The following is a 51,210-nucleotide window of genomic DNA, read 5'->3' as shown; positions in this document are numbered from 1 at the left end:
AGTCATCCATTTCATTAACCACAGAAAGGAAAGACCCTCATCTTCTTAATTTCCTTGCCTATTGGGAAGTTCTTTCTGATAACTAACCCACGACCTTCCACCAATGAGGGGGTGCTGCTGCCCCATTTCTTTTATGTTAGTGTTGCTTTCTTTTGGATCTGATGCCTGATTTTTTTTCCACACCCACCACTACTTTCTCTATCTTTGTCCCAAATCATTGCTCTTCTGTCTCAGCCCAGAATAGTTGTTTTTGGCCTTCCCCCTATCCCTCCCCACTGCTTTGACATTTTATATCTATGCTATTATTCCACCAGGAGAACATGCGCTTGGTGGGCCTTGATAAAATTAGAAGAAAGTGGGATGCCTGGGTGGCTCAGTGGTTGAGCGTGTCTGCCTTTGGCTCAGGTCGTGATCCCGGAATCCCGGGATCGAGTCCCACATCCTAAGGAGCCTGCTTCTCCCTCTGCCTATGTCTCTGCTTCTCTCTCGAATAAATAAATAAAATCTTTAAAAAAAAAATTAGAAGAAAGGAGTTCTAGCGTGCCACTCTGTTGTTTTGTGACTTTTCTGAATTTCAGCTTTCCTCATTGTTGAAATGAGGCTCATTTTGTTGTCCTAATCCCCCCCCCAGAGTTGTCATGAGAATTAAAAAAAACCCTCCATATCATTAAATTCTAACATTTAGCAGTCGTCCAAGTGATTTCACAAGCCTTAGTTTTATTCCCACACTCCCCATGAGACAGATACAGCTAATGTACCCAATGTATAGATGAAGTGGTGAAAGATGAATAATTTATAGATGAACAGGACGAAAGGTAGGGTAACTTGCCTGAGATCAGATAGCTACTAAGCGGCAGAAACCAAACTCAGGCCTTCTGATTTTATTTTATTTATTTATTTATTTATTTATTTATTTATTTATTTATTTATTTATTTATTTATTTATTTATTTATTTTAGGCCTTCTGATTCTAAATCTCATGCACATTCCGTCTTTGGTGGGGAAAAAAAAAATCCCAACCCAGAAAAAAAAAAAAGCCTATGAAGTGCTATACAAATATGTTATTATCCCTCTGTGGCAAGAGTGAATAAGCCCAAAGAAGCCTCACGCCTGACGCTGAGTTGGCTGGCCTGTGAAGGCGTCTGTCCTTTCCCATGGCGCCTCCTGACTCACCTGTTGGACAGGTAGGGGGAAGGGGAGAGTAAGGAGCCTCACCTGCTCAGAGCTAGGGTGGGGCAAGACACACCCCATCCTTCCCATTGGTGCTTTCCCCAGCCTTGCTGACAATCCCTTGCCCAATCGGGAGGAAGTAACCTTCTGTCTGCCAATAGGTGCGGAGGGAGGCTGGAACCTCAAGCTGGAGGCCGTCCGCGGAGCCGACTAGCAGTCCCCGGGGCCAATGGCCAGCGGATAAACAGAGGCTGCGGGGGAGGAGGCCCGGGCGCGAGGCCCCGCCCCCCGACGGGGCCGTCGGGAGAGGCAGCCAGTGAGCCCTCACCAGCGGGTGGGCGTCTCCCTCGGGGGCGGGGCTTCGAGGGGGCGAGAGGCGGGGCTTGGCTGTCAGGTCCCTTCGCCTTTTGTTCGGTTACGGAGTTGCTGCCTTGGCCAGAGTCCGGAGCAGCCGCCGCCCGAGCGCGCCGAGCCCAGCCCGCTGCCCGCGCCGGCCCCCAGCCCGGCGCGCCCCCTGCCTAGCCCGGCCAGGCTCCACACGCAGGTGCGCACGAGCGGGGCAGGGGCGGCGGGGGCGAGGGAGGGGCGGCGGGCGGCCGAGAGGCCGATGCCCGCGGTCTCCGGGCAGGTGAGGGCGCGAGCCAGGAAGCGCCACCGTGCACCGGCGGCAGGGGGCGCGCTGGGCTCCTTGGGGCCGCCACTTAGGGGGCGCGCGGTTCGGGAGGAGGCGCCGGGGGCCGAGTGCGCCGGAGACCTGCGGAGGGCGGGGAGGGACGAGGGCAGGTGTCTCTGGGGTAGCGCCTGACCCGCGGCCCGTGGGGTGAGCTCGCCCGACGCCGCGTGCCCGACTCGCGCCCTGACTCCCGCGAGGGAGACTTTGCCCTGCTCGTCTGCGTCCCAAGGCTTACTCCGTAGTCAGGAATGTACAGTTCGGGAAACTTGCTGCCGCTGGTGTCTTTGGGGCCACCCTCACCCCACCTCACGCGTCATCCTCGCTTTCCCTCCCTCCCTACTCCCCCAGGCTTGGGTGGGGCCCTATTGTCTGCGCCCGGCTTGCCCAGCCTTGGGGGCCGAGCGCACATTTTCCCAGCGACGCAGGCCCCACCTGCGGAGCAGGTGAGCGCCCGGAGAGTCCCGAGGCCCAGCCCTCCGCTCCTCGGCCTCGTCGGTGCTGTACCTGCGGCGCCTCGGTCCGGCCCGGTGGGTGTCGGGCCAGGGCCCAGCCCCCAGAGGTGGGATGGGATGGGATGACAGCGGGACTGGCGCAGGGCCCGGCTCCGCGCGCAGCTGGTGTCTGGCACCCGTGGCTCGGACTGGGGTGCGGGCGGAGGGGTCGAGCCTAGTTGGAGAACTCACTGGCCCTGTTTCCAGTGGCTGCTGCTTCCAGGGAACAGGACTGCTCTTCTTCTCTAACCTCGAAAAAATCACCCCAAACAAACTTTCTAGCTGGAAGTATTCACGGCAGCTTTCTCCGCGGGTTTTCCTGCCTCCTTGCTCAAGGGCTTTCCCCCAGGCTTAGGGGGTCCGTCTTGGGGCAGAGCCCCCTCCCCCAGCCGGCCTGGGTGAACCTGGGCCAGTGCCTGCTCTCTGACCCTGTCCTCCCTGCCCCCACCTCCATCCTGTTTGCTGGGCCCCAAGGGCCCGAGGTGGGGGCAGGGGTGGGGGGTGGGCCAAAGGGGAAGCAGCTTCTTCCTTCTCTTCCTGCCTCCGGGGACCACCACACCCCCTCGCTTGAGGCCTGCGCCAGTGCCTCTCTCCCAAGCTTTGCCCCCTCCCCAGGAATGGGGGTGGGGCAGGGCCAGGCCCAACTGAGGAGGGTGGGGAGGGGGGGAGCGATTGTTCTGGCCTTTTTTTCCCTTACCCCATCCCCCACGTTATATAGCTGGCTGGTCTTTGAGTCTGAAGAGTGTGGAGCTTGGGGTTTGGTTTCCATTTGATTTCTGGATTTTGAAGTTGCATTCCTTCTAGAGGCTTCTGCAGGCAGTCCCCCAGCCACCCCTTCCTGAGGTTGCTGGGTGGGGAGAGTGGGACAGGCTGTAGGGGGGAAGGTTTCAGGAGAGCTGCATGAGGGCCCCTTTCACTCCAATCTCCTGAGAGCCCCTTCCCAGGGCAGAGTTGGAGATCACCAGGCTTTCAGCCCTCGTTTTCAAAAATAGGAGGTGTGGTCTCTCTGCAGGGATTTGGATGCCAGCCTCCTTGAGGAGCAGAGGGGAAATAGAAGAGCCAGGCTTTCCCTCAGTCTTGGGGTGAAGGGAGTTTTGGAGGGAATCAGGGCTATTGGGCCTGACTCAGTTGGGAAGACCCTACCACCTCTTTCATGGTTGTAGTTGGGGGAGTGAGGAGGGGTCAGACCCATCTTCATGGAACGCCCTGGGTTAGGGGAGGCTGAGGAGGGAACCCCATCCTTCTGCTCTAGTGGGTCTTGTTCCTCCGGGGAGGCAAAAGGTCATGGAATTTGGGCAAAAATAACCTGTTTTCCTTCTTCTGTGTGCCAAAGTGGAGGAGGGGAAGGCATTGTAATTACATTGGTTAAATGATTAGTTTAGCTAATCTGGTTTGTGGCTGTGATCAAAAGATAATACTGAGGAAGTATCACTAGGAGGTGCCTGGTGGAAACTGGTGGTTCACGGGAAGGGAGGTAGTGGGGGAGGGGGGGAAAGGTAGGATCCAGTGAGCCATTTCTTGTTAGATCAAGCCCCACCTTGGGTGACAGGAGCCCTCTACCCTGCCCCCACCCCCATTCCCTCTGAACCTCTGTTTGGGGTGCCAGGGTGGAAGCTTTGAGAACATGTAGGAAGGATTCCCTCCTGGAGGCTCGTGGGGCAGGTTCTGATGAGGGGTTGGGGAGAGGAGCCCCTTGAGAGTGATGGGGTGACTGTCAGTGGAAGGGCTGTTGGAGAGATATTACTGTAGGGCAGTTCTGGGTTTGAATCCCAGCCCTGCCACTCATTACCTGTGTGGCCTTGGTCAGGTCCCTTCATCTCTCTGAGCCTCAGTGATCTCTACAAAATGGGAGTAATACCCATAACCCAATAAGTATTTGATAAATGGTGACTAAAAAAGCAAGGGAGGACTTTACAGATACTAAGCACTTTCATGGAGTGTTCTCACTTAATCCTGGTGACTGTCCCTAGAGGCAGGTTATCATTACCCTGTCCAGCAGATAGGGAAATTGAAACTCAGGGAAGTTAAGTAACTTGTCCAAGGTTGCACAGTGAGACCCAAGAAGGGCCAAGACTAGCCTTTGGGTCCTCTGGTTCCAAGCCTGGATCCCATTCTGCTGTACTGTGTATCACCCCACTACAGCTCTGGGAAGAATCTGCCACTGTTCTTTGAGAGCCTCTGTTTGGGAATCTGGGGAGAAGAGAATTCTAAATGACCAAGGAAGGTATGTGTGGGTGGTGAAGGTGGGGGCAGGTTGGTCAGGAGGGGGTGACTCATGTCCTAGCCTCCAGCCTTCTGAAACCTCCGTGGCTTGGTTTTTAGTTCCTGGGGGAGGGGGACATCTCCCCAAGGCCAGAGGCTGTGGACATGTGTGGAGGAGGCTGGTGGGGGAGAGGAGGGCAGGGGTCAAACTTGCTGCTGCCTCCTGGCCTACATTCGGCCAGACCCTGGGCTGTTCTGGGCTTGTCCCTGTATAGGAAGTGGGGCTTCCTGCTTTGCTGGGGACTGGGGCTGTGCCAAGATGAAGGGGGGCCTGGTCTCTGGGGAGGAGACGGAAACGAGAGTCAGATTTAGGACTGGGCCACTGTGCTTCAGGATTGTGCCTGGCTGCTCTGGGGCCTCAAGCTGGCTGTCCTGTCCTCTGCTTGGGAGCCCGGGACCCTAGGACCCGGAAGTGCCTTTCTGGTGATGGGTGTGGGGTCAGCTAGGGCCTTGGTCCCTGAGGGAGGGGCTGGTGTCACTGTCTCTGGCAGCTGGGCACCTGACACCAGAATGGGCCTGGGAAATGGGGCCTCTCTGTTTGTGGGTGTAGCCTGGGCACTGCCTGTCAGCACTGGGCTTCTGAATCCCTTGAGGTCAAGAGGAGGATACCACCCCCCTCCCAGGGCTATTGATCCTGGAGAAGAGAAGCCTGAGGGGACTTGATGTGACAGAGAAGGAAAGAGAATGATCTGATGCTATAGAGAGGGTTCTGGGCTTGCGGTTTTCTATCATCCCTGAGGACACAAGAGCCGGGACTGATGCTCTTAGGGAAGGAATGGAGGCTAGACAGGAGGAAGGACTTCCTGTCTGTTAGAGATGAGATCTTGCATTGCTGAATAAGAGGGAGAGATGGAAGGTCAGAGGTGACTCTTCTCTGAAGAAGAGGAAGCAGGGCTCTGTGGGAGCTGGACAAGGGCCATCATGCCCAGGAAAGAGGACAGGAAGGAGTCAGTGCCTTTGGTGCCAGTCTGAGGTCTGTGGGGGGGGTCCCTGGGGAAACTCACAGTCTTGTGTCTGTTGGGAGAAGAGAGTCCTGGTGGTAAGAGGGACAGGTATCCATGAGCTCGCTGGCCCAGTGACCCCTGTGAGAGAAAGAGAGGTGTGGCTGGGGCAGGTCCCCCAGGCCTCTCCCCTGGGGCATGGTTAAATCTAGTGGAGGTCTGGGGACATGGACTGCCCCAATTTCTAGCAACTTCCTTGGCCAGGCCTGAAGAGAAAGCTCTTTGCTCAGCCTCCTGGCACCTCAGCCTTTGGGGACCCTCAGGACAAGAAGTTCTGCTCCCTGTGACCTGCAGAGTGTGGGTTAACAGGCCTGCTTTCCTTCTCACTGTAGGGACGGGGACTGAGTGGCAGAGACCTGAAGAGTTGGGAAGGGGCTGGGCGATCAGTATGCTTCTTGTTTGGGGCTGAGGGAGAGGCTGGACTGTGTGAATCCTCCAACCTCTTTTTTTTTTTTTAATTTTTTTTTAAATTTTTATTTATTTATGATAGTCACAGAGAGAGAGAGAGAGAGAGGCAGAGACACAGGCAGAGGGAGAAGCAGGCTCCATGCACCAGGAGCCCGATGTGGGATTCGATCCCGGATCTCCAGGATCGCGCCCTGGGCCAAAGGCAGGCGCCAAACCGCTGCGCCACCCAGGGATCCCTCCTCCAACCTCTTGATTGAAAAAGTGTATCTTTTCAAAGATTGGAAAGTTTAGAAAAGTTTGCAAGAGAAGAAAAAAAATCACCCATTATCTCACTCCATAATCCCACCACTAACATTTCTTCCCCTTCTCTTTTTCTTAGCATTATCTTGTTTCTTAGCCTCCATCTCAATGATCTCATGCTCTGTATACAATGACAAATTTTAGGGACGCCTGGGTGGCTCAGTGGTTGAGCATCTGCCTTCAGCTTGGGTCATGACCCTGGGGTCCCGTGATGGAGTCCCACATCGGGCTCCCTGCGGGGAACCTGCTTCTCCCTCTGCCTGTGTCTCTGCCTCTGTCTCTCTGTGTGTCTCATGAATGAATAAATAAAAATCTTAAAAAACAAAAACAAATTTTAACCAAATCTTTATCCACATCCTAGTTTTCTCCAGCAAATGCAGAACAGGGAAGTCATGGTCGGTTTTTCCTTGTACTTCCAGGAGGGGGTCAGGCAATCCTGCAGAATGAAACCCTGGGGACCACCCCCTAAGGAGAGGATACCAGCTGTGCCCCCCCAAGCCCCCCTCCAGGGGCCCTTGTGTGTGATGTGACACTGACCCAGGTCAAGCCTTTGTTGTTTCCTGAGGCTGGATGAAGTGTTTTTCCATTCCCAGAGGCCCTGGTTTGGGGTGATCCACTGATTTGGGGTTTTGCCCACAGAGTGTCAGCAGCAGAGACGGGAGTTCCAGCTGGAGCCCTCTCCAGGGGAGCCCGGAGGTTCTTAGGGTCGAGCCACCTGGCCCTGCATTTCCCTTCCTCCAAGTCCCCTTCATTTTCCCACCCTGGTTTGTTTGCTTTGGGAGGGAGCCCAGAAGGAAGAAAACAAACAGCAGCTGGGACGGCCTGACCTGAGCCTCCCCTACCCCCAGCCAGTCCTGGGCAGTAGCTTGGGCTGCCCTCCAGACCGGAAGCGAGGGTTTTCCTCTGGAAGCATCCAGGAGGATGGGCTCCTCTGTCTACTCCTGTCCCCAGGGCCCTGGCCATACATTGTGCCCACTTTAGTCTCTGCCTGCTTGGAATGATCATTCTTTTTTTTTTTTTTTTTTAAGATTTTATTTATTTATTCATGAGAGACCCACAGAGAGAGAGGCAAAGACACAGGCAGAGGGAGAAGCAGGCTCCACGCGTAGGGAGCCTGACGTGGGACTCGATCCCGGGTCTCCAGGATCACGCCCTGGGCTGAAGGCAACGCTAAACCACTGAGCCACCCCGGGCTGCCCTGGAATGACCATTCTGAATGGAGAGATTACAGTACCTGTCAAGGGACCTCTAGTCTGTGGGTTGTTTCCTCCTGGAAGCCACACCAGTCTGAGTGGGGAGGCCTAGCTGGGAAGCCCCAGCCTGTTGGGGGAGACAGGGCTCTCAAAGGAAGCAGTCACATCTGTCTCTACTTTTCTAGGGTCTGTTTCTGTCTGTTCTTGGGAGCGCTGGCCAAATCTCTGCTGGAGTCAGAGACAGTGGGGAAGGGTGGGGGCTGGTGGCCCTGCTCAGCCCAGCCTCTCTCCTGGGACTGCTATGTGGGGAATGTCCAGGCCTACTGGCCTGGCCAGCCCTGGCTGCAGGAAGCAGCACATGTCACTGGGGAAAGGCAAGGCAGTGGTCAGTGGGCAGAGCAGTGTCTTCCCTCCTGGACCAGGCACAACTCCCCAGTCACACCTCACCCCACTCCAGGGGCTCTGGCCTGGGGCTGGGAGGTAGACATCCTCCCTGGTCCTGGGTCCCAAAAAAGGAAGGCTTGGCCTCTGGCCACCTTGCTGGGCCTGGCTCTGCTGGCTCCTCCTCTGCCATTTCTTTGCTTTGCTAATAGAAAAAAGCTCGCCTGGGCCTTTACTGCCCACAGAGGGCTTCCACGGTCACGGCTGTGTTAGATCCACAATCCACACATGGTCTGAAGAAAGGAGTGGCTTGATTATCTCTACCTTGCAGATGAGGAATATGAGGCTCAGGGAAGTCGAGTGACTTGCCCAAGGGCACGCAGCCAGTGAGTGAGGATGGATGGATCGCCTCCCCTGACTCGTGCTCTCCGGCTTGTCCGCAGCCCCCTTCCTCTGTGCCCGTGATCTGCTGGTCTCTGGCCCAAGGAATTGCTGGAGAACCCTGCCTGTTCTCCTAGCTCTCCCATGCAATGTGTCTAAGTCTGCTTCCAGCTGGCCCATTCCTGTCCTCATTCCCAGGTGTTTTATTGACACTTGGCACCCCACCGCCCAGCCCAGCTGTGCCCAGCACTGGTGGGGCAGGGGCCTGAGGTAGGTCTGGTGGCAGGGTTTTTTTGTTGTTGTTGTTTATTTAGGTATTTATTTATTTATTTAAAAGATTTTATTTATTTATTCATGAGAGAGAGAGAGAGAGAGAGAGAGAGGCAGAGACAAGGCAGAGGGAGAAGCAGGCCCCATGCAAGGAGCCCAATGTGGGGTTCATTTTTTTGGGGGGGGTCATTTAGTTGTTTTTTTCTAAATATTTTATTTATTTATTCATGAGAGACAGAGAGAGGGAGAGAGATAGAGACACAGGCAGAGGGAGAAGCAGGCTCCATGCTGGGAGCCTGATGTGGGACTTGATCCCAGGACTCCAGGATCATGCCCCGAGCTGAAGGCAGATGCTGAAGGCGGATGCTCAACCGCTGAGCCACTCAGGCATCCCTTTATTTAGGTATTTATTTATTTAGATTTTATTTATTTATTCATGATAGACATAGAGAGAGAGAGAGAGGCAGAGACACAGGCAGAGGGAGAAGCAGGCTCCGTGCAGGGAGCCCGACGCGGGACTCGATCCCGGGACTCCAGGATCGTGTTCTGGGCCAAAGGCAGGTGCCAAACCGCTGAGCCACCCAGGGATCCCCCTTATTTAGGTTTTTAAAAATATTTTATTTATTTAAATAAATAAAATATTTATTTATTTAAAATAAAATTTTAAAATATTTAAAAATATTTTATTTTATTTTTAAGCAATTGCTATACCCAATGTGGGACTCAAACCCACAACCCCAAGATCAAGAGTCGCCTGCTCCTCCGACTGAGCTAGCCAGGAACCCCAGTGGCAGTTAATTTTAGCGTCTCGGCTGGACCACGCTGTGCCGGGACTGTCTTGGACTTAGGGTGCCCAGTGGCAGGCTGCTGGGGAGGAAGCAGGAATGAAGGGCAGGGTCTGTCCAGAGCTTGCCTGCACATTCCTACCTTGGCGCTCCTTCTCCAGGGCCCAGGCTTCTCTTCCTGTCCCCTGTACTGTCCCCACCCTACCCTGTGATCTCCCGAGCTGGCTTCGGCCTCCTGTGTTCCAGCAGTAGAGCATGCTGTGAAACAAAGGCCCCCCATGCAACTCAGAAAGCTGCCCGGTGTCTGGCTCTGCCCGGCTCTGGCCGGAGCGTGTGGGCAGGGCCCGCGCCTGTCTCACCCACTTCCACCCTGGCTCTGTCCAGGGGCATTGTGGCAGTCCCGCTCCGGGTGCAGGGTGGAGAGGGGTGAGACCAAGCTGGGTGCGGCCCCCTCCGCCCTGGGAAGTGCCAAAACAGCACTTTTCTTTCTTGGTGAGAGAGAATTGCCCTGGTTCCCCTGGGAGCCAGTGAGAAAGGTGGGGTGGCCTGACAGTCCTTCCTGAGGTCTGACTCCTCACCTTCCTGCTGCAGGAGGAGCTCACCCTAGGATCCTTTCCTTGAGAAGAGTTCTAGTGTGTGTCCTCTCTGCACTGTTTGCTGACTCTCCCGTGGCCCACCTTCAGCCTTCTCTTGTCTGTCTTGGGAAGGCTGAGAGATCTCAACGCTCCTCTGAGATCAGCTGGGCCACGCTCTGTGGATGAAGCACAGAGGGCAAGTAATTGCCTAAGGACACCAGTCAGCCTGGGTCTCTGTGGCTGGGACCAGGACCAAAGGCCTGGGACTCCTGAGTTCACAGCCAGGGCTCTCTGGCTCCAACTGTGAGCATCCTTGGCCTCCCCAGCCTCTTCGCCTGCTGGCAAGGGGCTCAGCTCTACCCATGCTCTCGCCAGCCCCTGTCGTACACCAGTGTCTGGCCTCTCTCCTTGCAGGGCGTACCCCGTTAGGAGCCAGGGGAGCAGCCTTGTTTAGTGGGCTGGAGGCTGGTGTGCAGAGAGGCAGACCCCGGATCCCAGCAGAACGCTGCCCTGTTCTTAGGGTGGTGCCTCAGTCTCCTCAACTGGAAACTGGGACCTGTAAAATGCCCCACCAGGCTGGAGATTCATTTGACTGTAAAAGCAGCCGAGTGTCTCCGCCCCCATGGATCTTTTGACCTCCTGGTGGCCTCTGTCTTGCTCTGGGCAGCTGCCAGCCCTTAGCTTCTCTTGGCTCCAGGCCTGGGCTGGGGGGGTGGTAGTGAGGGGACTCCACCCCCGTCACCCCCTCCCTGGCTGGGAAAATGCTCCTCCTGTGGCCAGCCTTGACCTCGGGGGTCCCTGTGGATGGAGGCTGGTGGGAGTGGGGGGGTTTGATTCTGAGGTTCAGGGTGAGGCCTGTGCCCCTCTGGCTGAGAAGCCCCAGGGGGAGGTGGAATGGTCTCTGCTCTGGGCAGGATGCTGGGGGAGGGGGGCTCTTCCTGGCTCAGGTGGGGTGTTCTTACTGAGCAGGGCTGGAGATTTCCAGTTTGTCCTGAAACAGATCTCAGTGCCCAGATGCCTGCTCAGCCCTCTGCCTGGCATAGTGACATTATAGGGTTAATCCTGATAGAGTTTTACCTTCCTTCTGCGGCACTGGGCCGCCCAAGGCCTCCTCCCCAGGGCTTTCTCCTCCCCAGGGGCGGCTCCGTGACAAGCTTCCTCCTCCAAAGTTCTCTGTTCTTTCTCTCTCCCACCAGGGAAGGCAGGAGCACGCTGGGCAGTGCGTGGTTAGGGTGGGGGCCAAGGGCTCCTCCTGAAATAGCCACACTTGGCCAGTGCCTGGGAAGCAGCTGGGTGCATCTGGTGGCACGGAGCCTGCTGTCTGGTGTTCTGGGCCTGCTTCTGTTTATCAGCTCGAAACTCTGAGTCACTTGGGGTGAAGGGAGGAGAGGAAGGAGGCAGCCGGGAGCTGGTCTGGCTCCTGCCTCTGCCTGTTCCAGGTGTGCTCATAGGCCGGGAAGGAGCCCGTGTCACCATAAAAGGCAGGGAGGCCTGAGGATCATTCATCCTCCTCCTTGAGGGTGACCCTGGGAAGACATACCCTAAAGATCTTTGTTCCTGGGGTGGGGCCAGGCTGAACCAACTGAACCTGGGCCCCCATCACCATAGGACAATAGGTCTGAGGTGCTGAGTACTGCCCGTCTTCATGGGTGGACCAGCCTACAGTCTGCATGTGCCAAGGCCTCAGACTGGGGTGTCACCCACACCTGTGCCTGGTCCCAGCTCTGCCACCTTACCTGGTGGAGCCTCAGTTCCCCTGTCCATAAACGGGGGGAGCAGAGGATCTGCATTAAAACCTGCTTGCGCAGATGACAGCCTTATTGAAAGCTCTGCACCAGGTGGGCCCTCATCGGAGCACAGCCCCCCTTGCCTCTCCTCCCAGGGGTGGGACTCAGGGGTCAGCTCCCGAGACAGGGAAGCCAAACAGACCGAGTAAGAGTCCACCACCCTGGTACACAGTACGGCCCAGCAATTCATGCACCTCAAGTGCCCCCACGTCTCTGCAGAGAGATGGAGGGGTGCCTGAATAGCAGCAACCCCTCCTGAGGCCTGCCTGAATAGCAGCAACCCCTCCTGAGGCCTGCCTCACCCCTTATCTTAGCCTGGGTTCTACAAAGACAGGAAGTGGGAACCCCCCACTGAGGGAGAGGCACCGCTGATAGGTGGCCGGCCACCAACACCCAGCACCCACTATGTACCTGGCACCCGGCTGGGTCCTTTACAAATCTGGCCTTCATAACAACCTGTGGGGGGGGGGGTGGTGGTGGTGGTGGTGTTATCCATATTTTGCAAATGAGGGTTGGGTTCTGCAGAGAAGTGAATTGGTCCAGTCATATGTGGCTGGTATTTGGAACTGGTCGATGGGGCTCAGAATTCCAGAAAAGGCTTCTAAGACCTGGGGTGCCGGAGAGACAGGGATCTTAGAGCTTGGGCCTCTGGGGTCACTTGTGATCCTGCCCCATCTTCAGGAAAGATCCTTGAGATCCTGGAGTCTCCAAGGGAGCCTCTGACTGATCCTAGCAGCCTCCGGGGCTCTCCAGAGAAACCCGTCTGACTGCTTCCCTGCCCCACCCAGTTTCCTGTCCGATGCTTGGGGTGTAGCTGCCTCACCATAGACTTTCCCAGAGAGCCCTAGTGGATGGGGGGGTGGGTCTGTGGGATCCCAGAACCTGCTGGAGGCCCTGGGTACCTTTTGCTCAGAGAGTGTGGGCCTGGGGAGAGCAAGATGAGCAAGCCCAGGGCTAGGTTGGGGCATCTGGCTCTTTACTGCCCCACGCCCCCTGGGGTGTGCTCCATCCTGGGCTGGAGGTAAGCGATCTAAGCCCTGGACTCACCCTAGGGTATCCCACCCCACGGTGGGGATTCCCTCCCTGGGCCTGGGAATGGGCTGAAGCCGGGGGCTGGGCCAGATGATGATGGGCTGCCTCACTGGAGCCAGCTGATTTCCTGCCTTCCTTTGTGTCCCCAGCAGCCATCATGGAAGTGATGAACCTGATTGAACAACCCATCAAAGTGACTGAGTGGCAACAGACATATACCTATGACTCTGGCATTCACTCGGGTGCCAACACCTGTGTGCCCTCGGTCAGCAGCAAGGGCATCATGGAAGAGGATGAGGCCTGCGGGCGTCAGTACACGCTCAAGAAGACCACCACCTATACCCAGGTGCCCCAGAGCCAAGGTCAGGAGCCCCGGGTACTCGTTCAGGGAAACTATTCCATGGAAATACTTCAGCAGAAAACCAGTCTGGGGCCTGGAGGAAGGTCAGGGCAAAAGGAGGCAGACAATGGGAGCTCCTGTCTGAGGGAGGAGGCACAGCTACTTCAGGGTTGCCCCCATCTGAGAGGGCGGCAGATTCCTCTTCCTTGAACTTCTCGTATGGAGGGAGAAGCAAAGTCTGAAGGCAGGGTCCTTACCCTCGATGAGCTTACAGTGTAATGACAAGGTGTCACTGTTGCCCTCAAGAGGCCCATGGACGATTGGGGAAGATGGTCCTTTTGCTCCAGGGGCCCCAAGTTTGACGGGGAGGCAGGGCTCCTGACGAGGGTAGGAGGAGACCTACAGGTAGGTTGTGGCCAGGTGGCAGAGTGACGACCCAGTTCGGGCTCCCAGCTCTGGGCCTCTGGCAGCAGGGGATGCCTCACCAGCTAGGGCGCTGGCCTCTCTGGGGGAGAAGGGTATCCGAGCCCTAGGACTGCTGTCCACGGGTGCCTCCCGGGCCCCGAACACTGAACAGGATGAGCTGTGGGAGCTGGGAAAGGTATGGGGCGGGCTGTGACAGGTGGAGGCCCTTCAGAACTCAGCCTCCGCCCGGGCTCTCCTCCCTGACAGCAGGCAGGGAGAACCAGGCATTGTGTTGGTAGCTAAAAGTACAGCATTCCAGGTGGGAAAGCTGTGTGGGTGTCTCCTCCTTCCTGACTAATTGGAGGGTGGAACCTCTGCCTCTTTCTCCTCAGGGCATCGGGACACTTGCCAGGGCCAGGCTGCCTGGGAAGTTTGGGCACCTATTTGTGGGGCTCCTGGACCCACCCAGGGGGTGGAACCCGGAGTCTTAGCTAAGAACCCACCTCCTGCCTTCTGAAACCCACACTCCCACCTTTCCCTCTGATCTGCTGTATGATACTGGGTAGCCCTCTGGGCCTCTATTTGCTTGCCTCTATAATGGGAGAGTTGCCTCCTTTGGAGATGATGAGGATATAATTAGAATCATGAGATCTCAAAGAAAGGAGACCTGGGTTGTCTGCTGCTACCCCAACCTGATTGTTAAGGGAGGGGCATAGGGTTGGGGTTTGGGCTCTGGAGTCAGCCTGTCTGAGTTCAGACCCCAGCTTGGGCTTCTAGGAAAACAACAACAACAAAACCAAACAACTCTCTGGGCTTCAGTTTCCCCATCTGTAAAATGGAGATAGTAATAGTATTGATCTTTTAGGGTTATTATGAGATTAAGTGAGAAAATATAAGAAAAACGTTTAATTCACTGCTAAGCACTTTGTAAGTGGTCAAAAATTTTTAACTGTTCCCATGATAGTAATCTTCACTAACACTTTTGTAGTGATGTGTGTAGTACATCCTTTCTTTTCAGAGCAAATTACAACTATTATCTCATTTAATTCCCTATAAAAATTCCCTGTGACGGACAGAACAGGTGGTGCCCCATTTTACAGCTGACATGACTGAGGTGGTGGTGACCTCCCCCGGTTAGAGGCAGAACCACAAGTGGTGCTGCTGGGGCTTTGGTCGGGGTGGGAGCCAGCCCAGAGAGCCCGGTCTACAAGGCCTGCCCTGCCCCCTGTGTCCCCCCCACCCCTGCCCATCCTGCCACTCAGTCCCTGCCCGTTGACACCCCCCCATCCAGGTGACCTGGAGTACCAAATGTCCACGACAGCCAGAGCCAAGCGGGTACGGGAGGCCATGTGTCCTGGCGTGACGGGCGAAGACAGCTCACTGCTACTGGCCACCCAGGTGGAAGGGCAGACCACCAACCTGCAGCGGCTGGCCGAGCCGTCCCAGCTGCTCAAGTCAGCCATCGTACATCTCATCAACTACCAGGACGACGCCGAGCTGGCCACCCGGGCCCTGCCTGAACTCACCAAACTGCTCAACGACGAGGACCCGGTCCGTGGGGGGCCTGGCCAGGGTGGGGGCAGGGCAGAGAGGGGAGAGGTCAGGTGTCCGCAGGGGCCGGCCCTACCCAGGACCCCATCAGCAGGGAGAGTCTGAGCTGGGTCCCTCTGAACTTTGTGGAGGGGGTCACTTGCCCTCCTCCCCCCATCTCACGGTGGCAGCCAGCCCGGCCCCTCTGCTCACTTTTTCCCATCCCTCCCCGTCCCCCTCAGGTGGTGGTGACCAAGGCAGCCATGATCGTGAACCAGCTGTCCAAGAAAGAGGCGTCACGGCGGGCGCTGATGGGCTCGCCCCAGCTGGTGGCAGCCGTGGTGCGTACTATGCAGAACACCAGTGACCTGGACACAGCCCGCTGCACCACCAGCATCCTGCACAACCTCTCCCACCACCGCGAGGGGCTGCTTGCCATCTTCAAGTCGGGCGGCATCCCTGCCCTGGTCCGCATGCTCAGGTACCCACCCCTACCCACTGGGGGATACCGGGGACTCCCTTCACTTGGGCCTACCCCCTCTCTTCCCTGGGCTTCCATACATCAGGTATTGAGGACCTACTGTGTGCCAGGTGCAGACCCATGCCCAGTCCTGGTGCTCAGCTACTCACAGCCTAGCAGGCGGAATAGGCATGTGACCGGCGTGTTAGTTACTAGGATACAGTATATGCTGGAGAGAGGTCTGCCCAGGATTGCTCAGAGCTCCGGGAAGCTGTGCACTCTAACAGCAGGATGATGAGTTGAGTGTTGATGGATGAGTGGGGTTTGGCCTGCGTAGATGAAGGGAAGAGTATCCCAGGCAGAGGGAACAGCAGAGATAGCCCCTTGCCCCCTGTATCTTTCCCAGCCTTGCAAGGTTCATTGGTCTTTCTCCTTCTATCCATGCCAGGCTGTGAGTTCCTTGAGGTGGGAGATACTCTGACCCCCTCACAGGACCTTTCTAGCACATGGCCTCCCATGTGGTAGTTCCTTAGTACCGACTATGCGCTCAGCCCTGGGCTAAAAGCCCAGAAGCAGGCGGAGTCATGGTCCTGGTGGGGAGAGGAGTGGTGTGTGCTGTGTGATCTGTGCCTAAGAGCGGGGCTGGGCTCAAGGGACGATGAGATTTTAGTAAAGTGCTGTTCCCCCCCCCCCTTTTTTTTTAAGATTTTATTTATTTATTCATGAGAGACACAGAGAGAGAGAGGCAGAGACACAGGCAGAGGGAGAAGCAGGCTCCATGCAGGGAGCCCGATGTGGGACTCGATCCCTAAAGTGCTGTTTCCATGGGGGTGTTGGTATGGGGAAGGCTTCCTGGGGGGAGGTAGCCCTCATTTATGCCAGACCTTTGGGGCCCGACTCACATCAAGCCACTGCCCACCATCCCAGCTCCCCGGTGGAGTCAGTCCTGTTTTACGCCATCACCACGCTGCACAACCTGCTGCTGTACCAGGAGGGCGCCAAGATGGCGGTGCGCCTGGCAGATGGGCTGCAGAAGATGGTGCCCCTGCTCAACAAAAACAACCCCAAGTTCCTGGCCATCACCACCGACTGCCTGCAGCTCCTGGCTTATGGCAACCAGGAGAGCAAGGTGAGCTGTGCTGCCGTGCACCCCCCCAACCACACCCCGAGGCCTTCCAGTGTATCTCCTTCTATCCAGCTGTAGCTTTGGACCACTGCCTCTTTACCCCTTTTGGTTTAAATATATGAGTATACATGGTTGTACATCTTTCATCATATAACTGAATATTCTGAGGTTGAGGAAAAGGAAAAAAGTCACTATCCTTATGCAACCACTGCTATCTCCGTGTGCTTCCTGTGGACCCGTCCTGTGGGCATGTCTGTACATGGTTGTAGTCATGGCAAATGTACAACTTTGGATCTGTTTTCTATGTATTTTTAATTTTTTTCCCATACCCTCAAAATCACCCTCTACAATGGCAGATAGCATTTCATTAAGTGGGGGCCCCAGACTTTATTCTTAGGGAGGGCATTTAGATTGCTCTCAATTGTCTACCTTTATAAACAATGCTGTCATGAGCATTTTTGGACACACAGCTTTTCCCAAAGAGTGGGAAATTTTTTCATCAGTGGGGCTAAGGGTTTTTAATATTTCTGGGCTTGTACCCAGATTGCCAAATGCTTTCCAAAAGGATCGTGTTACTTACAGTGTTGTTGGTGGTGTCTGTTAGTAGTTTCACCTCATCCTTGTCAGCATTGTTTATTATCCTTTTTTCTTTTATCTTTTAAAAAATTTTATTTATTTATCTGAGAGTGAGAGAGAGAGAACCAGCGAGATGAGGGGCAGAGGAAGAAGCAGACTCTCCATTAAGCAGGGACCCCAAGGTGGGGCTTGATCCCAGGACCCCAGGGTCATGACCCGAGCCGGAGACCGTGGCTTAACTGACTGAGCCACCCAGACATCCTTTTAAAAATTTTGGCTTTTGGGCAGCCCTGGTGGCGCAGCGGTTTAGCGCCGCCTGCAGCCCAGGGCGTGATCCTGGAGACTCTGGATCGAGTCCCACGTCAGGCTCTCAGTATGATGCCTGCTTCTCCCTCTGCCTGTGTCTCTGCCTCTCTGTCTCTCCCTCTCTGTCTCTATGAATAAATAAATAAAATCTTAAAAAAAAAATTTTGGCTTTTGGGGATCCCTGGGTGGCTCAGCGGTTTAGCACCTGCCTTTGGCCCAGGGCGCGATCCTGGAGACCCAGGATCGAGTTCCACATCGGGCTCCCGGTGCATGGAGCCTGCTTCTCCCTCCTCCTGTGTCTCTGCCTCTCTCTCTGTCTCTCTCTCTCTGTCTCTGTCTGTCATAAATAAATAAAATAAATAAATCTTAAAAAAAAAATGTTGGCTTTTTTTTTTAAGATTTTATTTATTTATTCATGAGAGACAGAGAGAGACAGAGGCGGAGACACAGGCAGAGGGAGAAGCAGGCTCCATGCAGGGAGCCCGATGTGGGACTTGATCCTGGGTCTCCACGATCACACCCTGAGCTGAAGGGAGGTGCTTAACTGCTGAGCCACCCAGGTGTCCCAAAATTTTGGCTTTTTTAGTAGTCACAAAAGCTGTTCAGGTTTTAGCTGAAGTTTGGTAGCGACAGCTCTGTCACCTCCTCCCCTTTCCTTGTTCCTTGTCATATTTCCTGTCTATCTCACACTCATTCTCCACTGTCTCCCCCTCAGCTCATCATCTTGGCCAATGGAGGACCCCAGGCCCTTGTGCAGATCATGCGCAACTACAGCTATGAGAAGCTGCTCTGGACCACCAGCCGTGTGCTCAAGGTGCTGTCTGTGTGTCCCAGCAATAAGCCTGCCATCGTGGAGGCTGGTGAGGATGGCCTGCGAGGACAGCCCTTGTGCCCTGGAGGGGCGGGGTGGGGGCCTTGTCTGGCAGCTGGGCTTGGTGAGCCATGCTCCCCTGCCTTACACGCTCCCATCTCTCGCCCCAGGTGGGATGCAGGCCTTGGGCAAACACCTGACAAGCAACAGCCCCCGCCTTGTACAGAACTGTCTCTGGACCTTGCGCAACCTCTCGGATGTGGCCACCAAACAGGTGAGGGAGACCTTGGGGGCTGGGGTCCACCTCTTCAGCCACCTCATGCTCCCCTCTTGCCACAGGCAGTCTCCTGTCTGGGACTCTGACTTTAGGAGCCGTGGGAGGCCTGAGGCCTCTACATCTTGCCCCACTGTGACTAAGGCTGGAAATACCCTGAAATCCCTGAAATTCCTCATCCCTTTAGCTTAGGGCTCTAATGGCTGTTAAGGACTCAGGAAGGGGAACAGAGGAAGGGGCTGATATTCCTAAGCTGGGGTTCAGATGATACCAGGGGAGTAATTTTGACACAGACCCTGCAACAAGGAGCAGTAATGTACCAAGAGATGGCCTGAGGGCTCTGGTAGCTAAAAACACAGTTTAAGGAAAAATGGCAGTTTTAGGACAAGACTCCTGGTCCCACTTTCCCACCTGACTACCATTCCTAGGAGGCCCCTGCCCCCCATCAATAGGCTGTTTAATGGCCCCCGGCCACATGCTGGACTCTGCTTAGGCCCTGATGGATATTGGCTTGCTTTCCCCTTTCAACAACTAGAGATGGAAAGGGGAGCCAGTTGGTTGGGTGAAGAAACAGGGTCCCAGGGGGGTGACGTAATGGCCCTTGATCACAGCTAGTAAGTGGTAGAGGTGGGATTCAGGAGTGTCATTTCAGAGCCTGGGGTCTTTCTGTTCTACCACAAGGCCCATGTGGCTCCCCCTGGGAGAAGTGAGGCTTCTAGATCACTGATGTTTCCTGGAAGTGGATTTGGTCTGGGGACCACTGAGAGGGGCAGCATGAAGGCCCAGAACGATGATGAGAAGCCAGGGAAGAGCAGTCAGCTGGGCCACTGAAACAGGTGGCCTCCTTCACGTTTCCTTCTGACCCTGCCTGGGTCTGAGGATGCAGGGGGCGAGATGGGGGTTGGAGGCAAGAGCATGAGCTTGGAGACCGGCCTGAGATCACAGATGGCTTGCTGGCGGTCGCTCTGTGGGGAGCCCTCAGCCGCTCCGAGTGCCACTGCCCCATGGGACTGTGCCACCTTCTCACGGGGCGTTGGCAGAGGCGCCGGGGCAACGGTTCCCAGGCACGTGGGCATGGCCCGTTGGCTCTCAGCTGCGTGGCTATCTCGCTCCCCCTGGACACCTTTGGGAAGACCTCCGGGAGCAGAGTCTCCCTCACCCTCTGCTGCCTCCCCCACAACCCACAGGAGGGCCTGGAGAGCGTCCTGAAGATCCTGGTGAACCAGCTGAGTGTGGACGACGTCAATGTCCTCACCTGTGCCACGGGCACTCTGTCCAACCTGACGTGCAACAACAGCAAGAATAAGACGCTGGTGACCCAGAACAGCGGCGTGGAGGCTCTCATCCATGCCATCCTGCGGGCTGGCGACAAGGATGACATCACGGAGCCCGCCGTCTGCGCCCTGCGCCACCTCACCAGCCGCCACCCGGAGGCCGAGATGGCCCAGAACTCCGTGCGCCTCAACTACGGCATCCCGGCCATTGTCAAGCTTCTCAACCAGCCCAACCAGTGGCCGCTGGTCAAGGTCTCCCCTGTGGCTGGGGCGGGGGTTAGGCGGGGGGTAGGAGGTCTTCGCAGGCAGGATTTAGGTGCTAGCTGGGTACAGGCAGAGCCATGGAGCAGAGAGGCCCTGGGTCTGTAGGTGGTGGCGGGCTTGAGACGCTGCCTTCCTAACACATTCCAGGGTGATGTTGCCAGTCTGGGACACATTGCTTCCACTCATGCTTTGGATCTTGACCATGTGGCCATGTCTAGATACAAGGAGGCTAGCAAAGTGTCATGTGTCAGAAGGCCACATCTGCTAAATTTGAGGAGGGATCCTAACCAGATAAAAAATAGAAAGGGTTCTGGGGGGACACATTTAGCATCTGTTGGAGGGAGTGAAGGCTGTGAAGGGGTACAGCCTTCTCCACAGGAGGCTGCCTGGGGTCAGGAGAGCCAGCTAGCAGGGCTCCCATTGATGAAGTTTTAGACAGTTTGACAGTACAGATAGGAATGACTCTCAAGTAGTTATACATTGAATTTTAAAAACCCATAGTGAGAGAAAAAGGCATGTGGTCCCTCTTTGGGATTGATCCCTACCATAAGCTTGAGGCGGGGGGAGGGTTTCACCTAGCCGCTAAGTGACAAGTGACCTTGGTAGTTCATCTACCTGTGCTCACGTCCTCATCTCGTGATTTTTGTGCCTAGTCTTCTGGCTTCTTGTTTTGCGGGTCAGAGGAGATGATAGCTTGCTTCGCAAGACCCTGAGGGACCCTAGGAGGCCAGAGTGGCCCCTGGGAGATGGGGTGCCCTGAGGAGGACACTTCTTCCCAGAGCTGCCTTGCTGGGGATTGATTACAATAGGAGTATCAGTAAAGCAGGAAGCTTTGAGGTCAACCATAGCAAGGACTCCCTGCTAATCAGGGTTTGGGAATTAGCCGAAAAGCAGGTAAAACTCCAGTGTATAGGGGAGGGTGGTTGTTGAGGGAAGGGACAAGGGTGAGGGTCAGGCCATGGGGCTGGTGGAATGTTCTGGAGTGGGGCATCATTTTAGCAGGGACTGTTAGCGTTAGACATGAGGACCCACAGATTCTATGGAATAAGGGACATGGGCTAGGAGTGGCTCATGGTCTGGAGCATGTTTGTGTCTGGCCTGGCGGATAGAGAGATGACAAGGGAAGGAGGAGATGATGCTTAGAAATTGGGATTCTCTAGATGCCCAAGAATGTCCCTGATTATTGTCCTTTTTCTTATCAGGCAACCATCGGCCTGATCAGGAATCTGGCTCTGTGCCCAGCAAACCATGCCCCACTGCAGGAGGCAGCAGTTATTCCCCGCCTTGTCCAGTTGCTGGTCAAGGCTCACCAGGATGCCCAGCGTCATGTGGCTGCAGGCACACAGCAGCCCTACACGGTAAGTTTGCTGGTGGTGCCTTCCTTGGGGGTCAGAGGTGTCCTGCTTGGGAGTGTGTATGTGTGTGTGTGTGTGTGTGTAAATGAGGAGGCAAGTTGTAGTTGAATGGAACTCCAAAGACCAATGAGGTTTGGCAGATTGTCACGGTGGGGGCATTTGGGCATGTCCAAGGGCTATCAATTGCCATGACCCAATGCCTCTTGTTGTACAGGACGGTGTGAGGATGGAGGAGATTGTGGAGGGCTGCACTGGAGCCCTGCACATCCTCGCCCGGGATCCCATGAACCGCATGGAGATCTTCCGACTCAACACTATACCCCTGTTTGTACAGGTGAGTCTGGGGCAGGTGGAGAGCAGAGGTCCCTCCAACCCCTGCACATCCCCATTACTGAAAGTGGGAGGTTGGCAGCCATGGGTTTGGTGGGTCTGGGCCAGTCATCAAGAGGTCATTGGAGGAGTTTGGAGAACAGTGACCATGCCAGGAGTGACCCCTTAGCAGATCCCTGCATGGGAATGGCTTTCCAAGCTCAAAAGCAAGGGAAGAGATCACAAATGAGAAAAATATCTCAACCACATAAACGTTAAAATCATCTGTATGTCAGAAACAGTCTAAAAAGCAAGAAAAAGTCAGTAGCAAACTGGGAAAATGTTTGCAAGTATCACAACAGACAAGAGTTTAATATCCTTCATATAAAAGAGCTCAGTAATACTAGACCCCAGTGGTTAGATGGGCAGAGGCAGAAACAATCCCAGGTCGCTCATAAACAGGCAGTGTTCAACCCCAGGAGTTTAAAGAAATGAAGCTTATGCTCCCAGTGAGATCGTCCCATTTTCCGCTATCAAACTGGCAAAGAAAAAAAATGAGAATGCTCTGGGCTGGTGAAAATAAATAAATAAAAATCTTTAAAAAAAAATTATTTATTTATTCATGAGAGACACACAGAGAGAGGCAGAGACACAGGCAGAGGGAGAAGCAGGCTCCATGCAGGGACCCCAATGCAGGACTCAATCCCGGGTCTCCAGGATCACGCCCTGGGCCAAAGGCAGACACTTAACTGCTGAGCCACACAGGTGTCCCATAAATAAATAAAATCTTGAAAAAAAAAAAAAGTCCATTATATCATATGGCTGAATACAGTGAGGTTGAAGAATTTTTGGCTTTTCAAATTTTTTCCCTTTAAGTACTAGAGTTCAGAGTAAGGGATTAGCATCCTTGCAACCTCCAGTTGTGACCAATGAGGGGTTTTGTTTTGTTTTGTTTTTTTGTTATTGTTTGGCTTTTTAGCACTCTCTTTTTTCTTATCAGTATGGACTCAGATTTCTAGGTAAAGCTTTTTAATAATGTAGGAAAATGCCTTATGTTACAGTGTGAGGTAAAACAAACAAACAAACAAAACAGGAATCAAAATATCAAAATAAGGGACAGCCCAGGTGGCTCAGCAGTTTAGCACTGCTTTCAGCCCGGGGCCTGACCCTGGAGTCCTGGGGTCGAGTCCCCCGTCGGGCTCCCTGCATGGAGCCTGCTTCTCCCTCTGCCTGTGTCTCTGCCTTTCTCTCTGTGTGTCTCTCATGAATAAATAAATAAAATAAAATAAAAATAAAAATAGGGATGCATAGTCCTAAAACAGGACTATGATAAAAACATGATGGAAATATGCCAGTGTATTAACAAAGGCTATATGTGGGTGGGGAATTATGGCTGGTTTTCTTTCCTATTTCTTTATGTTTCTTAGACTTTTCCACACTTTCTAGTAGGAGCTGGTGCTAAGTCCAGAAAAGGGGAGCTGAGACTAACAGGGCTGGGGGGCGAGCGGGCTGCCCATCTGCCTTACACCTTACCCACCTGCGCCCCTTCCCCACCCCACGCACCCTCCCTCTCCCCAGCTCCTGTACTCGTCAGTGGAGAACATCCAGCGCGTGGCTGCCGGGGTGCTGTGTGAGCTGGCCCAGGACAAGGAGGCAGCTGATGCAATTGATGCTGAGGGGGCCTCAGCTCCACTCATGGAGCTACTGCACTCCCGCAATGAGGGCACCGGTGAGGGGCTGTGCTGTGGGCCAGGGGGAGACAGCGGGGGCTGGGTCTTGGTCCTCCAGCCAGGGTGAAGGCAGGCGCTTAATTGAGTTTTCCTCTCCTCTCTGCTCAGCCACCTACGCTGCGGCTGTCCTGTTCCGCATCTCCGAGGACAAGAACCCAGATTACCGTAAACGCGTATCTGTGGAGCTCACCAACTCCCTCTTCAAGCATGACCCAGCTGCATGGGAGGCTGTGAGTATCCTGGGTTGGACTGCAATGTATGGTTGTGCAAGTTGCACACTACACATGGACAGTGCCTTTGAGGGAGCTCCTCCTACCATACTGTCAACTTCAGATTTTTATTTTGTAATTGGATCATTGATGACCATTTCTAGCAGATGGCAGAGGTAGGTTAAACTATCTGCTTTTGACCTGCCAGAATGGCAATTTTATTTTGTCCATGTTATTAGAAGTGTTTGAAGCAGGGGGCGATGCCTTTTTCTAACGTGTGCAGAGGTGCTCTGTAGGCTAGTGCTGCCCCGATCCTGGGTGGGGCAGCTCCCAGTACCCGTTCTCAAGGCATCTTGTGCACTGCTGTCCCCAGGGCTGCCCTGGTTTTGTGGGCATCCCTATGCGAGAACGGTGGGAACTTCAACTCTTCGGAAGTGACTGAGGAGAGGAGTCCATTGGGGCACTGTGTAACCCCATTTCATTCCTCTGTTCCTTCGAGGGGTCTATGCTTTTCCCTCTTTGTAGAAGCATCTCTAGCTGCCCACCCCCCAGCCCAGAGCTGACATTTTGCACCCTTCTCCCCTCCTGCAATGTTTCTCTGTCTCTTTCCTTAGGCCCAGAGCATGATCCCCATCAATGAGCCCTACGCAGATGGTGAGTGTGTGCAGAGTTCCTCAGGGGTCCCCGAGACCCTGCAGTGTGGGGTCTCTGGGGATGTGAGTGAAGGAGAGGCATTGTGTCTCCAGGGCCGCATGACCAGTGGCAGCCACTGCAGAGTCCACACCTACTCCTGTGTAGGCCCCCTGATGTAGGGGAGTGGAGAAGGGGTCAGGCCCACTGGAGATGGACTGAGAGGTCCAGCAGGGTGGTCTGCAGACCTTAGAAGGTCCTCTTCCCTTCTTTTCCCCAGACATGGACGCCACCTACCGCCCCATGTACTCGAGTGATGTGCCCCTGGACCCCCTGGACATGCACATGGACATGGACGCGGACTATCCCATCGACACTTACAGCGACGGCCTGAGGCCCCCCTACCCCACGGCGGACCATATGCTGGCCTAGCTGGCTGCACTCCAGTACGGCACCTTCCTGCTTGCAGGCTTCCCCCATGCCTGGGGCCTCTGGGCCATTGAGACATGCTTTTCTTCCCCGCTAGAACCTGCTTCTCACAAAGGCCCTGTCATCTTTCCTTTGAAACCTTGGCCCTTTTCTGGGGGAAGTGAGTGTGGGGCCTTTTGCCATTGAGCTCCCCTGAGGAAGGCGTGCCTTGGCCTGCCTCACTCCCTTGTCTTGCTGGGGGCAGGTGGGTAGTGGGTGGGTGACACGGGGGTGGCACAAGCTCCTGGAGGCCATAGGCCTGCCCTGACCCCTCTGTGTATAACTCCCCCTCCCCCAGGTGCGGTTCCTCATCTGAGAGGCTCTCCATGTGGGCGATGGGGCGAGACAGGAAAGTGCCTGAGCCCAGGGGAGCAGGGCCACGACTTCTCGCTGTGACTTCTCGCCGGCCCATGCCTCCAGACATCCTCTATAGGGTCTTTCTAGGGATGCTCCTGCTTTTCTGTCCTAGGCTGTGGGTCCAGGGCCCAACACCCCCTCCCACCTCTGTGGCCCTGGCACTAAAGCTTTAGACTCAACCAATCACTCTCTTCCCCCACCCAGTAATCACCCCCCACTCTCACCCCCACCCTGGGTGGCCTGACTCCAGCAACCCAGGCCCCTCAGAGCTTTGGTTCCTTCTCTGGGCCTGATTTTCTCACTGAACTCCAACCCACCAACTGTTCTGAGCCCCTGGGGTGGCCAGAACCCAGGTTCAATGCTCAAAGTCCCAGAATCCAAAGCTTGTTTGAGAAGTTCAGGGATGGACCAGGGAGATGGGACGGAGATGAGGACACTGCTTGCTCCCCTCTCGAGGATGTTCAGCTGGCTTTGGCCCCTGCTTGGGAGCACCCCATCCCACCCACACAACCGCCCTAGCTGACTCCTGAGAAGTGCTCTTGGCTGACCCCTCTGGTGTGCGGTGAGGGGCTTTCTCTTCCCCTTCCTGTTTCAAACCCTCCACCACCTCCTCACGTGGGTGTGGGGGGCTGGGGGTGGTCCCAGCAGAGAGTTTTATTATTCTCGCTTTATGTTTTTGGTTATTGGTTTTTTTTGTATAGACCAAAGCAAAGAAAATAAAACTAACACATAGATCCAGTGGAAGCTGTGAGGGCAGGTGGGATGGGGAGTTGGGGGCTCCCTTAGCAGCCTGCTGCCTCCTTGGCTGGGTCCCCCATGCGCTCATGGCCACCATGTGTGTGGCAAAGACATGGGGAGGGGAGTCAGAAAGGAGCGTTTGAGGATCTGGAATTGATTAAACTCAATACATACTCACAGGGCTCCAGCCTAGAACCTTGGAGCCTTAGGAGGTAGGAGGGCGAAGAGATGGCTGTGCATGAGTTCCCCCACCAGGGACACTAAGCCTTGGTCTCTCCAAGGGGCGACCCTCCTGCTGGCCTCAGCCTCCAGCCCTGCCCCATCTAGCCTCAATGTACATGTGGTGGATTTCTCTTGGGTGGAACACTCCCTGTGGCCTAGGACTTGGTGTTCAGCCCCCTTTTTGGTTTGGGGTGGGCCACCCCAGCCCCTGCCCATCCCTTCTGTCCCCTCAACCAGCATCCTCCTTGCTGGTTTATTGCCTCCTGATCTTTGTCCATGCAGTTCCCTCTGCCCAGGATGCTTTCACCTGCATCATTCACTAGGTTCCCCCCCAGACCTCACTCCAGAAACGTTCCTCCATGACCTCCCACTGCTCCCAGCCAGGCTGAGCTGCTGCCCCTTCTCTATTCCATAATGCTAGTGCGCACCGTCATTTCATCCATCCAGCTGTCGTAACTGACAGCTTACGTGATGGCTCCCCACACATATCCTACAGTCCTTTTCCCAGAGAGGACCCATTGCAATGTACCCGCCAAGTCTGAGGACCTATGGCCCCTGTGGGGCTGTGATGGCTTCATGTCTTCACTGGCCTGAGGTTGGGCAGTGGAGGGAGACCATGGCCTCATCTATGGAGAATCTGTGGCACTGGGATGGATGTGCTGGGGTCATGCGCATGAGCCCAATAGAGAGGCAGGTGTGGGGTGAGGCAAGAGGTGATGAGATGCCAGATGCTAAGCTGAGCACCTCTGAGGGAAAGGAAAGGACCGAATTTTCAGCATCACAAGGACTTTTAACAATGCATTTCCTCTGCACTCTCTTATTCTGCTCAGGCTGCTATAACAGAATATCATAGGCTGGAGGTTAAGCAACAGCTATTTATTTCTCACACGTCTTGGGGCTAGAAGTCCCAGGTCTAGGTCCCAGCAGATTCCTCACCTGGCGAAAGCGCACTTCTTGGCCTGTAGATAGCCACCTCCTCGCTGAGTTCTTGGTGCAAACTCAGCTTGGGGAGAGCTCTCTTTTCCCTCTTAGAAGGGCACTAATCCCATCACGGGGCCCCACCCTCATAGCCTCATCTAAACCTAATTACATCCCAAATGTCCCTCCTCTAAATATCACTTGGGGGCTAGGACTTCAACATATGAATTGGGGGAGACACATTCAGCCCAGGACCGGGCCCTGGCAAGATCTACTCAACTTGGGTAAATTGAGAATTCAAGGAGCAGTTCACAGAGGTGTGAACAGGAGGTAGGATCAGCAAAGAAGAGGGTAGCACCCTCTGGCTAATTACAGTGGCCTCAGGCAAGAAGGTGGGGGAGTGCTTCTTGGGGATGGGATCCTGTGGGTGAGGCTCCCTCCTACCAATGCTCCCTGTTGGCCAAACCTAAACAAACCAGAGAATCCATCCATGTATAGTCCTTTTACATCACTGCCGCCCACAGCAGCGTGGAGAGATGTACAGGGACCATGGACAGACAAGCTGCCCGACCCCAAGCTTTCCAGAAGAGGACTCGAGGTGGCTTACAAAAAAGGATTGTCCTCTCAAGTCTCCTAAGAAGCAGTGAGGACAAGGGATGGGAGGGGGCAGCATTAGGCGCTGAGCTTCCTGGCAGCCTGGATAAAAAGGGAAAGCTAGTTAATGAAGTGAGTTGACCCTTCAAGTTTTCGTGTGGAAGCTAACTGAGCCTCATAACCTTGACAAAAATCAATTCATGTCTCTGAGCCTCAATTTCTTCATCTATAAAATGAGGATAATGCCTGCTCTGCCTACATGGAATGAGGGCACAGTGATTCCAGGCAGGAAGAAGGGGAAAAGGCAAAAGTCTTTTTCCCAGAGGAGTTTTGCCTTTCTGTTTTCCAGAAAGGACATCTCCCCGAGGGACATTGGCAGGAAACTGCCACATGACCCTACTATCCTGCAAGGGAAGCTGGAAAATTGAGGATATTTTATTGTACACATTGCCCCCTTGTTAAAATCAGGGTTCTGATGGTAAGAAAGGAAGGAGGCATGGAAGGCGGGGCAGATCTCCAGTTGTGTCTGCCATGACTCGGAGCTAGACTCCCTGGCCAGCCTCTTCCTCTTAGGTAGGCTTGTCTGAGGGAGGCAGCAGAAGTGCTGAGTGTCTGGGTGTCCGCAAAGGAGCCGAGCAAAAGGGGAAGTGTGGGCCTACTTAGGTGGTGTGGGTGGGCCAGACTGGCCCCCCACGCCGAGCAATGGGATGCCTGGCCCCGGTGGTCTGGGGGAATGTTAGTGCCCGCCACCCACCACAGTTAGCAGTTTGTGTCACCAGTACCAATGGAGACTGACACCCACCCATCACAATGGCAGGTGCCACACTGGAGACCAGGGAGGCGGAACGAAGGCCACCCCACCCCCCAGAAATGGCAGTGAGCCAGAACAGGGGACAGAATCCAACAAGGTGGTGTTGGGCAGAGGACCTCCTCCTGCCCTGTGGTTCCTGCCAGCTGGACTTAGAATCAAACTGACATGAGACAGGGACGCCTGGGTGGCTCAGTGGTTGAGCATCTGCCTTGGGCTCAGGGCGTGATCCCAGGATCCGGGATCAAGTCCCACGTCTGGCTCCCTACATGGAGCCTGCTTCTCCCTCTGCCTGTGTCTCTGCCCCCGCCCCCCCGTGTCTCATGAATAAATAAATAAAAATCTTTTTAAAAAGTTAAAAACAAAAAAACCCCAAATTGACATGAGACAGATGAACAGAAGAAAAAAAAATTTAATAGGTATACTGGTATGATGGGGAAGCCACCCAGACATGAACTTCCAAAGACAATGAGACAATGGGAAGCTTATCTGAGCTAAGGAGACCAGGAGGGTCTGAGGGTACAAACAAGAGAAAGCTCACTAGCAGGAAGATGAGAGGAGAGGTTTGGAAAAACAAGGTTGCCCAGGTATGTAGGTTCTTAGGTAAAGGTGAGTCTACTAAAAGCTCTCTTCCTGATGCAGGCTCTCCTTTCCAATGCAAACTTTGGTAGCTGAAGGGGAAGCAAAGAGCTTTTCCTGCATCTGTTGGGATTTCATTACTTTTACCTCGAAGTAATCTTTATGTCCAAGTGGCCCTTCTTGGGGGCAGCCTGCTCTTGGTCCCAACAGTGGGATTTCAATGTCCAGTTATCAGAGGGCACTTGGCTGGCTTAGTTGACAGAGCGTGTGACTACTGTTGATCTTGGAATTAGGAGTTTGAGCTCCATGTTGGGCAAAGAGGTTACTTAAAAAAATAAAATAAGGGATCCCTGGGTGGCGCAGCGGTTTGGCGCCTGCCTTTGGCTCAGGGCACGGTCCTGGAGACCCGGGATCGAGTCCCACATCGGGCTCCCGGTGCATGGAGCCTGCTTCTCCCTCTGCCTGTGTCTCTGCCTCTCTCTCTCTCTCTGTGACTATCATAAATAAATAAAAATTAAAAAAAAATATTAAAAAAAAAAAAAATAAAATAAAATAAAATCTTAAAATCAAGTTATCAAAACAAATCCAAAGTAAGTTATCATTTGTGAACCTAAAAGTACTGTTAAAAATACAATTCCATTAAGAAAAAATGTTTAAAGATTTTATCTATTCATGAGAAACAGAGAGGCAGAGACACAAACAAGGAGAAGCAGGCTCCTGTGGGGAGCCCGATGTGGGACTCAATCCCAGGACCCCAAGGTCATGACCTGAGCCACCAGGTGCCCCGAGTCCCATTTTTTTTTCCGAGTCCCATTTTTAAAAAATACTTTATACATTTATTTGAGAGAGAGAGAGAGAGTGAGATCATGAGCAGAGGGAAGGGGCAAAGGGAAAAGCAGACTCCCTGCTGAGCAAGGAGCCCCATGTGGGACTTGATCCGAGGACCCTGGGATTATGACCCGAGCCAAAAGCAGAAGCTCAACCAACTGAGCCACCCAGGTGCCCCAGTCTGTCAACTTTAAAAAAGTTATTTAAAAAATTAAAAATGTGGGGATCCCTGGGTGGCTCAGTGGTTTGGCGCCTGCCTTTGGCCCACCCAGGGCGTGATCCTGGAGCCCCGGGATCAAGTCCCGCGTTGGGCTCCCGGCATGGAGCCTGCTTCTCCCTCCCTCTGCCTCTCTCTCTCTATGTCTATCATAAATAAATAAATCTTTAAAAAAATTAAAAATGTTTTTAAAGTAAGTATTACTAGGGCAACTACCTGGCTCAGTCAGTAGAGTGTGACTTGGGGTTCTAAGTTCAAGCCTCACATTGGGTGTAGAGATTACTTAAAAACAAAATCTTCAGGGTACCTGAGTAGCTCAGTCAGTTAAATGTCTGATTCTTGATCTCAGCTCAGGCCTTGGTCTCAGGATTGTAGGGTCAGAACCCCCTTGGCTTCATGCATGTGGCACCTGCTTAAGAAAAAAAATAAAATAAAAAAAATTAATTTAAAAATGAAAAATAAAGTAAGTCTTACACTAAAAAAAAAATTTTTAAAACCTGTCTACACAACCTCACCCAAAAAACATGTTCGTTGGCTAAAAAAGACACAATCGACAAGATAAAATAGCCAGGTAGGAAATAATTAGATGGAATCCTAAATCCTATGCTTTAATCCAAAAACATCTACACACATATGGAGAAAATGGGGAAACTTGGTAACATCCAGGACACGTGGGAAAGATTTGAGAAATTCAGTTAGTTGACCCCCAGTTCCCAATAATTACTAGTACAACGACCCTGTTGGAAAATGTGTCCAAACGCAGTCCTGGTCTGTATTGATAGGGATGTAGTGTCTCTGGAAGGGACAGGAGCACTCTTCATGGACTAGATTCATGGGTCATTCGTTCATTCAATCACCAAAAGCTTCATAAAGACCTGCTTTCTGCCAGGCTTTGCTTAAGGCCCTAGGGATAGAGATGCCCCACATTCTTCCAGTGCAAATCGGACAGGGAAGCAATGCTAGCAGGAGAGTGTGCACGTGTGCAGGGTGCTGTGGGTTTCATGGGTTCTGTGAGCCTATGGAGGGAGAAGGTGACAACTGAGCCACCTTTCAAATGAGCAGGTGTTTGACGGAAATCTTGGAAGGTACCCGAGCCTTCCCGGCAGTGGGAGCAGCAAAGACATGAGGAGGGGAAACTGAACACAGAGTAAAGAGAAATGACCGTGGGTTGAGCAAGAAACAGGCTGAAAAATGAGGCGAAACTGGTGAAAGGTCTCCATGGAACATGGCACAATGAGGTGCCTGTGACAAGGGAACCCCAGGACACTTTCCTCTGCTGGGGTTGGCTGGAATGCCTGCAGTCCTCACTCAGTGGTCAGGGGTGCTAACCCCCTGTTTCTCATCTATCAAATAATATTTATTCTTCCTTTTGGTGATGATAAAATGAAGTAACACATACAAAGCTTAGGGGACCCAGTGAATTTGTGTTTCTCCCTGCTTTGCTGTCCACCAACCCCATGACTTGTTCCTGGAAGGGCTCTGAGTCTGGACATGGACCCAGGGTTCAGAAGGAGCCGGTGAGTCGGGGGACAGAGTCAGGGAGTGAAGGGCTCCTCTGTCATCTCCCTGACCCTGGAGATAGAGGAGAGAGGCCCAAGGACAGGAGAACAGCCTCCCAGGCTCGCCACCATTGCCTACCCAGCAGGCTAGACATGGCTGATGGCCCTGCCCTCCCTGACACTGGGTGCTGTGGTTCCCTCAACCTGGCTCCCAGGTGCTTCCCACGGAGACTCCCAGGCCCGGGGCAGGCCCTGTGACCAGCCACCTGCTGATAGATCCTATCCCACTTAGGCCTCCAACTCTGGAGCCTAGAGGAAGTGAGTGAAGGCTGAGCCGAGGGGCTCTAAGTACGAAGCAGGGAGGGGACTATGCTGGAGTCCCCTAACACCCTCCACCCCCGAGGGTCAGCTGTCCTTGTGTCCTGGGAGGTGTCCTGGTGGGGCTCACCTATGTTGGGGAGTGTGGAGCGCTGTGCAGCGTCCAGAGCCGTAGGATCTCACCTTAACTGGGTAAGCCTCTCCGGAATCTTGGGGGGACACTCCCCACCCCCTCCCACAACCAGACTCACCCAGAGAATCCATCATGTGGTCATTCAACAGATACTAAGTGCTTACTCTGGTTAGAGCCCTAAGGATACAGAAGTGAGGAGACACTACTCTCCTGGTTAAATAACCACCTTATAAGTAACAGATTCTTACATTGTGAGCAGTGAGAGGCAGGAAGATGCCAGGAGAAGGCACAACAGGGAGGCACCCCTCCTGGGACCAGGGAGGGCTTCTCAGAGGAGGAGGCCGCCCTCAGCAGGACAGCCGGAGAAGAGCAGGGGCCAGTCTGCAGGCTCTGTGGGTGGCAGGTGGTGGGTGCCCCACCAAGACAAGAGCCCCCAGATGAGAGAGAGGGTGCCGTGGGGTTTGGAGTGGAGGTCATTATCGTCCCCTAGGATCCTGGCCATCCCTGCTAGAGCCCGGCCCCCTCCATCATCCCGTACTTCCCCTCTGCCCTTTCTCCAAGCCTCTTGCCTTCCCTCGCCCTGACCAGCAGGGGGCCTAGAAACCCAGAAGACACCAGGCTGAGCAGCGCAGGACCCCTGTGTCCCCAAGTCCTCACTCCAGGCTTGGGAGAGGCTTGCAGTGTTCTGTGCCCAGGAGTCCGGTCAGGGTCTGGGGAGGAGGAAGAAAGGAAGGGGGGCCTTACCTTGCGGAGGGGCCTGGGCACCTGGTGAGGAAGAGGGGCCAGGAGAGGGAGGAGGGCTCCCAGGGGTCCTGCAGGAGAGGAGTAGGAGTGGGGGTGGTGAGGCGGCTCCCCGGCCCTATGCCCAGGGCACTCCCTTCTGTCTGATGCAGAAAGTGGTCCTGGTGTCTGGCCGTGCCCATATCCCTGGCACCGACCCTCAGGGGCCCTTGCTGTGGGGTAGCCTGTCCTAGGTTCGTTTTCCAGATCAGGCCAGGAGTGGTGGCCTGAGTGTGTGTGTGTGTATGTGTGTGTGTGTGTGTGTGTGCATGGCCTGAGGCTGGGTTTTGGAGTGACTGTGCCCCCATGTTCATGGCTGTGAGGGGTCACGGGTCCCTTCCTATCCTCTCTCTGGTTCAGCAGGTGTCAGAGGGTGCATGCTAGGAGGGAAGGCAGGAGGCCTCGGGTTTCTGTCCTGCCAATCCCTCTGGGGGACAAGGCTGACGGACACTGCTGGAGAGGGGCCCGGCCGGGTCTCCTGGGCAGCCCTGCGCTGTGGGAGACATCCATCAGCCAGGCCAAGAGGCCCACGAGTGACCAGGGGTCTGAGCTTTGGCTTCTCCATCTGCAAAATGAAGTCACCATCCTTACTCTGCCTCTTGTGGGGTCACTGATCCCACAGGTGAGGGCCGCCTGGGTGAGGGTAGGGATATGTGGGCTGGCACTGCCCCCTGGTGGCTGTAGCTAGAGTTACTCTGCACGAGTGTCCAGACCTAGAGGGTGCAGTGTCCTGGGAGCCTGCAGGGTCCCCTCCATGTCTGTCTTCTCCACTCCACTTTCTTCTTCACCTCAAACTTCCCAGGGTCCTCAGGGCTGCTTTCTCATGAACAGGGATAAGTCAGCTCAGCAAACGTCCATTTAGTATGGAATGGGCACCTATTTATGTCCTGTTCTCTGCCACCCCCCAAATAAATAAATAAATTTTTATTTTTAAAAAATATTTCATTTATTTATTCATGAAAGATACAGAGACAGAGGCAGAGACATGGGCAGAGGGAGAAGCAGGCTCCCTGTGGGGAGCTTGATGCAAGACTCGATCCCAGGACCCAGGAATCAGGACCTGAGCCAAAGGCAGATGCTCAAATCACTAAGCCACCCAGGTGCCCCAAGTAAACAAATCTTAAAAAAAAAAAAAAAAAAAAAGTATTCAGGGGAAAAAAAGACAAATTACACTCAGGGAAATAAAGAGAAGAATGAATTCGAGTCCCAATTGAGATGTGCTATAAGAATAAAATGCACTCTCAGTTTAGTATAAAAAATGCAAAATATAATCTCATTAATAATTTTTTATGTTGATTACATGTTGAAGTGATAATATTTTGGAGACATTAAATTAAATAAAATATATTATTAAAACTAATTTTAGGGCACTTCACAAGCTTAGTCAGTGGAGCATGGGACTCTCGATCTTGAGGCTGTGAGTTCAAGCCCCACAATGGGTGTGAAGCTTACTTCGATTAAAAAAAAAAGAAAAGTTAAAAAAATACACTATAGCTGCTAGAACATTTAAAAATACAAATCTGTTGTGACCGAAATAGATTTGCAGTTACCAGAGGCTAAGAACAACGCGGGTGGGATGAAGGGGAGATAAGAACTCATTGCTGATTAGTATGGGGAGTTTTGTAGGGGTAGGTGATAAAAAAATGTTAAGAAACTAGATACTGGTGTTGGTTGCACAGCTCTGAATATGCTGAAAACCACCTATTGGACACTTTTATTTATTTATTTATTTATTTATTTATTTATTTATTTATGATTTTATTTTATTTTAAGATTTATTTGTTTATTTTGGTGGGAGGAGGGGCAGAGGGAGAGAGAGAATCCCAAGCAGACTCTTTGCTGAGGTGGGCGGCAGACCTAGGGCTGGATCCCATGACCTGAGATCACCAACTGAACAGAAATCAAGTTGATGCTCAACCGACTGAGCCACCTAGGAGCCCCTATGATTTTATTTTATTTTTTAAAAAAGATTAATTCAATTTATTTATTTGAGATATATAGAGAGACACAGAGAGAGAGGAGCACAAGCAGAGAGGAAGAAGAAGCAGACTCCCCGCTGAGTAGGGAGCCTGATGCAGGGCTCGATCCCAGGACCCTGAGATCATGACCTGAGCCAAAGGCAGATGCTTAACTGACTGAGCCACCCAGGCACCCCTCTGATTTTATTTTATTTTATTTTATTTTATTTATTTTATTTTTTATTTTATTTTTAAGTAATATCTATACACAGCTTGGTGCTTGAGCTCACAACCCTGGGATCAAGAGTTGTATGCCTCACTGGCTGAGCCAGCGAGGCACCCCTGGACATTTTTAGGGGTGCCTGGATGGTTCAGTAGGTTAAGTGGCTGACTCTTGGCTTTAGCTTAGTAGACAATCTTTTTTTAAAATTTTATTTATTTATTCATGAGACACAGAGAGAGAGAGAGAAAGAGAGAGAGAGAGAGAGAGAGAGAGAGAAGCAGAGACACAGGCAGAGGGAGAAGCAGGCTCCATGCAGAGAACTTGACGTGGGACTCGATCCTGGGACTCCAGGATCACGCCCTGGGCTGAAGGCAGCACTAAACCACTGAACCACCCGGGCTGCACTTAGTAGATAATCTTCTTCCTCCCTTCTTTCTGTACCCCCTCCACCTCATGCACACTCTGTCTTTGAGATAAATAAATAAATAAATCTTTTTTTTAAAGCTATTTTGTTTTTGTTGTTTTGCTTTTTTTAAAAGAGGGACAGGGTTGTTATGGTCTAAATGTTTGTATCCCCCTGCAATTCATGTTGAAATCCTAACTCCCAGAGTGATGGTGTTTGGAGGGGGGCCCTTTGGGAAGTGATTAGGTTTTGAAGTGGGAAGCCTCACAAATGGGAACCAGTGGCTCTTGTAAAAGAGGCCCCAGGGAGCTAGCACCCTTCACCCTTCAACCACTGTGAGGACCGCAGGGAGAAGACAAGACAATTGTCTCTGGACCAGGAATTGGAGGTCTCACCAGACACTAAATCCGTGGGCACCTTGATCTTGGACTTGCAGCCTCCAGATCTCTGAGAAACAGTTTATAAGCCACCCAGTCTAGGGGGTCTTGTTAAAACCACCTGAGCAGACTAAGACACCGCCCACTGTCTGTCTACTCTCAGCCCTGGCCTTCCTGTTCAACCCAAGTTAGATGACATCTCTCTGACGACAAGCCCTCCACTTCCTCAAGTGAGGTCTGGTCCATGAGCCTGCTGCTCCCTTTCTGACTCCACCACCTGCAATTCTCTCTGATGATTTAGGCCATTCCCATCACCTCCTTCTGCCTCAAACCTTTGCTTTTGCTGTTGTCTTTCACCTTCTTTCAGTGACTATCCTCTCCTGCTCCCTCCCTCCATCTGCTTTGGACAGAAGTGACTCTTCAGGGACCACCCTGATGTTTAACTTGCACCCCACAGCCTGCCTACTGCTCCCAGGCAGCCCCTCCTGTTGTCTTTTCCTCCACAGTACATGCCCCATGTAATATACTCTCTGATTTGCTTCTTTGTTTATTATTTGTGGCTCCCCATTGTATGTGGGCCCTAGGAGGGCAAAGATCTTTGTGTGTTTTGTCTCCTGATATGTCCCCAACACCTGTCACATTGCCTGGCATCCAGGTGCTTAATACATGTGTGTTGAATGAATAATGATGGATAGTTTAGGGGGACAGGAACAGTGGAGATGAAAGAAGAAAGGAAGTCAACAAATATTAAAGCAGCTCAAGATAATCATCAGAAAACAGGACAGCACGTGAAAAGCACAGGGGTTGTGAATCTTGGATGCCTCCTCTTCTTATCCCCATGCCTTTGGCCTGAGCCCCCCTTAATAGTTCGGAAGGAGTATTGCAGTCTGGGTGGGAGGAGGGGAGGAAATGAGGATGAAGAGGCCTGTGGGCAAAGGTTGGGAGGGGTCTGAAGTCCACAGGGGAACTGCTTCTTACTTCCCTGCCCAGAGGAGGCTGGACTTGGAGCCAGTATTTTAGAAATAACATGACTAAGGAAGATTGCCCCTTTGATAAACAGGCAGATAATTCCCCGTGGGGCTGATGGGGGTGGGCATGAAGGATTTGGTGCTGGGGAGGTGAATGGGCACCAGGGTTCACTCACCAGTCAGGAATGAGGAATACTGGCTCCTGAGGAGAGAGGCTGCCATTGGAGGGGGACAGGTATGAGCTGGCTGTGAAGGCTGGAGTGGTCTGAGATGCAAACTACCAAGCCATTAATGATTGTCCTCCCCCACCCACCCAGACCACCCCATCAGACAGGTTATTCCTATTTTTCTCATAGTTCCTTGCTTTGTTGTTTCCCTCCCCCCCAAATTCACCATACTTTGTAATTGTCTTGTTTTCTCATTTATTTGTTTCCCTTTCTAGAATCTGAACTCCAGGAGAGCAGGGATTTCTCTTGTTCCCTACTCTAGTCTGAGAGTGTATGTATATATATATATATATATATATATATATATATATATATAGTAGAGACCCTCTCTCTCTCTTTCTTTCTTTTCAAAGATTTTATTTATTTGACAGAGAGAGATAGTGAGAGAGCACGAGCAGGAGAAGAGGCAGAGGGAGAGGGAGAAGAAGACTCTCCATGGAGCAGGGAGCCTGACGTGGGACTTTATCCTAGGACCCTGAGATCATGACCAACCGACTGAGCCCCCCAGGCACCCTATAGTAGGGACTTGTCAAATGAATGAATGGACCCAGATGAAATTCTTATCACAATGCTTCTCTGTGGAAAGCTGGTGGACCAGGTAGTCTGATCCTTGTCCCTGGTTTGCATCTCTTGTCCTGTGCTATGACCTGGATGTCTGGCCCCAAAGGCACGTGTCAGCAGTAGGAGCCTCTGTCCCAGGTGCAGTCCTTGGGCAAGAGCCTCTGTCCTGGGCTCAGGCTTGGAGTGGTGGCTATGTGCAAGGGGTTCCTGGAATTCCTTAGGGATGGATTCATGTGGAGGGGGCAGGGGGAGTATCACGAAAATCTAGTATATGTGCTGCCGAAGCGAGCACAGTATCACGAAAATCTAGAAGAGAGGATGAGGCCTCAACAGCAGAGGGGCTGGAGAGGAGGAGAGTGCACGTTTGAGGCATATTTAGAAGGTAAATTAAGCAGGATTGGTTATTCAAGGGAAGAAAACTGCGGCACCAGGGATGATTCTAAGGCTTGAAAAGAATTAGTGCCACCACCGTCTCTTTCAGGCCTGCGGGTTCTTCCAGCCTAAAGGTGCAGAAATGGCCCCCAGACTCCTGTGCTGCCCCACCCCGCTCATTCCGGACTTTGGGACCACTGGACTCTCACTCTCTCGTGGGTACCGCCTCCCGTGGCGCGTTCCCTGCGCTGAAGGGCCGCAGGTGTGGTCTTGGGGACAGACGCACTCTGAGCACTGCCGGCCACTGATAAGGATGCTTGGGGCCACGCGGGACGCGGTCGCAGGAGTCTTCACCGGGAGACCTCCTCTGAGCGCGGTCTCCAGGAAGAACAGGTTTGCAGGGTGGAAGGAGGTGGGCAGAGTGGATGAAGGCTGGAGGCAAAGCACAAGGAAAGGTAATAGGATGAACTCCGAAGTAAGCAAGAGGGCTGTGGGGCGGCTGGAGCGCGGGGTGGGAGCGCGGGGCCGAGTGCGTGACGCGCCACCCTGGGCAGCGCGCTCAAAGCATCCCGGAGTTGGATTCACCCCCCAGCTCCCGGGGACGGCACAGGACGGGCCTAACTCCCCGCTCACATCCAGGTGGGCAGCCGCAGCCCCGCGGGAGCAGAGGGAGGCGTCCCCAGCCGGGGTCCTCGAAGTCTGTACCCGAATTCCAGGGCCGCGGCGACTTGGGACAGAACCATTCTCCGGAGGCGGAGAGGGGAGGAGAAGTCCTGCCCTCGGACCCCAAGCCCATGGAACCAGCTGGAGCCGCCGCTCGACTCTTCTCCTTCTTCTGATTTTTGCGCTCTGCTCCTGCCGCCGAGAGCTTCCCGCGCGCGCGCCCCCAGGCCCGGGCCCCACCGCTGGCTCCCGGCCGCCCACTCCCGCGCGTGGTACGGCCCGGCGGGCGCCCACTCGCGGCGCTGGCTATAAAGGCCTGGCTGCGGCAGCCGACTGCGGACTCGAGCGAGATGCGTCCTAGGGGGTCGGGCCAGGGCGCCGCGGGGCGCCGCGTGAGGCCCGGGGCTCCGGCGCGAGTCCCCCTCGCACCCCGCCCCGCGGCCAGTCCCGCTCCGGAGCCCTCTGCGCGGCCCGAGCGCGGCCCTGCGCACGCACCCGCGGGGGCGCAGGCGGCAGGCTCCAGGTCCGCGTGCGTCTCGGGACCCCAGGCCCGCGCTCGCCCCACCTCCAAGGCCGGATCGGCGGCAGGAGCCCCGCGCACGTCCACATTCTCCGTTCTCCAGGGGAATGCCCAGGCCGTGCCCCGCAGCTTGGACGCGCCATGGACCCGCTTCATATTCCAGGGGCCCTTGGGTCCCCGGGCCGCTGGCCTGGGGACTGGGAAGGCGGCAGGCATCTGGAAGACGCCGGCCGCCCGCATGGGCCGTCGGCCTGGGGTGTCGGGCCCCGACCGTGCCGCCTTCATTCGGGAGCTGGAGGAAGGTAAACCGGGTCCCCGGAACCCCAGAGCTGGTGGGACACGGGCATTTCCATGGAGAAGGGGGCCCCGTCGGCTCCAGGCGCCCCGCCCCCCCCGGCACTCAGTCTCATCCCTCGGTGATGAGACGTCGCTGTCTGCGGGGCCTGTCGGGTCGCCTCCTCCCCATCTCCTTCCTCCTCCCTTCTGTCGTCTCCCGATTGCTGTCGGTGGGTCAGGTGCAGGGGCTCGGCGCGCGCCCGTTGCTCCGCAGATCAGGCTCCCGCAGTGCCCGGAGAGGGCGGGGGGAGGGGGGGCGCTGCCCACGGTGCTCTGAGTCTGCGCTGGCCGCCAAACCAGCGCCGGGGACGTGAGGGGGCGGCGGAGGGGGCGGCTTTGGCAATCTTTAGGGGAGGGGGTCAAAGCCCTGCCTTCCCCAGCCTGGGGGTGGGCTGGGCCTCAGGTTTTTTTCCCCTCCTGGCCTCTCCTGGGTGGTGGGAGATCCCTGGATTGGGTCTAGACTCTCCGTCCCCCTACTCAGTGCCGGAAAAGTCTCTTCCTCCTCTCCACATGCAACAGGTGCACGGTGGGTGGGTGACTGTGTCTTTTTTTTTATGACCCATGAGGCTCCAGTGAGTCGGCCAAGGCTGCCCTCTGGGGAAGGGGTGATGAGTCAGTCTGCGGCTGCACTTCCGTTCCACTAGCCGCCTGCATTCTTCTAGGTGCCAGGGACCCAGGCGGCCGAGCTTGGAGGACTGTGATCCTTCATCTCACCCAGGGCTTTCCAGAACAAAAAAGAGTCCAGTTGGCCCTGGGAGCAGGGAAGGGAGTGCTCGGTACTGGGGGTGTGTGGAGAGGATATTGGAGGCAGGAAGGGAGCTCAGTCATCTTCCTTGTCACCGACTCTTGTTGTTGGGGGAGAACTGGGGACAGGGCAGGAAACAGTGAGATGTGAGGTAGGTTATGAGCCCCCCCACCATCTTTCTGACCCAGCCACTCCACCTGCTTTTGCAGCTCTGTGCCCTGACAGACCCCTGCCAGTCAAGATCACCCAAGAAGATGTCAAAGTGATGTTAAATTTGCTAGAGGAGGTGTGTACTGCCTTCCCTACTGGGGCCAGCCTGAGCCTTAGCCAGGCCTCCATGCTAATTCTGCCCTGGAGGGGTAGGAGTCTTGTCTATTTCCTGCTTGACTATTTCTCTGGGGGCCAAGCTGGGGGATCCCTCTTATGGAAAGCAGGTATATGTGGGATGTCTAGGCTGGAATTGGTCTCAGAACCATCTGATCTGTTCTCTTCTATAAGGGGAAACTGAGTCGGGCCCCACAGTGGGTTGATGGCAGACTCTTCTAGTACCCTGGAAAACTAGGGTGTGGAAGGGTTTTGTTTAGTGGCCTAGCTTCCCGCTGACCCCTGTGTACTCCTTCGCTTCTCCCAACTGTCTGGGAGATCCCAGAAAACATGAAAATATTCCCCATGGATGTGGATCCCTCTGCAGAGAGAGCGGGACCTAAATACGGCGGCTCGCATTGGCCAGTCCCTGGTGAAGCAGAACAGTGTTCTGATGGCGGAGAACAGCAAGCTGGAAGCCATGCTGGGCTCAGCCAGGGAGGAGGTAACTGGGCAGGGAGGAGGGGTAGGGGGGGTGCCATCCCAGACCTGCCTCATTGCCCTTGTGCCAGGACCTGTGCCTGCCCCGGCCTGCGTTCCAACAGGGATCCTCTCCCCCCACTGCCAGATTTTACACCTGAGACACCAGGTGAGCTTGCGAGATGATCTCCTTCGGCTCTACTCAGACTCTGAGGAGGAGGAGGAAGAAGAGGAAGAGGGGGAAGAGGAAGAAGAGGAGGAGGAGGAAGAAGAGACAGAGGAGGAGGAGGAAGAGGAGGAAGAGGAGGAGCAGCATGATCATCCCTATGGAGCCTCTGAGCTGTGAGTATCCTGCCTTTTCATCTGGGAAGCCCCTTCTCTGTGCCTCAGTTTCCATATTTGCAAACAGGGACACATGGGGTAGCTGCCAGCAGGGTTGCTGGGCCAACTGAGACCACTACATTTAGCCTGAGTGGGCCAACCCTGGGTGGACTGGGACCTGGGTCCCCCCTCTGCCACCCCCCCCGCCGGTGCCCTGACCCCTATGGCTCCCACCCCTAGGACTTCTCTGGGGGAGCCGGAGTCACTGCACTTCTGCCCACAGCTGGAAGCCCTCCAGGAGCAGCTGAGGCTGCTGGAGGTGGAGAACGAGCAGCTGAGAGAGGAGGTGAGGATGTGGCAAGGGGGTGCCCCTGCAGGCAGGGGCCTGTTGACTCCCCTGCCCCTTCCTCTCTCCCTTCCTCTCTCCCTCCTTCCAGGCCTCTCAACTCGACGCCCTGGAGGAGGAGGAGCAGATGCTCATCCTGGATTGTGTGGAGCAGTTTTGTACGTGGGGTTGTAACTTCTCGTGGAGGGCTATCCCAAGGAGCAGAGGGAAGACTCTGAGTTTGAGTTCCAGCTCTGACTCGTTCTAGCTGTGTGAGCTTGGACAAGTTCCTTGGCCTCTCTGAACCTTCATCTTTAGAATGGGGAGGAATAATCTCAGCCCTGCAGACCTCTCCAGAGGCACAGCTGAGGAAGTGCTTTAGCACACTGTAAAGAGCTGTACAGAAGCTAGGGGGCCCCTCTATGCCTGTTTCCTTTTGTTATTTGGGAGGGCCTGGAAGCAAGGAAGAGAGGAGCTGTGAGTTGCCAGAGTTGCCCTGCCGGGACTGGGGCAGGGCCTGGGCTGGTAGCAGTACCGTGTGTTTATGATGAGGGAGGCGCAGCGTGAAGCCAAGTCTAGTTGTGAGATGCAGGCACAAGATGGCAACATGCTGCTCCCTCCCCGCACGCCTGGCTTTCCTTCCCTTGGTTCCTGCGTCGGAGCTGGTCCCCAAGTTCTGTTGCTTCCAAATACCTCCTAAGAAAGGCTCAAGTCTCCTCCCTCCTCCTCACCCCCTGCTCTAGCCCAGGCCTGGTCTTAACTGGTCACTTTGTACTGCTGTGCTTCCAGGTCCTTCTGCACACAGCCCAAATATAGTTTGTTTGTTTGTTTTTTGCTTTTTTTTTTTTAAGATTTATTTATTTGTTCATGAGAGACACAGACATAGGCAGAGAGAGAAGCAGGCTCCCTACGAGGAGCTGATGCAGGGACTCGATCCCAGGACCCCGGATCATGCCCTGAGCCAAAGGCAGACACTCAACCACTGAGCCACCTAGGCAACCACGCTCCACCCCCCAAATAAGTTTTCTAAAACCAAATCTGACCATGTCATCCTGGGCCTAAAACCCTGAACTTCCCATTGGCCAAAGGGTAACCTCAGCCCCCTGCCCAGCCCCTGAGCCCTCCCTCCCAGGGCCCGGTGATTGGCTCTGGGCTGCTCCACGTGCTGCCTGGACCTGGTTCTCCCTTCTTTGCCTCGCTGGCCTGCTTACCCTGCAGGTCTTCGCTTCGAAGCCGGTGTAAGGCAGGATGGGAGCCGCAGCTCTGACTCCCAGTGCACCCTTTACACTTGCTCTGTCCTACCCAGAGTAGGTGCTGGTGGAATTTCCTTGCCCATCGGTGTCCCCACTAGACTTGAGCTCAGTGTGCACTGGGACCAGGTCTTGTGGACTGCTCACCCAGGGCTCACCGAGGGCCTTCCCCATGTTGGTCAACAAACATTTATTGGAATGAAGACCCAGGGAGGAACGCAAAGTCCTGGAAACCCAGAGTCCTCTGCAGGAGCCGAGGGGTGGGGCAGATGGAGGCATCGGGAGGGCCAGACTGGTCGCTGAAGGCCATGGGAGCCAGCGCTGACCTTCCGTCCCTGCCCTTCCCCAGCCGAGGCCAGCCAGCAGATGGCCGAGCTGTCAGAGGTGCTGGCGCTCAGGATGGAGAGCCATGACCAGCAGCGGAGGGAGGTCACCCAGCTGCGGACCCAGGTCTTGAAGTTGCAGCGACGCTGCCAGTCGGTGCGTCTGGGTGTGTGCATGGCTCCCTCCTTCTGTCCTGGTCCCCACAAAACCCCAGCCCCCTTCTTCCTGCCCTGGCCTCATGGAGCTCTCAGCTCAACCAGGCTCATAGGCCCCTCGCTGTGGCAGAGTCAGAGTCAGAGGAGATCTCAGTGAGCATCTCATTCTGCCCCCTTGTTGTCGCAGGGAGGGGACCAAGGCCCAGAGAGGGTCACGGGGTGTTCCAGAAACCAGGCCACATGACTCTCTTGCCTTATGTGGCCTCATTCCCTGTGACTTCATACTTCAAGGGTTGCCAAAGGCTCATCAACTTGCCTGGGAAGACTTGGCGGAGGTGGTAGGGACTTGGGTGGGGCTGGCCAGTCCCAGGTCTGGCTGACCCGTCTTGGTCCTTCCAGTATGGGGTCGAGACGGAGAAGTTGCAGCAGCAGCTGGTTTTGGAGAAAGAAATCCAGATGCGGCTCCAAGATGAGGTGAAGCTCCCCCTGGCTCCTGCCCCAGCCTTTGCGAGCCCCTGGCCCAGAGCAGGGAACTGGGGGCCCTTGGTCAGCTGGCTGAGGCTGACTCTCCCTGGAAGATGACGAACTCCTTGAACAGGCTCTGGGTCTGTTCCTTTACATGCCCTCGGTATCTGGCATGGGGCCTGGCGGGTAGCAGCTCAGATGGGGTCTGAGTGGAGGAGAGTCCGGGGATCTGCCTGGGGGCACTGCTTGCCTCTTAGCCCACACTTCCCTGCACGGTGGGGAGAAGATGGGCCCAGTGTGCTTGTCTGGGGGTGCCTGGGTCCCCGCAGAACCTGCAGGTGGCTTCCCAGCTGCAGGGCCTGCAGGAGAAGTACACGGAGCGTGGGGGCATGCTGACCGAGGCCCAGGAGGAGGTGAAGACCCTCCGCCAGCAGGCCTCTGTGTCCACTGGCCCTGTCACCCACTACACATACACTGCACCTCTGGTGAGGATCCCCGGCTGCCTGCCTCAGCCCTCTGTGTGCTTGTGCCTTGGCCCCACTGGCTGATTTCTATCCCCAGTCCCTTTCTGTCCCTGGCAGTAGGGGCTGGAGTTTTGGGGGGGGTCCCCTGGTAATGCCTGCCTTTCCACTGTAGGATGCCCTTCCTGGTTTCCAGGAGACCCTGGCCGAGGAGCTCAGAATGTCTATAAGGAGGATTATCTCAGACCCTGTGTTTTTTATGGAAAGGTGTGCTGCTGGAACCGCGCCCCACCCCCCCACCCCTGGGCCCTTGCCTGATGTGCACTCACTTTCCCAGAGTGGGGAGGGGGTTTGCTTCCTACCTTCCTCACTCATGATGCTCCCTGTTACCTGCCCCAGTTCCTCCCCCTCCCCACCCTTGTCTCTGTCCGTGGGTGTGGGTCTGTCATTTTTCCCTGGGATCTTTTCCCATGTTGGGGCCCCAGGGACTTTGTGGTTTCAGCTAATATTGCCTTGGGACAGTGAAGGCCCTTTTCTCTATTGAAGGAATCATGGAACTACTGCAGACGAGATGCCACACCTGGGGTAAGCTGGCCAGGGGCTCCCCTGTCACCTGCTCTCACTTTTCAGCAGCCACACAACCACCTGTGGGCCTGCCACCCTGGAGAAAGCTCTACTCTCTGGGCTGGCTGCGCCCAGCTGTTCTGAGAAGGGGCTGCACCCTTTCCCTTCCGATCTTGCCCCATATATGGCCATCTGACTTAGGCTGTTCCAAATAGGGACTGAAGCCTTCCCTTCACCTCACCAGGGACTGAGAGGTGAATGAGCACTGGCCTAGGAGCTGGAACCATCTGGGACTGAGTCCCAGCTTCATCCCTTTATTGGCTGTGTGTCCTTTGGGCAAATCCCTTGACCTGTCTGAGCCTTACTAAAATGGATTTGTTCCTATGGCAACTAGCTGTGGGATGGCCTGTGATGGTTAAATCCTGGAGAGGAGTGGAGGGAATATACTATCCTTGCTGCTCTGTGCTGTGCACAGGGTGGGGGTACTAGGGGAAGGCAGGGCTTGTGCAGTGTTGGTGACTGTTCTCTCTCCTTCTCACCTGGTTCCTGGGCTGAGTGTTTGAAGTCCCGAGGGTGGTACCCAGCTCCCCTTTCCCCTTGGCTGGGACAGAAGTGGGAAGTTAGCCGTCGGGTGTGTGTGTAGATGGGCAGAGAGCAGGAGAGCTCCTCAGTCCTGGTGCCTGGGAATGTCCTGGGGGAGCGGAAGAGGGGGGCTGAGGGCTCTGGCTGGGGTTGGCTTTAGGGGCACAGAAACTTTCCTGTCTCCCTGCCCAGGTACAAGCTGCGCTGCGGTGAGGCACGAGAGCAGGGACAGGGGTTCGAGGCTGAGAAGGGGTTAATGAGAGCAGAGGATTTTGTGGCAGAAGATTTTGTGCCTTCGGAGGAGTCAGTACCTGAGGAAGAGCCAGGGGCTGCAGAAGAGGTGGTGCCAGCTGATGAGAGGTCGACAGAAGAGGCGGAGCTTGTGTCCGAGGAGACTGAGGCCTGGGAGGAAGTGGAACCACAGCTGGATGAGACAACGAAGCAGAAGCAGACGAAGCAGACGAACACAGTGACTTCAACCCTGGAGGCCACAGGCTTGGGCTCCTCTCACCTAAGCATGAAGCATGTCCTCCAGCAGCTGGCTAACTGGCAGGACTCGGGGTACAGGCGGCAGCTGAGGCGGAGAATGCTCCAGGAAGGTGGGTGCTCCCACAGGGGCCTCCCTTCCGCCAGGACAAGCTGCAGATCATCAAGCCTATGAAAGTTGAGGATAGGTGAGCTCTGGGGTGCTCACTTACCCCAGCCTGGCCCCACCCACTGGGATGATTTGCATGCACTTTGCATATCAGTTGCATAGGCACCTCTGGGTTCTTTCTGTAGGAGCTGTAGCTCTAGTACTCATTTATGTGGAATTTGCCTAGGATTTCAGAGCTCTACCCCCTTTTCTCCTGGGGGCTGAGGCTGGGGATCAGATCAGGACTACAGCTCCCCATTGCACCTCAGCTTCTTGTCTCTCCTGTCCCCTTCCCTGGCCTCCCACTCCACCTCCCCCATCCCCAAAGCTCCCCAGCCATACAGCAGTGGTGGCAGCAGTGGGTAAAAACTATGTAGGGGGAGGGATCTCAGAGCAGGAGCTAGGATGCTTACCCAGGACTTCCAGTGTCTGGAGGAGGACAGGGCCAACCCCCCTTCCAGGGCCTGGGAAGAAGGAAGGGTGTCCTGGGGCCCCCCAGGCCATTGGGATAAAGGCCTCTGCCAGCAAGGGTTGCAGTTGGACTAGTTCCCTGGGTAAGTCTGAAGATGGGCTAGAGTCTCCTTCAGGGTGGTAAGGGGTGGGTCCGGGTCTCCTCTCCCCAGCTAGAAACCCCAAGGTTTGGGGAGCTGCACCTGCTTAGTGCCAGCTACATGCTCTGCGAGTGTGAGTCCTACCTTCCAGGAGCTCACAGAGATACCAAAGGTGATTTAGTGACTGGCATTGTTTCCTTTCATACTCACACCCCCCATAGGTAGGAGTTACCATCCCCCTTTGTTAGGTGAGAAGCCTGAGGTTTGCAGAGCTAGAGTAACACTTCAAGGTCACACAGCTCACACAGCTGGAATGGATCTGAGCCTGTTTCCGTCACTACTACACCATAAGGATTTCCTGGCCTGTCTCTCCCCTCTGACTGTCTGCTGCCTGCCTGGCCTGCTCAGTCAGCTGTAGAATTTATAGCCTGTTGTTAGCCTCACTGTCATTATGTGGCCAGCCCCCACTCTGATGGCCTTGTCACTGCTGGGCAGCCTCAACAGGGTCACCATGGAAGGTTGTGCAGTTTGTAAACTGAACGGTGACCTCGTTGGCTGGCCTGCACAACGATCCATCCTGGTTATCTTTTTGATACAGCTGACAAGGCCTCAGCCCCTGCCCACCATCAGCCTCCAGTTCACATACGTTTACCTTCTCTTCCAGGCTTTGCTGTTCCTCAGCAGCCTACAGAGGCCCCACAGACAGACCGAGGCCCCTCCTTCAGCTGCCTGGCCAAGTCCCACCTGCCCCAGAAACCTCCTTCCCATCCTCCCAAACAGGACCCTCCTGTCTGTTGCTAGTGCACCATCAGTCCTGACCAACTTAGGCTGGGGCTCAGGACCCCGGTGGGTCTGGCCCTGCTCCCTGCTCTGCTGCTCGCTCTTCTGTTGTTTGTCAGGCCGTACACCTGCCGGTACAGGAAATAAAGGACCCGTGTGCTACCTGGCCGGGCCTCTGGCATCTTTCTAGGAGTGTGCACATGTCTGTGCGTGTGTGTGCATGTGTGTGTGCTTATGCCTGCAGCTTTGCTGCGGCAAAGTTGTAGAGAGAGAATGGGCTCTAATACTGAATCATGCGCCAGGGCTTTTTTTTTTTTTTTTTTTTTTAGATTTTATTTATTTATTCATGAGAGACACGGAGAGAGAGGCAGAGACATAGGTAGAGGGAGAAGCAGACTCCCTGCAGGGAGCCTAACATGGGAGTTGATCCCAGGACTCCGGGATCACGACTTCAGTCAAAGGCAGACAATCAACCACTGAGCCACCCAGGCATTCCTGCCATACGCTTTTATTAAAAACATTACTTAGTCACATCAACAACCCCTGTGGAGTGGTGGATGAGCTGATAAATGGTTGCTGGAGGATGAAACAGGCCCAGGCAAGTTAAATGACCCTCCCAAGGGTCTAACAGCTAGCCATGGAACTGGGATGTAAACCCAAGCCCTCAGGCCTCTGGAACCTACAGTTAGGCTCCTTTCCTTGTTTTTCTGCTGCAGGGATTCTGGCCCAGTACCCTGGCTGCAAGGGATAAGACACAGACCGACAAGAGTCACCCACTGTCTTAGGTAGAGATCCCTCAGACCTGAAATCAGATCTGGAACAGCATTTGAAAACAAGTAGTTTGGAAGATGATCCAGGAAGCACTTCTGGGCGAAAGTGGGGAATTGAGAATGGGAGGATGCTAAAGAAAGGGAGATGCTTCACCAACTGAACCACTCAGGAGCCCCGGTTTATTTATTTTAGAGAGAGTGCATGTGAGCAAGCATGGAACCCAACATGGAGCTCAATCCCCAAGATCATGACATGAGCCAAAATAAGAGTTGGACGCTTAACCTACTGAGCCACCCAGGTGTCCCATCATATGGCCATTCACAGGCAAGACCCCCATGGCCTATTGCCATCATGGTAACTCTTGCACCTTAACCGGTGACAACCTGATTGCAACAGCTGTGCCAGTGTGGGCAGCTTTCCAAGGAGAGGTCAACACAACCTCTGATACCTATCTGCTGCTGTTGATTTGATGAAAACTTGATTTCCTATCTATTTACCTGGAACAGACTGCAGTGCCCACTCATAGTCTTGCCCAAGTCTGTGTCAGCTCCCTGGCTTTCTGTCACAATATCATCCGATGCAATATAATTATCTAGACATTCTGCAGAGTATCACTATGGTCCAATTCATCGATGTCATCATAATAATCAGACCTAGTAAGAAGGAAGAGGCAAGTACTCTGGCCGCCCTGCTGCTAAGACACGTGTGTCAGAAGTTGGAGCACAAACAGTGCAAAAATTCAGGAATCCTGGTAAAGTTTTTAGGGATTCAGTAGTCTAGGGCAAACCTTACCTCTACTACTAAAAAAAAGAGGCACAGGGCTTGCTAGGACTCTTTGGGTTTTGGAACCAACACTACTGTCCTTGGAAATACTGCCCTGATCCATTTATCAAGCGAATTAGGAGGCTGCCAGTAGAGCCCAAATCAAGGAAGAATTCTTGGGCCAGTCCAGGCAGCCCTACTGATTGGAACTTATGACTTGGTGGACCCCACAATGCCAGAAGTATCCATGGTGGACAAGGACACCATGTGAAGTCTCTGACAAGTCCCAATAAGAACCGCAGTGCAGGGACGCCTGGGTAGCTCAGTCATTGAGCATCTACCTTCGGCTCAGGGCGTGATCCGGGGGTCCTGGGATTGAGTCCTGCATCAGGCTCCCTGAGCCTGCTTCTCCCTCTGCCTGTGTCTCTGCCTCTCTCCCTGTGTCTCTCCTGAATAAATAAATAAAATCTTAAAAAAATAAAAGAACTGTAGTGCAGACCCCTAGGACTGGCAAACTTTCTCTAAAAGATAGAAAATAGTTTAGGATTTGCAGGACAAGAGGCAAAACCAAAGATATGATGTAAGCATTCAAATAACTATGTAAAGTGTAGCCATTTAGGGGTGCCTTACTGGCTCCATGGAAGAAGCATGTCTCTTGTTCTTGGGGTCATGAGTTTGAGTCTCATGTTGGGTGTAGAGATTACTTTAAAAAATAAAAAAAGGGGCACCTAGATGGCTTAGTTGGTTGGGCATCTGCCTTGGGCTCAGGCCATGATTCTGGAGTTGAGGGATCAAGCCCCACATCAGGCACCCTGCTCAGTGGGGAGTCTGCTTCTCCCTCCTCGTCTACTGTTCTCCTTGCTTGTGCTCTCTTGCTCTCTCTCACTCTCTCTTTAATACATAAATAAAATATAACAAAAAAATAGGGGCACCTGGGTAGCTCAGTCAGTTAAGCTGTGACTCTTGATACCAGCTCAGGTCTCAATCTCAGGGTCCTGAGTTCAAGCCCCACGATGGGCTCCATGCTGGGTATGGAGCCTACATCATACATACATACATATATAAGGTATAGCCATTTAAAAATATCCATCCCAGGGGTGCCTAGGTGGCTCAATCAGTTAAGCATCTGTCTTGGGGATCCCTGGGTGGCTCAGCAGTTTAGCGCCTGCCTTTGGCCCAGGATGTGATCCTGAAGTCCCAGGATTGGGTCCCACATCGGGCTCCCTGCATGGAACCTGCTTCTCCCTCTGCCTGTGTCTCTGCCTCTCTCTCTGTGTCTCTCATGAATAAATAAATAAATAAATCTTAAAAAAAAAAAAAGCATCTGTCTTCCGCTCAGGTCATGATCCCAGGGTCCCGGGATTTCCCTGCTCAGTGGGGAGCCTGCCTCCCCCTCTCCCTCTGCTACTCCCCCTCCTTGTGCTCTCTCTCTCTCTCTGTCAAATAAATACAGTCTAAAAATTAAATAAGTAGATAAAATCTTCACAAAATTGCCATATGATGGAGTCTATCACTTATGCACTCTTTAAGGATGGTATTAATCTCTGCCATTCCACCTAAAATGTATTGTGAGCCGGAGGGCGGCTTCACTTAGCTTTTCCCCCCATGATGGCACTTGCTCCTCATGACAGGGAATTAACGTGAGGGTTCTGACAGCTTTTAAGTTTATCTGTCCCTCTCATGCAGTTGGGGACCAGAGAATGACCAACTTGTGTCCAAGGATCCATTGGCTCTACTGTGAGACAGATGCCACTTGTCACTTGGCCTCCATGCTCTCTCTCTTTTAAAGATTTTATTTATTTATTTGAGAGAGAGAGAACAAGTGAGCAAGTGAGCAAGGGCACAAGCAGAGGGAGCAGCAGAAAGAGAAGCAGATTCTCTGCTAGGCAAGGAGCCTGATGTGGAGCTCGATCCTAGGACCCCGGGATCATGACCTGAGCCAAAGGTGGATGCTTAACAAACTGAGCCTCTCAGGCGCCCCAGAAAAAAATATTAAAGATTTTATTTATTTGGGGGAGAGGAGCAGAGAGCGATTCCCCACTGAGCAGAGCCTGGTCTGGGGTTTGATCCCAGGACTCTGGAATCATGACCTGAGCCGAAGGCAGATGCTTAACTGCCTGAGCCACCCAGGTGCCCTAGAAATTTTTTTTTTTTTTTTACTTAAGTAATCTCTATACCCAACATGGGGCTCAAACTCAGGACTCTGAGATCAAGAGTCTCATGCTCTATTGACTGATTCAGCCTGGCGTGGCACCCCGATGAGCTCTTTCTTTAACGTAGGTGGAGATGTGATGACATTTGGGGTTCTCTGGTGTGGTAGCAGCTCAGACCCTGTATACAACAGCTTTTGAAATATCTGGGT

General features: G+C 54.1%; 2 protein-coding genes across 12 annotated transcripts; both read left to right on the top strand.

Annotated features, from left to right (window-relative positions):
- Positions 1 to 1,557: 1,557 nt before the first annotated feature.
- Positions 1,558 to 25,867, top strand: JUP (junction plakoglobin). Of its 4 annotated transcripts, none has more exons than XM_077853200.1 (14): positions 1,558 to 1,714; positions 12,859 to 13,071; positions 14,746 to 15,005; positions 15,227 to 15,465; positions 16,372 to 16,573; positions 18,168 to 18,312; positions 18,434 to 18,537; positions 19,725 to 20,063; positions 21,278 to 21,433; positions 21,645 to 21,764; positions 23,318 to 23,468; positions 23,578 to 23,699; positions 24,293 to 24,332; positions 24,589 to 25,867. In XM_077853200.1, exons 2-14 carry the CDS (start codon positions 12,867 to 12,869, stop codon positions 24,738 to 24,740), a joined length of 2,235 nt encoding a protein of 744 aa, XP_077709326.1. In that variant the 5' UTR covers positions 1,558 to 1,714; positions 12,859 to 12,866; the 3' UTR covers positions 24,741 to 25,867. The 4 variants fall into 4 exon arrangements, with proteins under 4 accessions (XP_077709326.1, XP_077709327.1, XP_077709328.1 ...); XM_077853201.1 differs by having other exon boundaries at positions 1,573 to 1,714; positions 12,862 to 13,071; XM_077853202.1 differs by lacking the exon at positions 1,558 to 1,714 and adding an exon at positions 2,255 to 2,370.
- A 12,987-nt stretch (positions 25,868 to 38,854) lies between these two features.
- HAP1 (huntingtin associated protein 1) lies at positions 38,855 to 50,128 on the top strand. Of its 8 annotated transcripts, none has more exons than XM_077853194.1 (13): positions 38,855 to 39,341; positions 40,330 to 40,406; positions 40,812 to 40,928; positions 41,052 to 41,245; positions 41,465 to 41,570; positions 41,662 to 41,728; positions 43,149 to 43,279; positions 43,678 to 43,752; positions 44,073 to 44,228; positions 44,380 to 44,471; positions 44,751 to 44,789; positions 45,543 to 45,949; positions 48,032 to 50,128. In XM_077853194.1, exons 1-13 carry the CDS (start codon positions 38,870 to 38,872, stop codon positions 48,064 to 48,066), a joined length of 1,968 nt encoding a protein of 655 aa, XP_077709320.1. In that variant the 5' UTR covers positions 38,855 to 38,869; the 3' UTR covers positions 48,067 to 50,128. The 8 variants fall into 8 exon arrangements, with proteins under 8 accessions (XP_077709320.1, XP_077709317.1, XP_077709318.1 ...); XM_077853191.1 differs by lacking the exon at positions 48,032 to 50,128 and adding an exon at positions 47,200 to 47,481 and having other exon boundaries at positions 44,094 to 44,228; XM_077853192.1 differs by lacking the exon at positions 48,032 to 50,128 and adding an exon at positions 47,200 to 47,481 and having other exon boundaries at positions 44,401 to 44,471.
- The last annotated feature ends 1,082 nt before the right edge of the window (positions 50,129 to 51,210 follow it).

Source organism: Canis aureus, chromosome 16 (genome assembly GCF_053574225.1).
Source record: "Canis aureus isolate CA01 chromosome 16, VMU_Caureus_v.1.0, whole genome shotgun sequence".
Taxonomy (NCBI): Eukaryota; Metazoa; Chordata; class Mammalia; order Carnivora; family Canidae; genus Canis; species Canis aureus.
This window is presented reverse-complemented; position numbering and strand designations above follow the sequence as displayed.

Bases quoted from the DNA above. Each gene is read 5' to 3' on its own strand.
- JUP (XM_077853200.1), top strand. From the start codon at position 12,867: ATGGAAGTGATGAACCTGATTGAACAACCCATCAAAGTGACTGAGTGG. The intron at 15,006-15,226 runs GTCCGTGGGGGG...CGTCCCCCTCAG, and splicing joins TGCTCAACGACGAGGACCCG to GTGGTGGTGACCAAGGCAGC. The intron at 16,574-18,167 runs GTGAGCTGTGCT...TCTCCCCCTCAG, and splicing joins ATGGCAACCAGGAGAGCAAG to CTCATCATCTTGGCCAATGG.
- HAP1 (XM_077853190.1), top strand. From the start codon at position 38,870: ATGCGTCCTAGGGGGTCGGGCCAGGGCGCCGCGGGGCGCCGCGTGAGG. The intron at 40,929-41,051 runs GTAACTGGGCAG...CCCCACTGCCAG, and splicing joins TGGGCTCAGCCAGGGAGGAG to ATTTTACACCTGAGACACCA. The intron at 44,229-44,379 runs GTGAGGATCCCC...TTTCCACTGTAG, and splicing joins ACACATACACTGCACCTCTG to GATGCCCTTCCTGGTTTCCA.